The sequence below is a fragment of the Symphalangus syndactylus genome, chromosome 4 (assembly GCF_028878055.3).
Source record: "Symphalangus syndactylus isolate Jambi chromosome 4, NHGRI_mSymSyn1-v2.1_pri, whole genome shotgun sequence".
In the NCBI taxonomy this organism is placed as follows: Eukaryota; Metazoa; Chordata; class Mammalia; order Primates; family Hylobatidae; genus Symphalangus; species Symphalangus syndactylus.
The window spans coordinates 95,532,496-95,594,640 of NC_072426.2; the positions used below are offsets into that span (position 1 = coordinate 95,532,496).

A 62,145-nucleotide genomic window follows, 5' to 3' on the forward strand; every position below is an offset into this window, starting at 1 on the left:
TGAATCTGGGTGCTCCTGTATTGGGTACATATAGATTTAGGATAGTTAGCTCTTCTTGTTGCATTAATCCCTTTACCATTATGTAATGCTCTTCTTTGTCTCTTTTGATCTTTGTTGGTTTAAAGTCTGTTTTATCAGAGACTACAATTGCAACCTCTGCTTTTTTTTGCTTTCCATTTGCTTGGTAGGTATCCCTCCATCCCTTTATTTTGAGGCTATGAGTGTCTTTGCACATGAGATGGGTCTCCTGAATACAGCACACCAATTGGTCTTGACTATGCAATTTGCCAGTCTGTGTCTTTTAATTGGGGCAATTAGTCCATTTACATTTAAAGTTAACATTGACATGTGTGAATTTGATCCTGCCATTATGATGCTAGCTAGTTATTTTGCCCATTAGTTGATGCAGTTTCTTCATAGCATTGATGATCTTTACAGTTTGGTATGTTTTTGCAGTTGCTGGTACCAGTTGTTCCTTTCCCTGTTTAGTGCTTCCTTCAGGAACTCTTGTAAAGCAGGCATGGTGGTGACAAAATCTCTCAGCATTTGCTTGTCTGTAAAGGATTTTATTTCTCCTTTGCTTATGAAGCATAGTTTGGCTAGATATGAAATTCTGGCTTGAAAATTTTCTTTGAGAATATTGAGTATTGGCCCCCAATCTCTTCTGGCTTGGATCTTTCTACAGAGAGATCTGCTGTTAGTCTGATGGGCTTCCCTTTGTGGGTAACCCAACCTTTCTGTCTGGCTGCCCTTAACATTTTTTCCTTCATTTCAACCTTGGTGAATTTGATGATTATGTGTCTTGGGGTTGCTCTCTTCGAGGAGTACCTTCAGGGTGTTCTCTATATTTCCTGAATTTGAATGTTGCCCTCCCTTGCTAGGTTGAGGAAGTTCTCCTGAGTAATATCCTGAAGAGTATTCTCCAACTTGGTTACATTTTCCCCATCACTTTCAGGTACACCAATCAAATGTAGATTTGGTCTTTTCACATAGTCCCATATTTTTGGAAGCTTTGTTCATTTCTTTTCACTCTTTTTTCTGTAATCTTGTCTTCTCACTTTATTTCATTGAGTTGATCTTCAATCTCTGATATCCTTTCTTCCACTTGATCGATTCAGCTATTGATACTTGTGTATGCTTCACAAAGTTCTCGTGCTGTGTTTTTCAGCTCCATCAGGTCAATTTATCTTCTCTAAACTGGTTATTCTAGTTAGCAATTCCTCTTTTTTCAAGGTTCTTAGCTTCCTTGCATTGGGTTAGAACATGCTCCTTTAGCTTGGAGGAGTTTGTTATTACCCACCTTCTGAAGTCTACTTCTGTCAATTCGTCAAACTTATTCTCCATCCAGTTTTGTTCCCTTGTTGGTGAGGAGTTGTGATCCTTTGGAGGAGAAGAGGCATTCTGGCTTTTGGAATTTTCAGCCTTTTTGCACCAGTTTCTCCCCATCTTTGTGGATTTATCTACCTTTGGTCTTTGAAGTCAGTGACCTTCAGCTGGGTTTCTGAGTGGATGTCCTTTTTGTTGATGTTGATACTATTCCTTTCTGTTTGTTAGTTTTCCTTCTAACAGTCAGGCCCCTCTGCTGTAGGTCTGCTGGAGTTTGCTGGATGTCCACTCCAGACGCTGTTTGCCTGGGTATCACTGGTGGAGGCTGCAGAACAGCAAAGATTGCTGCCTATTCCTTCCTCTGGAAGCTTCATCCCAGAGGGGCACCCACCAGATGCCAGCCAGAGCTCTCCTGTATGAGGTGTCTTTTGGCCCCTACTGGGAGGTGTCTCCTAGTCAGGGTACACAGGGGTCAGGGACCCACTTGGGGAGGCAGTCTGTCCCTATCAGAGCTCCAACGCTGTGCTGGGAGATCTGCTGCTCTCTTCAGAGCTGCCAGGCAGGGACATTTAAGTCTGCTGAAGCTGCGCCCACAACCGCCCCTTCCCCCAGGTGCTCTGTCCCAGGGAGGTGGGGGTTTTATCTGTAAGTCCCTGACTGGGGCTGCTCCCTTTTTTTCAGAGACACCCTGCCCAGAGAGGAGGGAATCTAGAGAGGCAGTCTGGCCACAGCAGCCTTGCTGAGCTGCGGTGGGCTCCGCCCAGTTCAAACTTCCTGGCGGTTTTTGTTTACACTGTGAGGGTAAAACCACCTACTCAAGCCTCAGCAATGGTGGACACCCCTTCCCCCACCAAGCTCGAGCATCCCAGGTCAAGCTCAGACTTCTTTGCTGGCGCAAGAATTTCAAGCCAGTGGATCTGAGCTTTCTGGACTCCATTGGGTTGGGACCCGCCGAGCCAGACCACTTGGCTCCCTGGCTTCAGCCCCCTTTCCAGGGGAGTGAATGGTTCTGTCTCGCTGGTGTTCCAAGTGCCACTGGGGTATGAAAAAAAAAGACTCCTGTGGCTAGCTTGGTGTCTGCCCAAACGGCCTTCCAGTTTTGTGCTGGAAACCCAGGGCCCTGGTGGTGTAGGTACCAGAGGGAATCTCCTGGTCTACAGGTTGTGAAGACCATGGGAAAAGCACAGTATCTGGGCCGGAGTACATGATACAGTCCCTAATGGCTTCCTTTGGCTGGGAGAGGGAGTTCCCCAACCCCTTGCACTTCCCAGGTGAGGCAACACCCCACTCTGCTTTGGCTTGCCCTTCTTGGGCTGCACCCACTGTCCAACCAGTCCCAATGAGATGAACAAGGTACCTCAGTTGGAAATGCAGAAATCACTCACCCTCTGCCTCAGTCTTACTGGGAGCTGAAGACCAGAGCTGATCCTATTTGGCCATCTTGCCAGTAAGGGGAAGCCCTTTATAAAGCCAGCAGATCTCATGAGAACTAACTCACTATTATGAGAACAGGATGGGGGAAATTGCCCCCATGATTCAATTATCTCCACTTGGTCCCTCCCATGACATGTCATGTGGGGATTATGGAAAATACCATTCAAGATAAGATTTGGGTGGGGACACAGCCAAACCATATCACCAATCTTCATCAGCTCCTCCACATCTCTGAGCAATTCTCTTAGAACTCTTCACATGGAGTGGAGGAAAAACTCCCCTCTAACCTCTCCCATGAAAAATCAGAGGAGCCACAATCACCATCCTCCAAGGACTCCCTAATCTCTTGAGATAAATTCTTTGAATATCTAAACCAGCACTGTCCGATGAAATATAATGCAAGATACATATGTAATTTTAAACTTTCGTCATATTTAGTCATATTAAAGCAAGTAATATGACTATTGGTTGAATTAATTTTAATACTACATTTTATTTAACTCAATTATCTCCAAAATATTGCAACATGTACTCAATATAAAAAATTATTAATGAGATAACTTCACACTATTTTATTGCATAAATCGTCACCATCCATTGTGTATTTTACATTTACAGCACTTCTCAGTCTGGACTAGTCACACTTCAAATGCTCAACAGCCACCTGAGGCTAATGGCTACCATCATTGGACAGTGCCAGACATACACTTTCATCTGTTAGGCTGGGACTATGTGGGCTTCACACAGGGCTGAGCTTCAGTGATAGCTGGAAGTAGAAGAACCCATTCAGTAGCTTCTGGGGGGTTGCCTGCACCTCTTTGTTTTGAGTATTCTTTTTTTTTTTTTTTTTTGAGGTGGAGTCTCGCTCTGTCACCCAGGTTGGAGTGCAAGAGTGCAGTGTCGCTGTCTCGGCTCACTGCAAGCTCTGCCTCCTGGCCATTCTCCTGCCTCAGCCTCCTGAGTAGCTAAGACTACAGGTGCCTGCCACCATGCCCGGCTAATTTTTTGTATTTTTAGTAGAGATGGGATTTCACCGTGTTAGCCAAGATGGTCTCAATCTCCTGACCTTGTGATCTGCCCGCCTTAGCCTCCCAAAGTGCTGGGATTACAGGCGTGAGCCACTGCGCCCGGCTGTTTTGAGTATTCTTTATGACACAAGTGCATTCTGCCTCTTGTCCCTACCTTTACTTCCTGATGATCCATTCTGAGGCAAGGGGAATTCACCATGCTTTTAAACATGTGAAGTGCTCAGCTCAGTGCTTAGCTCATAGTCCATATTCAATAAATACTATTATCCCACCTAATGCCGAGAATAGGGACAGACACATGGAAGGTGCCCCCAAATAACTTGTTGAGCGAATTGGCTTTTACTTAGTCCGCAAGTAGAACTTCCCAAGTTCCATCAAGTTATCCCAACACTAGGTGCAGGGCCAGGCACAAAACTGGACTCAATGAGCATATCCACCCTACAGTGCCTGGTCCTGGGTGCCAATCACAGCAGGTGCTCAACAAGAATACACTTGCACTTCACAACAAAGTGGAAAGGAGCTTTCAGTGTAGAAATGGAAACTAGACTCCCTTCCTCAAAGCACAAAGCTACAGCCAATTAAGGAATTTAAAACATAGATAACAGTGTAGAATGTCAAAGCCGGGATAAGAGGTCTCTGAAAGGCTGCCTCATCCAACCTTTTTGTCATGTGGATATTGGGAAGCTGAGGTCTAGAAATTGAAAGGGATTTGTAGACCTGGGAAGGACAACCCAAGTCCCCTCTCAGCAAACCCAAGAGCTTAGTTTAAAATAAAGACTCCAAAATGCTTCCCAGGGCTTTTAGTGCAGAGGAAAAGCAATGTTCTGACTTTGGGGGTGGAGGGGTTGTGAGAAGTGGATCTGAAAACTCTCATCTTGACTTTGCCTCCAACTTCCCATAAGATCTTGAGAAAGCTCCTTTCCTCTTGGATACCCATCGGGTTCCAGAGGACAAAGAGAACAATCGAGCAAATGAGATGCTGCCAAGCTTCTATCAAGGTGCCATAAAATCACACAGACCATCCATCCCAAGTTCCATTTTACAGATGGAAAAACTAAGGCCCAGAGATTGAAAGGGACTTAAATAAGATCACCCAACAAATTAGCAGCATATCCTCACTCCCACCATGAGGTTATAGGGCTCTTTCTTCTATGGTAGAAGCATCTCTCCAGATAACAGCACTCAATTCCTCTCCATCCTATCTCTTTGCTTCTGAAATATTGGGCAGAGGCGGCCACTCCTTCTTTGAAAGACAGAAGGGATCTGGAGGATGGGTGGGCAGTCAGCTGACTTTTCTAAAGATGGCTCTGACACTGGGGGAAAAAAATGGGAGTTCAGGGGCCAGGCTGGGATGATAGCTGGCAGCCAACAATCAGGCCTAGAGAAAAATGCAAATGAAATGCTGCTAAGGAGAAGAAATGCAAAGATCTGAGACCAATTCCACTAAGCTTACACACACACACACACACACACACACAGCCTCAGCCTTGCATCCTACGTCATTCAATTCCCCTGCGTGTTCTAAACCTAGATGATCAGATAATAAGAGGTTGAGTGGTATGCATAACATCAAGTTGATTAAATTTGTTTACTGATAATTCTTTCAGGTTCCCATGAATATCGTGTAATTTCCTTGCTGTATTTCAAACAGATTTGGGCTAATGCATTATTGACAGCACCCTCGCAGACCATCTCCACAATGTCATTCAGGATAATTATTTCACAACAGATTTCCAGGGCCTCTGGTTCCTGTTGGGATTCACTTGGGCATAAATTACAGAGCCGAATATTTAATCAGGGTCCCCATTAGAACCCTGTGGCTTATTTTTAGGAATTGAGGAGGGAGAGCGGGTGGGAGAGAGGATACTTGTATTATTATGGCATGAATACATTTCTTCTGGGCTGGGTGGGTTGTTGTGGTGATGTTTTTTTTCTTTTTTCCCAAAGCTCAACCAAGCTGAAAAGCAGCCTGAAGCATTCTTGCCTTTTTTAGAAATAAACATATGCATTAATCTTTTGACAGCATTAAATTAAATATTAATGTTAACGGATCACATAATGCGAAGTTAAAAAAAATGATTAACATTTACACCACATTCTTTCCTCATGACTTTTCTGTTCCGCAAATCAGTCCCTCTCTTAACTAATAAGACCTAAGAATTGTCACCCTGGAGAGGTAGGACCAGGAGGCAGGAGCTGGGTGATTGTTTGGGGCATTTCTGAAAAAAAATCAAGGCGAAAGGTGTCCACCAGCAGCCACGAACTCAACCTGCCTCCTGCTCAGGTACTTCAGCCATAAGTCAGGTGTGATGGAGTTGCTTCCTTGCAAGGAATAATTCAGGGCCAATTAGCAATGCCGAGTCGTGCTGTGCCAGGTCCAGCAGTGTTTGCATTTCCAACTAGCTGTGTGGTTCGAGCAGCAACATCAATCGTGCCACCATCATGCCCTAGAAAACCATCACACCGGGCTGCCATGGGCCTCCTCGCTGCCCATTCTAGCCACCTCTCTTCAGCCCTCTACAGACCGGCCTCCTCTGTAGTCTATAGAGTTGCTATTACCCCTCCTTTTGAAAAGGGTGTGCCCCTGGGGTTTTGAGACTTCTCCTGAACCCCTTTTCACTGTATTACATATTGTCCAGCCCATCAGAGGCCACCAGGCAATGTGAGTCTCCCCTGCCCTTTTCCCTACTTTTTTTATCTTTTTGTTTTGTTTTGTTTTGTTTGTTTGTTTTTGAGACAGAGTCTTGTTCTGTCACCCAGGCTGGAGTGCAGTGGCGAGATCTGGGCTCACTGCAACCTCTGCCTCCCAGGTTCAAGCGATTCTCCTGCCTCAGCCTCCAAGTAGCTGGGATTACAGGCACGCACCACCATGCCCAGCTAATTTTTGTATTTAAGTAGAGACAGGGTTTCACCGTGTTGGCCAGGCTGATCTCGAACTGCTGACCTCAAGTGATCTGCCTGCCTCGGCCTCCCAAAGTGCTGGCATTACAGGTATGAGACACCATGCCCAGTCCTTTTTCCCTTCTTTTTCTTGACTGCTAATTCCAGCACTGGCCTCCCCATGCCTAATTCAGACTCATCAAGCATCCCTGGTTGTCCTCATCCAGACTTTATCTTTAGCCCTGGGCTTCTCACCTTACCACTGCCAGTGCCCACTTCTCAGCACAGGTTGACAGGGCACCTGTGTGGTTCCCACTGCCCACGGGATCAAGCCTCCTTGCAGCCTGGAGAATACAGGGCCTCCTTCAGCCAGCCCCAACACTGAGCCCTGTCTAGCCTCCAGCCACCCTGCCACGCCTCCAGCTACCCTGCCACATACCCCCTGTTCTAGCCACATGAATCCCCTCACCATAAAGCACTTATATCTGTGGAGAGAAGACATGAAGGCAGGAGACCTTTCTGTTTTTATAAAACATTACTGTGCACCTATAATTTGCCATGGGGTGGGCAATATCAAGGAATCCAAGTCCTGGCTGCCGTCTCTGAGGAAAGGATTAATATCTCACTCTGCCTGGGACTCTAGCAATGCAAGAACAAAGAGATCCATGGCTGGTCGTGGTGGCTCACACTTGTAATCCCAGCACTTTTGGAGGCTGAGGCAGGCAGACCACTTAACCTCTGGAATTCGAGACCAGCCTGGGCAATACAGTGAGTCCCCATCTCTATAAAAGAACTTTAAAAATTAGCTGAGCTTGGTGACATGCACCTGTAGTTCCAGCTACTTGGAAAACTGAGGAGGGAGGATCACTTAAGCCCAGGAGTTCAAGGTTACAGTGAGGAGTGATTGCACCACTGTACTCCAGCCTAGGCGACAGAGCTACACCCGGTCTCTAAAAAATAAGAAAAAGGTTGATGGGTGCACCAAAATCTCAGAAATCACCACTAAAGAACTTAGTCATGTAATCAAACACCACCTATTCCCCAAAAACCTATGCAAATATAAAATAAATAAAAATTAAAAATTTTTTTAATTTAAAAACTAAAATAAAAAGATCCAGCCCATAGGGGCTGATCAGGAAACCTTCAAAGAGAGGGGCATTTGACCTGGATCTGAAGGAAGAGGGGGATTTCAATAGGCAGAAATGTTCACTTTGATCAGTTGTCTGACCTGACTGGCACTTGGTAATGAGAAGAGGAAAATGGGACCAGGTCATGGCAGAACCTCTTCCAGCATTCCAGAAGCATCTTCCTCCTCCCTGCAAGGAAGTAGCAGTGGCACCAGCCCAAGGAAGTTCTGTAAGGTCAGCGACTGCCTGAGAATTGCCAGCTCTAACTAATCCAGATCTTGAATCTGGGACCCTGAGCTCTTGCAGCTCGGGCAAGGCAAGGAAAGCTCTCTGGGCCATAAGAGGGTGCCGCCCATCCCCTGTTCAGGTCATTAGCAACCAACAACCTCTTTCCACCATTTGCACTGGACAGGATCTGGAGCCAGCAAACTGAGTTCTATCATCTTGGCTCAGCCACTTACCAGCGATTTGATCTTAGGCAGGTCTGGGAAGAAAGGAGCCTCCATTTTTTCATGGGCAGAAAGGGGTCAATATAATCCTCCCTGGAAGGAATGCAAGAAAGGTGCCATGAATAGGAAGCCCCTGCTGCTCTCCTACTGCCTGGGTCTTCAGGGAGCAGAGTCCTCCTCCTAATACAGAAAACAATACAGGTCTAACACTTGTTTAAAATTTCCCTGCTCCTCTATACGACTAGACTCCAGCATATCACCAAGGAAGAGCCAAACAGATACCCAGGACTTAAGGTGACTTAAGACAGGCAGAGTCAGGAGAGAATGAATCTCAACGGTTTAGGCAGCACCTATGTTCACAGGGCACCAGGTTGTGGTCCAGGTACACGTCCATAAGGAACATAAGCTGCATGCTAAGTTTTCCCTACAGCACAGTTTAGACTGGGGTCTTAGTGCCCAGCCACCCTCATCCTGGTTCCCCAGTTTTCCCACTAATGCTCCAAATGATCATATTCTTTTTCAACAAATTTCTTTACTACTTAAATCAGCTAGATCAATTTCTGTTGCTGGCAATAATGAAGTTGAATTAACAATGCTCACCCCAATGCAGAGTCTTCTGAAGCCAAAAGGGAATTCTGTCCTGAACTTCCTTCCACATGTCATCAGAGTGAGCTGAGCGAGCCATCCCCAGAGAATTCTGGGGCCTTCCATTTAAAGCTAAATGGTAATAATAATTATTTATGCTTAAATATCAATTATACCTTTTTTTTTTTTTGAGACGGAGTCTCGCTATGTTGCCCAGGCTGGAGTGCACGATCTTGGCTCACTGCAACTCCGCCTCCCAGGTTCAAGCGATTTCTGGCTAATTTTTGTATTTTTAGTAGAGTCGGGGTCTCACCTTGTTGACCAGGCTGGTGTCAAACTCCTGACCTCAACTGATCCGCTTTGGCCTTGGCCTCCCAAACTGCTAGGATTACAGGTGTGAGCTACCGCGCCTGGCCAATTATACCCTTTTCAAAGCTATGCTATCCATTGTCCCACCTCATTGTCAGAGCCCACAGGTGAGGTAGACAGAACAGGTCTTTGTTATTGGCAGGGGAGGTTGATAGGGACCAGACAGCATGAAGGCTGGGGCTCAGGACACTTAAGGATACTTTTGTTATCATTACTATTAACAACAATAATACAAGCCACCGCTTGTTAAGGGATGGCTATTTCCAAGTACTGTGCTACCACTTCATATACATCACACAACTCTGCAATGTAGGTATTTTGATCGCCATTCTAGTAATAAGAAACAAGCTCAGAGAAGTTTAAAAATGTGCTTAAGGGCATCAGCTACTAAGTTCGGAGAAAGGACTTGAATCTAGGTCTATCTGGCTCCAAAGCGATAATTCTTAGCCATTATATTAAATGGCTCCCACTGTTGGCCACTGCCTACCTCTCCAGACAAGCCACATAAGCCAGGGTGCAGTGTCACTGGCTGCAAAGTGAGTGCTCTGACTTGTACACACTGACGTTTAGATTCTCCAGGTGAAAACCGAGCTCCCTTGAGACAAGGTTTTCTTGAGCTAAGCTCTGGTGGGGGAAGGAATTTAAATTAGAACACAGGTCTCCTGAATCCCAGCACCAAGACTCATTGGACAGGCTCACATCCAGCCAGCCATGGGGCCCTAACTGGACATGCAGCTCATCATTAGTACGTCCTCTCTCTTGCTCTTTGGGCTGTCTTGGAGGCAGAGGGACTGGCTGGACAGGTGGACATCGCCATGTTATTAACTTGGATGCTGATCCACTCTACCTGCTAATTGGGAAGGATTCTAATTACAAAGCCCTGGGAAGCAAGTCCTGGGGACAGGTTGGATCTGCCCATTACTGTGCCTTCCCGCACCTTGCCCCAGGGGCAATGCAGAAAGGAAGCACAGAGCAAAGGAAGGCTGGACAGAGAGGAGAGGGCCTATCTCTGCCAGTGTGGGTGGCAGCCCTGCCCGGTAGCAAGCAGGAGGACTGGGTTCTAGGATGCTCGGGTGGGGACCCAGAAAGCTAACTCAGCCCTTCCCAGTGCTCAGAGGAGATGGAGCCACACCCACCCAGCCCAGGGGGACCAATTAGGGCATTTACAGGAAAACAGGAGAGGAGAAGCACCTCCCGGCTCCATCTTGCCGCATTGGTTGAAGGAGCGCCTATGACTTTAAACAGATTAACACTCCACTGAGCAAATTAATCCTTGGGATTTCATTCATTACCTGTGGCTTATACATTTTAATTGGTTCTAAACTGCCACCTGAATTGATGTGAGCGCTTGGTGATGTGAGGGAAGACATCAGAGACAGCACCACCAATGCACACGTGTAGCTTGGGATGGAGGGGAACCATATTCCAGGTGCCAAAGGTGAAGGGACAAGGGAACATCTTTCAGGTTCCCATCCCCAGTATCTCCATCTGCATTCGAGGGGGTGGGAGGAGGAAAAAGGGGGCAGCCCCCAGCCTTCTCCCACCCTCCGTTTGTCCCACGTTCACTTGACAGCTCAACGAGCTTTGGTGGAACACTGGTGTGTGCCCCGTCCTGGGCTGGGTGACGGGGAGTCAACCACTCCTCATCATTGGGGTTGCAAGAAACAAAAACCCACTCAAACTATCTTGGGTAAAAGTGGGGGCAGCATTAATTTGAAGACACTCAGGTGTCACAGGAACTGGAAGTCCATCAGAGCCCCATTCTGTCTGCTTCTGTCACATGCAGGGATGCAGGTCTGTTGCCTTGCTCCCTCTCTACACAGACAGGCTTCTCATCTCCCTGCACTCAGCCTTCCCAGCCACCCAAACATGGCAGCCCCAGGCCCTGAGTCTAATGACCTTCTAAGTCAGCACCACCTGCCAACTTTCCTTGACCTTGGGCAACAAGCATGCCCTCCACTTTTAGAGTGTTCCACTCTGGTCCTCCTGTGGCCACACCCCTCTCTCTCCGAAGTGAGGAATCTGTGAATCCACGGGGATATGCCCATGCAGACACCACGGGCCCCTTCTAGACCAGCACTGTCTTGCACAACTTTCTGCAAGGATGGGGAAGTTCTGCAGTTGCACTGTCCAGTGGTAGCCACGGCCTGCATGTGACCATGGAGCCTTTGGGATGTGGCTGCTACTACTGAAGAACTGATTTTTTTATTTTTCTTTCATTCATTTTACCTCCCACTTGGCTCCCATCACCACCAGACTTCTTCTGTAGCCCCAGCCCCACTCAGTAGCAGTTTTTGAGTCACTCCCCACTCCTATAAAATGTCAAGTGATCCTCTATCACCTGTATGTCAGAATAAAGTCTAACTTTTCAGTCTCACGCTCAAGGTTTTTGTAATACAGTTTCATCTCCTGCCATTCTTCCTCCTGCCCCCCAGCACGCAGACATACAAAGCAACGTCTGCACCCTTCTCTCTGTTCTTTGAACAAGTCCTGCCCTTTCTCACCTCTGTGCCTTACAAAGACTATTCCCTCTGCTCAAAATGTCCCTCATCCCACCATCGCTCCAGTGCTAGAAAACAATTCACCCTTCAAGACCCCAAGTGAATTGTCAACTCACCACCCCCCATGACCTTTCCTGATCCCCTTCTCCTCTCTGCCTGTGGGGCATGCCTCACTTAGTGCCCAGGGACCAAGCTCAGGCCTGTATAAGCTTTGGGCAGACCTGGACCTGTGAAGACTGAACACTGAGATCACATTCACATCACTACTCTTAAATATTAATTCCAGCCAGGCACGGTGGCTCACACTTGTAATCCCAGCACTTTGGGAGGCTGAGGTGGGCAGATCATAAGGTCAGGAGTTTGAGACCAGCCTGGCCAATGCAATGAAACCCCATCTCTACTAAAATAAATACAAACATTAGCTGGGCGTGGTGGCAGGCATCTGTAATCCCAGCTACTTGGGAGGCTGAGGCAGGAGAATCGCTTGGACCCCAGAGACAGAGGTTGCAATGAGCCAAGATTGCACCACTGCATTGCAGCCTGGGCAACAGAGTGAGACTCCATTTCAAAAAATATATATATTAATTCTATCCAAGGTCCCAAAGATACACAAGCATCCCTGCAGGCCTCTGAAAAGGAGTAGTTTGTCATTTTGCAGAGATGTGGGTTTGAATCTCAGGTAGGAAGGCTGGCATGCAGGGGGAGTTGTGCAGCAGATACCTGAGCCCAACTAACCACCAGCATCCACATCTTAATACATATTGGTTATTCTCTAGTCATTATATATGAGGTAAAGTGATTTTTTAATGAAAAAAATCTTTATTTGTTGAAAAACAAATGCCCCTCTCATCAACGCCAACCAAAAAGGCTCTGTGACAGTGATGTATATAAATTCAGATGCAGGCCAGGCACGGTGGCTCACATCTGTAACCTGAGCACTTTGGGAGGCCAAGGCGGGTGGATCCCCTGAGGTCAGGAGTTCAAGACCAGCCTGGCCAACATGGTGAAAGCCCGTCTCTACTAAAAATACAAAAATTAGCAGGGTGTGGTGGCACATGCCTGTAATCCCAGCTACTTGGGAGGCTGAGGCAGGAGAATTGCTTAAATCTGGGAGGCAGAGGTTGCAGTGAGCCAAGATCATGAGGCTGCACTCCAGCCTGGGCAACAGAGCGAGACTCTGTCTATAAATAAATAAATAAGCAAATCAAGATGGTCTCAGGATGTAACCAGTCTCCTGCAGTGGTTCTCAGAGGGTGATCACTACACTTGAGGACCAGTGTCCCCTGGGAATGTGTTAGCTATGCCAATTAGCAGCCCTCTCCAGCCCCAGTGCATCAGAACTCTGGGGTGGCGCCCAGCACTCTGTGTTTGAACAGGCCCTGCACTGGTGCTGATGCCCGGGTCCATTTATGTATTGTGAGAGTTTCGGAAGGTGGGGGCTCTGCCAGTCTCAGCTCTCCCTAGCAGGCCCTGGCCAATGCTCTCAAGTGATGAGCCTTCCTTAGCTTCATATGTGTGTGCTCAGTGAGCGAATGAATGCATGCATGGTGAATAAACAGAAAGTTCAAAACAAGTGGAAGAGAAATTGAGCATCAGATACAAAAAAAGCTCGGAGCACTTCATTCAGGCATTCATTCAGCCCTGCTGATCCAACAAGGAGGAAGAGAAGGGTGAGAGAGGACAATACAGGTGTTACAGACTCCCCTCCCCAACTGGGAGCTCACCTACCACTCCCACCCACCCCCCACCCCCACACCTGCCCCTGAACTAAGGCCTGAGTGACAACCCTTCACCACTCAGCCCCTCTAAGCTAAGTCCCAGGTGAAAACTGTCCCAGTGATTTCCTCAAACCCCAGAAGCAAGGGAGCACTTGGTCCTAAATAGCCTGTGCAGGACCCATAAATTAATTACTTAATATCAGTTACAGAAGGCCAGTTGCTCTCCAGATGAACGGAGCTAATGCTGTTCTTGGCATCCAACTTAAAGATTCAAGGCACCAGAAATACAAAGGAAGGTTTCTTTCAACTTCCAGACTAGACTGCTAAATAAAAGTGGAAGGATGGGATGAGGGTCCCTATTCAAGAAAGGAATAAAGGTTTCTTTGGTGAAGAAATATTAATCTCAATATTCACATGGCGTTAAAATATATGTTTGAGATCTCCAGAATGAGATGTTCATAAATAGATAAGCTCTAAGTGGATGATTTTTTAGCCTTGATTTTCCTTTACTGAAATATAATTAACACTTCCTGAAACCAGCTAGCTTGGAATAATTTAGTTCAATTGTAAGTATGCAAAACACTTAACAATTAGCTCCATGAAATGAGACCAGCAAGCACTGAGCCGACTTCATTAATGCCCTAAGTGCATATGCTCTATTATAAGAGCTTTCAGAAATATTGTATAAATCTGAAATGGCCCCACAGAATGGAACAGGGAGGGAGTTTCGCTTATTTCCATTCATTTGAAAGCTATATCTTATAAATGCAGCAGTCTGAAAGATGATGGCAATTGGTTTTAATATTTTTACAGCCACTTCCGAGGTGGTAAAAAGAAAAGGAACTGAGATATTGTGATGGGGTCTTTAAAGCCAGTGTGACTAAACCTTCCATAAAGAGGGGGAGCTTGGACAGAGGGAAAAGCTCACAGGTTCTCAGAGTTAGAGGCCCTGGTTTCAGCTGCCTGGCTTCACACACATTCTTCCCCTATCTGAGTTGTCTCATCTGTAAAATAGGGATAAGCAGGTTTACTATTTAAATACGTAACCATAAGTACAGCACGGGCCCTGACCAATTGGAGTGGATGGTGGCAATAACCTGCTTGCCCATGCATCCTGGTTGAATCGGAGCAGAATAATAATACCTCACTCAGATCTGTTGAGAGCATTGCAGGAGGTAATGAACAGGACGGGGCTTCAAAAGGGAAAAGCCTCTATTCAAATACAGGAGACCCAGATAAAAAGGAAGGTTAGGGGCAAAGCTTTCATGTGATTAAGATCAACTCAGGCTACTTCCCCTTCCAGAAGCTCAGAGTAGAGTGAAAAATGAAGAACTGCCAAAGCCAGAATGCAAACCAAAAAAAAAGTGAAGAATTTTCAGTGTGTGCATTTACCAATATATTGTTTTAACCCACCAACCCAAAATAAAGTGCAATGCAATGTGATTTTGCTGGTCATAAAATAAATCCTGTATTCCTGACAAGTATGAAGTCAAAGTCAAGAGCATGACTGGTAATGAGGGGCAGGACTGAGGCATGAGTTCAAAACCCCAACATGTACATCTTCTTTCAGGCCCACCAGCCAGCTCTGGGGCCGCAAGTATGACCTCATGGGGCAATGACCTCAAAAGTCCATATCTGAAGCCTTTGATATTGTAAGCCCTGAGCTGAATGTCCCATCCATGCCCAAGAGGGACAGGCCCCAGGTGAGGACAGTTATAACATCTGGGTCCCCCAAAACAGGGGAGGTATCAAGGAGCTGGTTCAACCTCAGGAAAGCCCTGGCTGAAAGTGAGCTCTTTGTACTGCCTAGTCCTGATTCTGTCCCTGAGGGGACCCCTAAGACAGGAAACACTCAACATGACCCCCAGAGTCAAAGGGGCTATCCTAGGGAAGAGAATCTCCAGATGCATCCAAGCCTAGGAGAAGGAGGTAGCAAGATGGATTGGGTTAGAATCTGCCAAGTGCCAAGCCCACCACATCAAGTACTTTTACTGTTAAACTCTCTACTTTGTAGATAAGGAAACTGAGGCTCAGAGAGGTCAGGTGACTGGCCCAAGATCACACCACAAATGAGAGTGGAGCTGGGATTCCTGCTCAGATCTTCTACATCAAAGCCCACTCAGGCCAGGTGCGGTGGCTCATGACTGTAATCCCAACATTTTGGGAGGCCAAAGTGGGAGGATAGCTTGAGGCCCAGGATTTTGAGACCAGCCTAGGTAATATATGTGAGATCCCATCTCTACACAAAATTTAAAAATTAGGTGGGTGTGGTGGTGCACACCTATAGTCCCAGCTATTCAGGAGGCTGAGATGGGAGGATACTTTGAGCCCAGCAGTTCAAGGCTGCAGGGCTGTAGTGAGCTGTGATCCTGCTACTGCACTCCACCCTGGGTGACAGAGAGAGACCCCCATCTCTAACAAACAAACAACAAAAAAAGCCCATTCTGCATCCACTCATCACAATGCTTAGAGAAACACACTGAGGTGAAAGTGCCCAGCAGCGCCTGACCTAATAGCAGAGTTGCTATTAAATGCCTGTGCAGGCCAGGCATGGTGGCTCACGCCTGTAATCCCAACATGTTGGGAGGCTGAGGTGGGCTGATAACTTGAGGTCAGGAGTTCAAGACCAGCCTGGCAAACATGGCAAAACCCTGTCTCTACTAAAAATACAAAAAAAAAAAAAAAAAAAAAATTAGCCTGGCGTGGTGGTGCGTACCTGTAATCCCAGCTACTGGGGAGCCCGAGGCACAAGAATCGCTTGAACCCGGGAGGCAGGGGTTGCAGTGAGCCAAGATTGCACCACTGCACTCCAGCCTGGATGACAGAGCAAGGCTCTGTCTCAAAAAAAAAAAAAAAAAAAAAAAAAAGCCTGGGAAATTTGAGTAGAAAGTATTAAATAAGGATCTTGTATTAATTTCCTACTGCTTTAGTAACAAATTACTACAAACTTAGTGGCTTAAAAAAAAACAAATTTGGTCAAGTGCAGTGGCTCACGCCTGTAATCCCAGCACTTTGGGAAGCCGAAGAGGGCGGATCACGAGGTCAGGAGATCGAGACCAGCCGGGCCAACATGGTAAAACCCCATCTCTAGTAAAAATACAAAAATTAGCTGGGTGTGGTGGCGTGCACCTGTAGTCCCAACTACTCAGGAGTCTGAGGCAGGAGAATCGTTTGAACCCGGGAAGCAGAGATTGCAGTGAGCTGAGATCACACCAATGCACTCCAGCCTGGGTGACAGGGTGAGACTTGTCTCAAAAAAAAAAAAAAAAAAAATTATGACCTTACAGTTCTGGAGGTCAGAAGTCCAAAATAAGTGGGCAAGGGTGCACTACTCACAGAAGCTCTAGAGGAGAAGCTGCTCCCAGCTTCTAGAGGCTGCCTATGTTCCTTGGCTCATGGCCCCCTCTTCCATCTTCAAAGCCAGCAACAAACCACCCTCATCTTTCTCTGTGTCTGACCTTTGCTTCAATCATCCTATCTTCTCCAACTCAGACCCTCCTGCCTCCTTCTTATAAGGACTTTTGTGGTTACATTGGGCCCACCCAGATAATCTACCACAATTTCTCCATCTCAAGATTCTCAATTGAACCACATCTGCAAATCCCTTTTGCCACATAAGTTAACATATTCACAGGGCCCAGAACTAGGACTAGGATATTTTGGGGAGCCATTATTCAACCACAGACCTTAATAAATGAAATCATAATGAAACTACTCCTATAGGGTTGACGAGAATTGCATACTTAGTTCTGGACAGAAATATACTTATAATTAAGCATTAATCAGGCTGCACTTTGGCTCACTTCCTTGTTGCTGAAAGTCACACAGCACTAGATCCTGACCAATTGTATCCCTTTGTTCCTGTAGACGGGATTTCTGACATTAGGATCATAAGACTGTTTAAGAATTGACTTGCGGCCGGGCACGGTGGCTCACACCTATAATCCCAGCACTTTGAGAGACCAAGGCGGGCAGATCACCTGAGATCAGGAGTTCGAGACCAGCCTGGCCATCATGGTGAAACCCCATCTCTACTAAAAATACAAAAATTAGCTGGATGTGGTGCTGCACGCCTGTAATCCCAGCCACTTGGGAGCTGAGGCAGGAGAATCTCTTGAACCTGGAGGCAGAGGTTGCAGTCAGCCAAGATCAAGCCACTGCCCTCCAGCCTGGGCAACAGAGCAAGACTCCATCTCAAAAAATAATAATAATAATTGATTTGCATCCCCATTGTTCCCACATACAGGATCTCTAACATTAGAATCATAAGGCTTTTGTTGAAGGATCACTTAAGATGTTTTTCAGGCCCCAATTCCAGCAACCGGTTTGAAGACCCTGAGAGAGGAATGGGATTAGCATGAGAATACAGCTGCTGCTTCTACCTGCCCAACGACTTCACCCTTCACTCTTCCACCTCCACACTTTGGCCCACTCCAAAACCCTTAAAACTCCTACCCCAACTTCCTTGAGGAGATGGATTTGAGGTCCCCTCCCATCTCTTGATTCAGTGACCCTATGATCAAATCTCTTTATCTGCTGCAACCCGTGTCTCCCGTGTCTTGGCATGTTGACTTGCTGTGTGCGTTGGGCAATGAACCTATTATGGTAACAACTAAAGAACTTATTCATGTAACCAAACACCACCTGTTCCCCAAAAACCTATGGAAAAAAAATAAAAAATAAAAATAAAACCTATGAAGATTATAATAATAGCCATGCCTTCTTTAGATCTTAGCCAAAAATTATTGCATTAATCAGACTGCACTAAGTTGCAACAAACATAATTCCAGGTTTTCAGGGTAAGACTCAGTATCAAATTCTGGCACTCCTTATCAATAATAATAAAAATTTAGAGCTACCACTTACATCCTTGGCAATATAAGTGTCTTCCAAGGATTGTATCATTTCATCCTTAAAAAATGTCCTGTAATTAGACATTATTATCCCCAATTTACAAAGTAGAAACTAAGGTTTCAACAATTGCATGACTTGCTCCAGGTCAGACTTACTAAATGGAGGAGTTGGATTTGAACCTCGCCTATCTGAGGTTAGACTGACCATCCAGTCAGGAATTGCTGGCTCAGGAATTATGGCCACTGGACAAACAAACTATACATGGAAGAGAAGGTGCTCTGGAAGACATAAAGATGGTCTTAATATTAAAGGGAAGCACATGAAATAATATGGAAGTATCTGGGGCCAAATCCCAGTTCTGCCACTTAGGCCTTGATTTCCTCATCTGTAAAATGGCCTTAGTAACACCCACCTCCTTGGGTTGGTGTGGAGATTAAAATGAGATAATGCATGTGATGCAATGTGTTGTAACAGGGTTCCAAAAGGCCAGGCAGTCTTAAAAGCCCCAGAACAAGACTAATCCTGGTTGACCTTGAGCTACTCCCTTCTGTCTGGACCCAAGCCTCCTCTCATATACTGTGAAAAACGTGGACTAAATGCTCTCCAGGGCCCTGCTCCTCTGACTTTTGGGAACAAGACCTTACAGGCTTCCTCTGACTCCAGACCAAAGACCTCTGGCTTCCCAACACTGCCAGCTTCTCCTTCCCCTGGTCCCAAGGTGGCCTCAGAATCGATGGGAATGTGTAAAAAGGTCTTAAAGAGTCTTGCTTAGAACCATTTTGCACAGATGCCCTTCAAGCCTCTACAGCAGAATCGTTTATCAGGCCCGTGAAAACATGGCAATGACTGTGGAACCTGGAGCCCAGACCCAAACTGTGTTCTGCGTGTGGATTAATGACTGGTGTGATCAACTAGGAAAGGCTGGCTAGGGCAGCTTTGTGCTGACACCCTCCGTGCAGCTCCTTTTGTCCCCGGGAAGAGAAGCTCCATTCCTTGCTGCCTCACACTCTTGGGACATAGCCTAGCTGCAGTGGGTGGAACAGGCAGGTGGGCCAGGCAACCAGCTACCCCTGTGGTCATGAGGCCCACGGCCCTGCCCCCAAGCCGGCAGCAGGACAGTGGCAACACAGTGGCCCCGAGTGCAGGGAAGTGGCTTGTGACTGTCTGCTCTGCCTCTAATGGCTCTGTGACCTTGAGCCAGTCACCACCCTCTCTGTGCTTCAGTTCCATCAACTATAAAATAGAGGAAGTAATGTTCCTATTTCATAGGGTTGCTGTGAATTAAAATATATAAGGTGTTTAGAAGAGTGCTCACCCATAGTAAGCACTATATGCTATTAGTAGCTACTTACTATCTTAGTAGAACTTGGCTCCAAGTCCCTTGACTGCCACATTAGTGCTCTTTCCGTGACATCAAAGCCACCTCTTGCCAGGTTAGGGCTCTGACATTGGTAAGTGTTTTCTCTCATCAGCTAAAATGGAAATCCTGAAGCAACAGGAACCCAAGGTCTTCTCTCATTCTCCCAACTTCTCCAAAATAGGACTGGCCTCTTCACCACATACTCTCAGTGGCGGCTTCTGCAGTAGCTCTAACACAAGGAGTTTATCATAATGACCTGGGAGCTTCAAACTAACAGCCAAAAGCTCCCTCTCTATGCAATGAAGGCAACCAGGCAGAGGGGAGAAGGCTGTCACCCAGGTTCCAGAAAGCCAGCCAAGCCAGTTGGTGCCTGCTGGGGAGAAGCTGTCTCGGATCCAGAGAGTGAGAGAAAAGCTGCTGCTTGCTCCCCAGCCTTCCGAGCATCGAGTGGTGGCTGCCACTTCAAGGAGGCAGGAGGCCTGTATGGAGGGAGCAGGACCTGGTTGGCTGTTGTGATAGCCAATTAAGGACAGTCACCTTGTCACTTTGCTCACTAAAAGGCCTAATGCCAAGGCCTCCTTTTGTCTCTCTCTCACACACACACACATACACACACACACACACACACACACACAGCTTGTTATTCAGTAAAGACATGACTCCAACATCAGGAGAGTCCACAGGGGCAGAGGGGACATGGCTGGCAGGGGCAGCTCTGACAAACATGGCCCTGCTCAGCCAGCTGGGCCTGCAGAGCTCCCAGACACAAACACAGTGCCACAGTGTGGAGGCCAAGCATCCCTGTGACCCCAAGATGGGGAGCACTGGGCAGGAGGAGCAGGATCGAGGACAGGAGGCAGAAATTGAGGAGGAAGGTGGGAGGGGCACATGCAAGAACTCCACTCCCCATCCCCACTTCAACACACACAGTAACCAGCTTAGGCCAAGGCCATGACAACATTCTTCCCCAGGCTGCCCCTTGGCCAGCAGAGATTCATCTTTGCCCAGAATTTTTGTATTGCGTGATAAGAGGCCATCAGGCCTGGGCTCCAATTCACATTGTTACACTTACTAGCTGTGTGACCTTCTGTAAGGAACTTCACCTCCCTGGACTTCAGTTTTCTTATTTGTAAAATGGGTTTAAAAGGGAAGTCCCTTTAATTAAATGGGGATATGACTTTTTTAATGGAACTTCTTTTATAGGGTTGTTCTAAGAATTAAAATGGATACGGGCCGGACGCCATGGCTCACGCCTGTAATCCCAGCACTTTGGGAGGCCAGAGCGGGTGGATCTCCTGAGGTCAGGAGTTTGAGACCAGCCTGGCCAACATGGTGAAACCCCGTTCTATTAAAAAAGTACAAAAATCAGCTGGGCGTGGTGGCGGGTGCCTGTAATCCCAGCTACTTGGCAGGCTGAGGCAGGAGAATCACTTGAACATGGGAGGCAGAGGTTGCAGTGAGCCGAGATTGCGCCATTGCACTCCAGCCTGGGCAACAAGAGCGAAATTCCGTCTCAAAAAAAAAAGGCGGGGAGGATATATGTATATGTAAAACCCTTAGTTAGCATGGTCTCTGGTCCATAGTTAGCTTGTAGTAGCATTATCCGTTGTACACCATCATATCCCCAGTACAGCCGCGGTACCCAGGAAGCACTCAGTAAGTACTTGATGAACGAATGGATGTGACTTCATTTGTGTAATGGCAGTAATCAGGTCCTTTTTTACTGGCAGGCTTATGAGATTCCCTGCGTAAAATGTTGAGTACAGTGCCTGGCATGTGGGAGATTCTCAGAGCAGGGTGTTGTTAGACTCTTGAGTTTGTGGATGTGGGTCTCCCACAGCACTCTTCTTCAGGGGCTCCCAATGACTTGAATTCAAATGGAAACCCATCAGCCAATGGCTGTTTCGTGGTCCTCCCCAAAAGCACAGTCTCCCGGCTCAGAGCCTTCAGAGGCAGCTGCCCACTCTGAAAATATCAGACCACAAGACACTAAGCCCGGGAAGCCATGCTCCAGGTTCTGCCCTCCCGCTGATGGTCTGGAGTGAAGCAAACGTCCTCAGCTAGCCCCTGGTCCAGGTAGATGTGTTAAAGCATCTTTGTCTTAGGTGCAGCTCTAGGAAGTAGGAAGCCATGGTTGTACCACACGCTCTCCCTTGATTAGACTAGAAATAGATACCTGCCCTAAGGACCTCAAAGCAGATCATCCAACAGGAGTTACTCAGAGGAGGAAGTCTGGCTGTGCAGGGCAGTCATCTACAGCCACACCCTCCAGGCCATCATGGCCATCATCAAGGCCACAGGCAACCTACAGACTGACTTTGCCAACCCTTTCCATATGGATGATGCCAGGCAACTGTTTGCAATGTCTTGCACAGTTGTGGGCCAGAGTGCACTCCCTGAGGACCTGTCCAGATGCCACCTGCAAACTGAAGCTGTCCAGCATCATCCGGAATCTCTGGGCTGCCCACTGGATTTGCTCCATGGGATGCCTGTTTCATCCTGCTTTGGTTACCCATAGAACACCAGCTCCACAGTTTAGCCACCTTCCACCTGAACGACCTGGAGCCACAGGGCACAGAGTGACCATGCCGCCACACAGAAGGTCGAGCTGCGGAGCTGCTTAAAGATGCCCTTCACCTCCAGGGACCTACTCTCTTCAAGATGGCTGATGTGGCAGTCAGCAGTCTGGGCAGCAGTAGACCCGCTGCTTTGAGGGCATCATAGCCACCATCTTCTGTGCAGCCTTGAGCATCTGTGGCCTGAGCTGAGGACAAGCTGAATCACACACACCAGAACATGAAGCTGGTTGGCAGCATCTGTGTCAAGTGGTCATGGAAACGTCTGTCATCCTCTTCATCAAGAAGAAGGACCTCGGTGAGGAGAAGATCACACGCAGCCCCCACCATCTGCTTCCACAAGTACACAGAGGTCAGCAAGTCTGACAAGGCTGCCAGCTACATCAGAGTAAGTGAGAGGGCCTGAATAGCACAAGAACACCAGGGAGATCCATGCACACGTCAACTGTGCTGTCACCGACATGAAAAACAGAATGTGCAGAGCATGGTTGACGTCACCATCAAGAACAGCCAGAAAGGCTGGGTGTGGTGGCTTATGCTTATTATTCCAACACTGTGAGAGGCCAAGGCAGGAGGAGGATATCTTGAAGCCAGGAGTTCAAAATTAGCCTGGACACCAGAGTGCGACCCCATCTCTACAAAAAAAAAAAAAGCCAGGCACAGTGGCATGCATCTGTAGTCCCAGCTACTCGGGACTAGGATCCTGAGGCAGGAGGATCGCTTGAGCCCAGGAGTTAGAGGCTGCAGTGAGCTATGATCACACCACTGCACTCCAGCCTGGGTGACACAGCAAGACCCTGTCTCAAAATAAAAAATCACAGCCAGAAGAACTGTGGCCTCTTCTGAGGGGCGGTGAGGCTGGCAGGATGGGCCAACTCTGTGCCCCTAGCCCTGAGGGTGATGGGGTCAAGAAGACCATCCTCCTTCTCTCTGTCCCCCTGGCCACTTTTCCCCTTTTCCTCTCTCTGTTCTTGGCTCCCCCTGTCCCCTCCCTCAGCTCCAGAGATGGGAGGGGTTACCACAGGCCTCCCTGTTTGAAGCCTTCCCTTGTTCTAGGTGCCTGGAATGGCCACAGTACCCACTTCCTAGGCATCTATTCTAGTTTTTAAACATTGCCTTGCTCTGTGATGGGGAAGGGAACACATGCTGAGTCTCCCAAGGCCTGTGTCTGGAGAGGCACTCACTTGTCGAGCCTCGGCACCCACTGACCAGCATCCACCCACCCCCTTCCAATGATTCTGAGCCTTGAGTGTGTCTGTGGGTTGATACCACCCTTCCCCTGGGGACACCACCCCTGCCCAGCCTTCCACAGAGCTAGGTTCCCAGGGCTGCTCCAGACAACTGCCAGTGTCACCATCAGGCCCACCCCTGCCCTGGCCCAGTCCCCATTAACCTAAATGCAGCTCCTCAGCACTAACCCGGGAGCCAGTGCTGCCTCCTGCCCCCACACTCTCACTCCAGGCCCAGGCTTTCAGCACTGGGCACATCCTTGCTTTTTTCACATGTTTTACAGAATTCTTCATCTAGTTTAAAATTACAAAATGTAGAAAGAAAAAACATAATGTAGGTAAGATGGTGATGGCATTTAGGGTTGTGTGTGGTCACAGCCGCAAGGGGCCCTCTAGAAAACCAAGCTACCTGCAAACTGAAGCTGGAGGGGGCACACAGAGCAGAGAAGCCAAAGCAAGCAGGGGAAGCCTGGCTCAAATTGGAAAACGGAGCAGAGGCTCAGAAATAGGCAAAGAGCTAAGCCACACAGCCCAAGAGAGATAGGAGACAGAGTGAGCAGCTGCTCCCTTTCTGGGGCTTCCAAGATCCAGTTCCCACCAGCTGCTGGCCTCACTTTCCATCTAGAGATACATCCCTGTCCCACTGCAATAACCATGCCCTGCCCGGGCCCCCGCACCCGCAACCCTCGTGCCTGAGCTGGCTCCAAGGGGTTGTGTTCCACAAAATCCCGCCCACAACAATGGGACGGCGCTTCCCGTGGGGCATCCCGAAGGAGCAGTGGGGCATCTTCTTGGCCCTGGGTACCAGCTATGACTCCACACTGTCTGAATGTTCTTCCCAAGGGGCCAACCCCCACATGCCTGCAAAGATTTCCCCAAATTCTTGTGGGAGTCTGCAGATGAGGCCACCACAGAACTCAAGACACCATGGCTCAGGCGCCTTTGAAGATGAGAAGAGAGATGTGTAAAATATTCCCAGAGCCACTGCCCTTCACTGAAGAAGTTTCAGCCCAGCCATGGCATAAAGAACTGTTTGTTTTGGTCGCCTGGAACTGAAAGAGTCTCCTCAACCAAATAAAAATATAACCTTTCAAGGCCAATCTAGCATTAGCCAAGCAGGTCATTTGGAGACAGAAGACTGGGGTTTAAATTCTGACTCTGCTACTGCCTAACCCTGTGACCTCAGGAAAATTTCCTAACCTCTCTGTTGCTCAAGTTTCTCCACTCCCATGGAGATAGGATCTGATGGGTATGGTTTGGAAAGGATTTAGTAAAATAATGCATCTCATGTAAAATATTGAACTAGGTTATCCATCTGCCTGCCTTTCTTTCATTGTAAGTAACCAACAACAAGTAGGCACTAAATAAATGTGTTGTGATGGGGTGCGTGGGGGTGAGCTGGTGGTTTGTTGTCTGGTTTTAAGAAACTCATTTGTGGTGGGGGGAATTCTACCAGAATGAGAGAAATTCAGGTAGAAGTGTGAATAGTGTTTTATTTTTTCACAGGAGCTGATCTTTTCCCAACACTTTCACAAATTATGTGTTTGCTCATAACAAACACTCTGGGGGAGGCAGAACTGCAATCCCAACTCACAGAAAAAGCATCTGACTCCCGCCTGCCCTTCCCGCCTCTCACTGGGATGATCCGACTCCCCTTTGCAGAGACACCAGGAGGGAGCCCCACAAGGGTGGACCAGCTGTTCCTGTCCTGGGCACTCCCTTTCCTAGCTTCAGGGCCAAAAGGAAGTCCCAAGCCTTGGAGCTGCTTCCTTTTGTCACTGGGTGGTGGGAGGGGCCCCTGGAATAGGTCCAGGATTATTAGCACGACCTGACTCTTAGATCTCAGAAAGCCAGGAGGGCTGCCTCTGCCCAGTGAAACAACAGATCACTTCTGCCAACCCCAGAGCCACTCTTGATGGACACAGTTCAGAGCCTTCCTCTCCTGGGGGGGACCTCATCCTCTCTGTATCACACAATATGTCCCAGAACTATACCCCATAGTCTGATGCACTGCAGTTTGTTCCTGTAGGTGGGCCTGCCCCCACACGCAGATTAAAAGCACCCAGGAATTAAGAAGCACCCCTCCCCCTCTGCAGGTGGCTGGCTGTGCTGCCCACTGCCATTAAACACACACATCACAGAGCCTGCTCACAGCTCCCACTAAACCACAAACCCCTTGAGAACAGGAGCTGTATCTTCTTCATTCTGCCATCCTCCAATTCCCAGTGCAGCCTCTGCCAGAGTGGAAGAATGAAGAAATCAATTAATGGTTTCCTTATAGCATGTTCCCCTCCAGAATTGCTTGGCTCTAGTTATCAAGAAAATGCATTTAGAGGCCGGATGCAGTGGCTCACGCCTGTAATCCCAGCACTTTGGGAGGCTGAGGCGGGTGGATCACAAGGTCAGGAGATCAAGACCATCCTGGCTAACACAGTGAAACCCCGTCTCTACTAAAAAAAAAAAAAAAAATACAAAAAATTAGCCAGGTGTGCAGTTAGAACGGCGATCATTAAAAAGTCAGGAAACAACAGGTGCTGAACAGGATGTGGAGAAATATGAACACTTTTACACTGTTGGTGGGACTGTAAACTAGTTCAACCATTGTGGAAGTCAGTGTGGCAATTCCTCAGGGATCTTGAACTAGAAATACCATTTGACCCAGCCATCCCATTACTGGGTATATACCCAAAGGATTATAAATCATGCTGCTATAAAGACACATGCACACATATGTTTATTGCGGCACTATTCACAATAGCAAAGACTTGGAACCAAGCCAAATGTCCAACAATTATAGACTGGATTAAGAAAATGTGGCACATATATACCATGGAATACTATGCAGCCATAAAAAATGATGAGTTCATGTCCTTTGTAGGGACATGGATGAAGCTGGAAACCATCATTCTCAGCAAACTATCACAAGGACAAAAAACCAAACACCGCATGTTCTCACTCATAGGTGGGAATTGAACAATGAGAACACATAGACACAGGAAGAGGAACATCACAACCAGAGCCTGTTGTGGGGTGGGGGAAGCAGGGAGGGATGGCATTAGGAGATATACCTAATGTTAAATGACGAGTTAATGGGTGCAGCACACCAACATGGCACATATATACATATGTAACTAACCTGCACATTGTGCACATGTACCCTAAAACTTAAAGTATAATAAAAAAAAAAACCCACCAGAAAAAAAAAAATTAGCTGGATGTGGTGGCGGGCGCCTGCAGTCCCAGCTACTCGGGAGGCTGAGGCAAGAGAATGGCATGAACCCGGGAGGCGGAGCTTGCAGTGAGCCAAGATCACGCCACTGCACTCCAGCCTGGGTGACAGAGCGAGACTCTATCTCAACAAAAAAAAAAAAAAAGAAAATGCATTTAGGCCGGGAACGGCAGCTCACACCTGTAGTCCCAGCACTTTGGGAGGCAGAGGCAGGCGGATTGCTTGAGCTCAGGAGTTCAAGACCAGCCTGGGCAACATGACAAAACCCTGTTTCTGCCAAAAAATAAAAAAATTAGCCCAGTGTAGTGGTACATGCCTGTAGTCCCAGCTACTCAGGAGGCTGAGGTGGGAGGATCACTTGAGTTGGGGAGGTCAAGGCTGCAGCAAGCCATGATCACACAACCACACTCCAGCCTGGGAGACAGAGCAAGACCCTGTCTCAAAAAAAAAAAAGAAAATGCATTCTGTGAGTTCTCACCAGTTGCCTGGAAGAGCCAGGAGCCTAGATACGTGCTTTGGACCAGGGATCCCATCAAACTGGGATGGAGCACACCCACCGTGGATCACGTATCTGTGAATGTCCCTGGGTCACTAGGCAGAGACACTCTAGTTCTTCTGAGCCCAGGAACAGATTCTCAGCTGGGACACTGGCTCCCTGCCAATCTCTCTCAACCCACACACACTAGGGAAGAAGGCTACCAACTGACCTCACCTAGAGGATCCCAATCCTCTTGGACTGTTGAGTGGCAGCCAGGAGTTGTGGGGAGCTGGCCAGGCAGGAACTCATAAAGATACCTCAGGGTCCACACAACACAGGTCCTTTTCCTGAAAACCATCCTGCCATGTGTAAAATGTCAATGCCAACGGAGATGGATCCAACTGAACTGCCTATTCAAGGGACCAGATGAAATCTGGGGGCCAAATTCTGCAGCAAACTCAAGGATTAAGAAAGCAAAGGGAAGTCAAAGATCAAGGAGATTAAGAATTCAGACCAAAAGCAGAGCCTAGAGGAAGGATCAGGGTGAGGGCAGAGGGGCTGGCCTTGGGGTAGCTGTCTTACCCCAAATGGTCCCTCCAGGCCACCTCCCATAGGGGAGACTTCACCATCCTCACCTACTGGCAACATGGCATCCAAGTGAGAAGATACCATGTGGTCAGCCACCCCACCCCATCACTAACTCTGTGGTAGGGTGAATGGCAGGGGTGAAGGTTTGCTGCAGAGGAGTCGACCACAACTTGCCCATGGATGATTGAAAGGAGGGAGGTGCTAGGAACAGAGTCAGGAAACCAGCTTATCTTTCCCACTCCCCACCCTGCACTTCAGACCCCAGGAACATGGAACTGCTCCAAGGTCTCAGCACATGCTAGTCCATGCCTCCATGCCTTTGTTCTTGCTGTTTCCTTTCCCTGCAATGCCTTCCTATTTCTTACTTTGCTACTTATTGCAATTCAAGACTGAGCCCAGAGATCATCCCTCCCGGAAGCCGTTCCTGTGTGCCCAGGAAAGGTGACATATTCATGCCTTGTGCTTACCTTAGCTCTTCCCATTTCATACTGAGGACCTCTCCTTGGGTCAATTGCTCCCACTGTGCCAAGAGTTCTTTGAGGGCAGCAACCATTTTTGGTTGTCCCTGCATCCCCAGCACCTATCACAGGACTTGGTGTACAGTAGCTGCTCAATTGAATGCTTGTGGGGCAAATTCTCACTATAGAGAAAACACTGGCCTGGATTGTGGGAGACGGAAGGGAAGGCAAGATGATGAGGTTGGGTATGAACAGACTGAAAGTGGTGGGATAGCTAAGAGGACTCCTACAGAGAAAGCTCAGGGCTGGTGGAGGAGGCTTCGGGGTCTCCCGCACGGAGGGGATAATTAGAAGCATGGAGCAATTTGGGTTGGGAGGTGACTTAGGGATAGGAGTGAAGGGGAAAAGCAGGAAGACCCTCATGATGTTTCTAAAATCTTTCCAGTCCCAAACCCTCAGTCTAAATGTGTGCAACAGGATCTCAAATGGGATTTTTTCTTTTTTTTTTTTTTTTTTACTGTTGCCCCAAGACACTGGAAACAAAACTAAGGGCAAAGACGTGCTCACTATCACACATCTAAAGAGACTCACCAGCAGCAGACATGTCCCCAAGGTCTTCATCAGAAAGAAACACAACCAGCCCCTCTAATACCAGGCTCCACCCCAAACCACCAACACACACCATCTATAGGAAAGACTGGGGAAGGAAGAGAAAGAAGAGGGTGGTGGGTGAAGTGGTCATGTAGAGAGCCGTCATTGTGATAAGAGGAGCTCCAAGAGAATCCCTCATAGAAATGGGGGTGCCCCAGGGAGGGAGACATCACACACCGGGGCCTGTCGGAAAGTAGGGGATAGGGGAGGGATAGCATTAGGAGAACTACCTAATGTAGATGACAGGTTGATGGGTGCAGCAAACCACCATGGCACATGCATACCTATGTAACAAACTTGCACATACTGCATATGTATCCCAGAACTTAAAGTATAATAAAAAAAGATATTTTAATATTTGCCTTTTCATATTCTTTTGGTTTTTGAATCATGTAAATATATTATTTATTCAAAAATTAAATGTAAGAGTCCCCAATCTTCCTTACCACAAAAAAAAGAAATGGGGGTGCCCGAAAGATGGAAGCTGGTGTTTCCCTCCCCAGCCGGGTGCCTGCCAACCTGCAGGATCTGCAGCCCCACTCTGTGGCTGCAGTGGGAGAGGAACAAAATCTAGGGAGGGAGTGCTCCCATGAGGTTAACCCAGGACACCAGGAGCTTGGGAATAGATGTGAGCATGGAGCACGTTGCCCACGTCCCCCTAGAGATCTCAGAAGGTGGAGGGCTTGTGGAAGACCCCCACACCACCAGCAGAGTATGGAGGGCACAGGGTAGACTGCTCAGGAAAAAAAGAGTGTGGGCCTCTGCACCCCCATTTCACAGCCCCTCCTGTGGAGCCACATGGAGACGTGGAGGTCAGAGGATGGGCCGGAATCCCAGGACAGTCCAGGAGACACAATGCCCCACTCAGAAAGAGGGCTGGAGGACTGCACTACTCATGGGGCTGAAGAGAGCCCCAGCTTCTCTCGGAGGGGATATTCAGTGATGGATGGTGCTGGCATGAGCTGAACTCTGTCCCAAGGACACCTGCCCCACCATCTACATGGAAACCACCACATCAGCCAGGGAAGCAAACCCTGATGGAGCAGGGTCAGAGTAGAGTCACCTTCCACCACCCACAGGAAGCCCTGCCTCCAACCCCAGACAGGAAGACCCAAGGCTCTGGAGTGGGCAGAGGTATCAGAGAAGAGACACTGCCCCTCCCCACTTCCCTCACCCAAGCACGGGTCCGGCCTCTGATGGGGAAGGTGGGAGTTCCAACAGAAATGAGCCAGTTTTGAACCAGACTCAGTTATAAGTGACCATAAAACTCTGGACTGTGCTCCAGCTCGTGTTAAGGATAATTTGACAGAGTTCAGCAGAGAGAAGTAGCTGGAGAAAAATAAAATCGGCCGGGCGCAGTGGCTCACGCCTGTAATCCCAGCACTTTGGGAGGCTGAGGCGGGTGGATCAGGAGGTCAGGAGATCGAGACCATCCTGGCTAACACGGTGAAACCCCGTCTCCACTAAAAATACAAAAATTTAGCCAGGTGTGGTGGCAGGCGCCTGTAGTCCCAGCTACTCGGGAGGCCACGGCAGGAGAATGGCGTGAACCCAGGAGGCAGAGCTTGCAGTGAGCAGAGGTCACGCCACTGCACTCCAGCCTGGGCGACAAAGTGAGACTCCATCTCAAAAAAAATAAAAATAAAAATAAAATCATTTCACATCTCTATGCCACCAACATGACACTCATCAATAAGCCAGTTACATGGAGGCCAACACAGAAGCCCCTCTCTGGGCAGATGGGCAAAGTAAAGAAGGAAGAGGTGGAATGGTCTCAGCCCTCTACCTCTGTTTCTCAATAAGACAGAACTTAAGTCAAAACCTCCTCAGTCTTAATTACCAAACAAAAAAATAACCAGACGAGCCTCTCACTGTATGTCTTTATTTATACTGTCATCTGCTCTGGCATTTTAATATCCAACTTTCCGTTGGAAGACAGATGCCTGGATGTTCACACCCCGTTCTAATGGCTTAATACCCTGGGTACAGGAGCAGGGAGGGGCTGTGAGGAAGGAGGGGGATGAGAGCCACCACCACATTGAGCACAACTTTGGAGCAAATGGGCTTGAATATTCATTGAACAACATTTAATTTAAACACCCAAACTCTGAAAGCAGCAGCATATGGCCTGTTTTATTTTACATAAACTGAATAGGAGGTTGGGCCATTAGTTTCTGCAGACATAATGTTCATTACCAATGAAGAATGCTTTCCTTTGAGGGGGCCCCCGCACTGTACTGGGCCCACTGCCCTACTCCCCCACCATGGGGTCAGACAAGCTCAAATCGAGGGCTCTGTGGCAACCCCACTCATGGTGGCACAGCGACGTTGATCAAATCCCATTAGGGGGCAGATTAGAGCTTCCCTGGCTCCTTGGTTTGCACCTGGGGAGAGTGGATTGGGTAGAATTCTGATCCTCCTGGATTGGGCCTCCTTAGTGCCTGGGGACAGTATCCAGATGGCATGAATCTGACCTCCTCTGTCCATCCTGCCTAGGACTTAGAATCGTGTGCACATGTGTACAGGAAGCGCTGGGTACAGAGCCAGGCGTATGTGTCTACATGCTTGTGTGTGTGAGCATGTTTTGTCCCTGCAGCTCTGTGGGCAGGTATAAGTGTAAGTTGTATGTACACTTCTCCGGGGGGGTGTGTGCACATGACCCCATGTGCTGCATACGAGCATGTGCATGTACACATGCAGTGTGTCTCTGACATGCCTGTGGCTGTGTATGTGTGTGTGCATAGCAGGTCCACCTGGAGTGGTAAGAGGTGTCCCCTGTAGCTTTCTCTGTGGGTAGGAGAATCCTGGTAGATGCATAGGTGCATATATTTACAGACTGTAATACATACATACACACACACACACACACACACAAGCATTTTTTAAACTACCTGTCACCCAGGGGTTAACTTGGGGTGCACAGCCACTCCCCATGGGGTCCATGGATAGAATGCAGGGGTCCCATGAACTTGGAAAGGAAAAAAGTTACATCTTTATTTTCACTGACCTCCAAGATTTTTTTTTTTTTTTTTTTTTTTTGAGACTTTTCTTGCCCAGGTTGGAGAGCAATGGTGCGATCTCGGCTCACCGCAACCTCCGCCTCCCAGGTTCAAGTCATTCTCCTGTCTCTGCCTCCCGAGTAGCTGGGATTACAGGCATGTGCCACCACCCTGGATAATTTTGTATTTTTAGTAGAGACGAGGGTTTCTCCATGTTGGTCAGGCTGGTCTTGAACTCCCTACCTCAGGTGATCCGCCCGCCTCAGCCTCCCAAAGTGCTGGGATTACAGGCGTGAGCTACCGCACCCGGCCCTGACCTCCAAGATTTTTGTTTTTTTTCTTTTGTGTGTTTTTTTGGTTCTTTTCTAAGATTTTTCCATCACGAATGTAGATAATAAATCCCTGTACTTTGAGCATTTCCAGAGACTTTGTGGCCAGTAGAAATCACAGATATTTTCATATAACATCACAGCTGTTACAGATATTTCAAATGTCACTAGGGTCTCCATCCCTACTTTGAATTATAGTAGTAATTAGACCTGCCACAAGATAGTTATTATTGCATTAATAAGGAAACACTTATGTTACTTCATCACAAATGTTTAAATATTTTGCTAAGTGTACTTGAACAGACTTGGTTTTCTTTGTAAGTTCATGTTTTTTCCGCATGTATAAATATTCCAGGAAGGAGCCCACTGGTCACCACCCACCAAGGGGCAAAGTAAGGTAAAGAACCCCACCTGTGGGGCAGCAGGAAGCCATCTGTAGCTCTAGCAAGCGCATGCTAACAGGTGCCCATGCGGATGTGTGCACAGACCTCTGGCAAAGGCGTGATCAGTGCTGTCCCCTCTGATCAATACCCTCCCAAAAGGGTACATGTCCACGGACAGAGCGGAAGGATAAAAAAGCCAGTGACTCTGTAGGAAGACAGATCTCTTTCCATGGCCCCAGTGGTGCTAGAAACCATGCTGACAGCCCAAGCTGCCCCACTTTCCGGAAGAAACAGCTCAGAGCATTTCTTGGCACTTGCCCGCCAGACCTGGTGGGACAGAAGGCTTCTCAGGGAGTGGGACTTAGGCAGGGCTCTGGAGCACATTTCAAGCAAAAGTCACATCTGGCCAGGCATAGTGGTTCACACCTGTAATCCCAGCACTTTGAGAGGCCAAGGAGGGAGGATCACTTGAGCTCAGGAATTCGAGACCAGCCTGAGCAACAAAGGGAGATCACCTCTCTACAAAAATTAAAAACAATTAGCTGGCCAGATGTGGTGGCTCACGGCTGTAATCCCAGCACTTTGGGAGGCCGAGGAGGGAGGATTGCTTCAGTCCAGGAGTTCGAGACCAGCCTGGGCAATATAGAGAGACCCTGTCACTACAAAAAATACGAAAAAAAAATTAGCCCAGTGTGGTAGTGTGTGCCTATGGTCCCAGCAACTCAGGAGGCAAGGCAGGAGGACCTCTTGAACCCGGGAGGTTGAAGCTTCAGTGAGCCATCATCACACCACTACACTCCAGCCTGGGTGACAGAGCAAGACCTTGTCTTAGAAAGAAATATATATATAGATATATAAAATATATATATATGTACATACATATTATATATATTTATATATAAGTATATAAAATATATGTACATATATATTTTATGTATGTACACATATATATTTATATATATATATATATATATACACACACACACACACACACACACACATTATATATATATTTTAGCCAGGCATGGTGGCGCATGCCTGTGGTCCCAGCTACTTGGGAGCCTGAGGTAGGAGGATCACTTGGGCCCAGGAGGTCGAGGCTGCAGTGAGCTTTGATCACGCAACAGAGTGAGTCCTTGCCTCCAAAAAAAAAAAGAAAGAAAAAGAAAAAAATAGTCACATCTGTCTCTGGCTGTCCCCATCCACACCCACACTTCCCCATGATTCCCTATCACCCAAATATCAGTTAAGATTTCTTCCTTGACAATGCTAGGATTACACAAGGGGCCACCCAGGAACTTGTCACTTCACTTCCTGCAGATGGGCCTTGCCTCTGGGCTCTGTCACCCTGACACTCAAACTGCTCCTACTGCTACACCTACTCTTGATCTTAGAAAGGTAAGAATTTTCCAGAATTCCTGGGGTTCGTGAGTAACATGGAGAAAACCAACATGAAACCAGATCTTTAGAGCAAAGGCAGGGCAAGTAAATGATCTCTATCTGATCAGTGATCAGCCCAGAAAAACTGTTTTGGTTTTGTTTCTGTTCTTCCTCAACTTGGCTATGTGTCTGTCTATAATTATGTGTGATATTTGTGTTTCTTTTCGTTTTTTTAATAGAGACAGGCCTCACTATGTTGCCCAGGCTGGTCTCGAACTCCTGAGCTCAAGTGATCTGCCCACCTCAGTATTTGTGTTTTTTTCATTGCTCTCAGAGGGGAAGGGTAATATAGATCTTATTCCCTATAGGAATATATTATAGAACCCACCACATAGAAAATCTCTAATACAATTTTTGATGAAAATGGAAAAAATTTTTTTTTCTTTTCTTTTTGAGACAGAGTCTTGCTCTGTTGACAGAGCGAGTGCAGTGGCGCTATCTCAGCTCACTGCAACCTCTGCCTCCTGGGCTCAAGCAGTCCTCCTGCCTCAGCCTCCCAAGCAGCTGGGACTACAGGTGTGCATCACCACACCCAGCTGAAAAAAAAATGTTTTTTCAATAACAAATGACAGATAAGCCAACTCAAACTACCTTAAACAGTATATAACATTTATTAGCCTCCATAACTAGAGTCCAAGGGTATAGATTCTTTAAGGAGGCTTGAGCAAGACTCTGGCTGTTTCCCTGCTGTTCTCTTAGCTCTGCCCTGCTCCAAATTGTCAACTGTGTCCTCAGGCTGGCTTCACTTGTGGTAGCAAAATGTCTGCAGCAGTTCCAAGCCTCAGATCTGCACATCATAAGTTCTGGAGCAAGTGCGATCTCTCCAACCATCAAATGGGAGCCTTCTTGCAACTCTGCTTGCACCCAGCCTCAATCAACCACTTTGGCCAGGGGCAATTCCATGCACTGATTGGTTCAGGTCTGGGTCACTGCCTATTCCTGAGCTATCGCTACGGAAGGAGTAGATGCCATACTTTCTTGGCTTAGGCCAATCAAGACCCACCCCAAGAAAAGCAAATTTGGGGAGCAGAAGGGGAATAGAATGAATTCTTGAAGAGGCAACCAGAAGATCCTCCAAGCTCTGTGTTTCCTCAAACTGCTAAGCAGGGATTTCAGCTTCCAAACCAACTGGCAGTGCCCTAGGACAGGAGCCATCTTCTGACTCCCTATTCACCAACGCCAAGGTGACCACTGAGAAAAGCACTTTGTATGTGTCCTCAGTCACCAAGACTGACCCTCAACCAGCCACCAGGTTCACTAACAGACACAGTCACTGCCACACTGGTCTTCTCCACCAGAGGCATCTCCCCCTCCCCTACAAAAAGAGGAGAAGCCTTTAATAACAAGATGTCCAGCCAGGCGCGGTGGCTCATGCCTGTAATCCCAGCACGCTGGGAGGTTTAGCTGGGTGGATCATGAGGTCAGGAGTTTGAGGCCGCCCTGACCAGCACGGTGAAACCCCACCTCTACTAAAAATACAAAAATTAGCCAGGCATGGTGGTGTGCACCTGTAATCGCAGACACTCGGGAGGCTGAGGCAGGAGAATCACTTGAACCTGGGAAGCGGAGGTTGCAGTGAGCCAAGATGGTACCACTGCTCTCCAGCCTGGGCAACAGAGCAAGACTCCGTCTCAAAAAAAAAAAAAAAAAAGAAGAAGATATCCATCTGGGAGACAAGGGGGGCTAGGTTCTGCCCCTAACTTGGTGGGGAATTCCTTTTGTGTACCACAGTTTCCCCACATGCACTAAGAGGGGATTACGCAAACTAAATCTAAAAGCCTTCTCGAGTGACCGGTTCATGTGCCACAGCAGAGGAAGAACTTCTAAACTTGGCATTCCACAGCCCCAAGAACCACTGTCACCTCCTGCCTGAGTTTCCACCGCAGCCTCTACCTCACAGCCCAATCCACTCCCTACACAGCCATCATTCCATCAGTCATTCAACAGTATTTATTTAGTCTACTGCGTACTGTGTCCAAGGCATTGTTCTAGGCGCCAGGGGTACAGCAATGAGCTAATAAGGAACACAGACCAAAAAAAAAAAAAAATCTCTAACTTCACGCAGCTTCATTTCTAGTGGGAAAATACCAATAAACAAGAAAATAATAAAATCAACTGCTGAGGAGGAAAAATTAAAACTAGGAAGGAAATCTTTAAATGTGGTAGGAGCTGCTGGAGCTGGAAGGTGGTGGGAGGCCAGAGGCCAGGTCGTGGGGGATTGTGGGGGCGTGGGGAGGTCTTTGGCATTTGGGTGACAGAGATGTGGAGCCCTGGAGGGTTCTGAACAGAGGTGCCAGCTCATCTGACTCCGATTTCCACAGTGCCCTGCTGGCTGCTGAGTGGAGAAGAAGGTGGAGGGATGAAGCATCCTCAGAAATGCAGCAAGGCGGCCACGGCAGTGACATTGGTGGTCCAGACCAGAGAGCCGGGAAGGTGGGGAGAAGCAGCTGGATTCCTGGTGGATTTCAAAGGAAGAGCCAAAAGACTTGTTGATGGCCTGGATGTAGGGTGACAGAGTCAAGGTTGCTGACAAGGCTTCTGGCAAGTGGAGGACCAAGTCGCCATCCACAGGGTGGGGACAACCAGCAGGAGCAGGTGATGCAGGCGACATCAAGGCTCCGTTTCTGACCAGTGCCCTCTCCAAAAGGCACGCCTGGCAGCACTGTTCTCTGTTTTCAGTCTTCCTCCAGGGAATGGCCACCTGTAAATACGTGCCACAGCCCCTCCACAACCTGCCACATGTCCACACGCTCCACAGTCCTGGCATTTCTACCTGCCACACAACCCCCCGGCTTTCTCTTGCCTTCCAGTTCTTCACATCTGTGCATCTCTCTTCCTGGGAAATTCTTCCCAATGCTTGCACTCCAAGCCCCAATTCCCTCATCTGCAAAAGCGGGAAGGAGAGAGTAGTCTCAGAGGATTGTCCAGGTGCCTTCCAGCTGCCCTGTTCTGCACCTGTGGCCTGGGATTCTGCACCTCCCTCACTTGGTACCAGGGAAGATCAGCAGCAGTCAGAGCCAAAGCTTGAAGGAAGGGCACTTGGGAGGGTTGTAAAAGCCAGGTACCTGCAGGAGTTCAAGCCTCAGAACAGAGGGAGGAATAAAAATAGCATGGTCTGGAGTAGACAAGAACCCCCACACCAATCTGCCTCTGCCCCACAGAGCCCTCCACCTGGGCCACCCTTCCCTTCCCCTCCCACTCCTCATTCATGGCCAGCGCCAGTGGCTCCTTCCCTGCACTAGTCCCCAGCCCTCCTCTGCCTGCCCAGACTCTCTGGCCATTCGCCCAGCAGCATTCCGGGCCAAGCCTTAGGATCTTGAGGAGCACCCTAGGCCCCCCCATGCCCTGGGAAAGCTCACCAAGGCATGGCCTTCACCCACACCACGTGACTAGGAGGTAGGAAACTGGACTCCGGGGTGCTCCAGGACTCTTTCCAAACTCAGCTCAAATCCCCCTTCCCCAGGAAGCCATCCTGCTTCCTCCAGACTATCCTCCTCTGGAAATTGGTTTGTAGTAGACATGTTGGTCTCCTCCCAAGCTTGGGGCTCAGGCTTCACCTTGCCCACCTTGATGTCTACCCACTCCCAGCTCTCAAAGAGTCCACCTGGAGACTTACGTACCAATATACTGTGCTCAACACAGGAGCTTTCTGCTGGGAGACACCCCTTCATCCGGTGAGCAACCTGCTCTTTATGAGAGGGGAAAGCCAGAGGGGCTGTGGTACAGACGCTCCCCCAGCCCTGGCCCACTCCTGCTCCGCCATTTCCTCTCCCCTTCAGGAGCTGAAGAAGCCAAAGGGGTTCCTTCTCCCTTCTCAGGCTCCCTCACCTTCCACCCAGGGATATTAGGAGAATTAATGGGATAACAGATGTAATGCCTCCAAGGAAACGGGCCACATAAATCCAAAGTGTTGTTATTAAATTCCAAATTTAGCCCTTGGGATGGGTGAGACATGATCAATCTGGGCTGGGAGAGATCCCAGCTGCGTGGACAGGAAGTCCCTGTGAAATCAGAAGCTATGACATACAGGCTCTGGGCATTCAAGGAAACACTAAAAACCCCCCAGGACTCTGAACCCAAGGAGCTTCTACAACTGCCTCACCTAGAAAGCAGCCAGGCTCTGCTTGTGTACCACCAGCAACAGAAAGCTTGCTGCTTCCCAGGGGGCAGGTCCCTTCCCTTAGCTCCAAGGTTTTTTCTTTTTTTTTTCTTCTTTTTTTTATTGTTGTTGTTGTTTTTGTTTTTTTGTTTTTTTGAGATGGAGTTTCGCTCTTGTTGCCCAGCCTGAAGTGCAATGGCACAATCTCAGCTCACCGTAACCTTCACCTCCCAGGTTCAGGCGATTCTCCTGCCTCAGCCTCCCAAGCAGCTGGGATTACAAGGAACCCTCCACCACATCTGGCTAATTTTTTGTATTTTAGTAGAAATGGGATTTCATCATATTGGTCAGGATGGTCTCAAACTCCTGACCTCAGGTGATCCACCCACTTTGGCCTCCCAAAGTGCTGGGATTATAGGCGTGAGCCACTGGGCCCGGCTTGCTCGAAGTTTTAAAAACTGCCTGCTATCCGGCCCAAACCATTTCCCCATATGTTTCACACTCCAGGACAAATGTTACCCTTCTTTCACATGATAGCCCTTGACCAAGGGTACATCTCTCTCTCCTCATTTCCAGCTAAACAGGGCTTACTTCCCATTATCTCAAGGCAGCCCCCATCAGGATGCTGTTGTCTGAGTAGACTCCTCCTCGTGGCTTTCAAATCCAACATAACCCCTAGAAGGGGTCCAAAGGGAGACAGGGCAGAGCAGAACCTGCCATGCCTTCGCTCCAGGTGCCCACCTCCCATGGCAGCAGCTGGAGGCAACATTTGCTTTTTTTTAGCATCCTCATCACACCATGAAATGGGGACAATAATCCCCACCTTGTAAAACTCTTTCCAGGACAAAAGGTAATATATACAATGTGCCCAACACAGTGAATAGTAGGCATTCAATAAAAGGAAGGTATTATTGTTACATTGAGTCTCCTGGGAACCCTGACAGCAGTTTCCAAGGACAGAAAAACCAGGAACTAGGCCAGGTGTGGTGGCGGTCGCCTGTAATCTCAGCACTTCGGGAGGCCAAGGCAGGTGGATCACTTGAGGCCAGGAGTCCGAGACCAGCCTGGCCAACATGGTGAAATCCCATCTCTACTAAAAATACAAAAATTAGCTGGGTGTGGTGGTGCACGCCTATAATCCCAGCTACTCAGGAGGCTGAGGCACGAGAATCGTTTGAACCTGGGAGGCAGAGGTTGCAGTGAGCCGAGATCAAGCCACTGCACTCCAGCCTGGGCGACGGGGCGAGGCCCTGTCTCAAAAAAAAAAAAAGGACAATTCACAGAATAGGAGAAAATATTTGCAAACCATATATCTGATAAAAGATTTGTATCCAGGATATATAAACTAACACAACACAATAAAAAGACAAATCACCCCATTTTAAAATAAGCAAAGGATTCAAACAGGCATTTTTCTAAAGAAGACATATAAACAGCCAATAAGCACATGAAAAGATGCTCAACACCATTAGTTATGAAATGCAAATCAAAACCATAATGAGATACCACTTCATACCTACTTGCATGACTAAAATCAAGTACAGATAATAACAAGTGTCAGGAAGGATGTGGAGAAATTAGAACCTTCGTACATTGCTGGTGGGAACATAAAATGGTGCTACCTCTGTGGAAAACAGTTAACCAGAGAGTCACCATAAGACCCAGCAATTCCACCCCCAGGTATATATCCAAGAGAAGTGAAAACATCCACACAAAAACTTGCACATGAATTTTCATAGCTGCAAAATTATTCAGAATAGCCAAAAAGCAGAAACAACACAAATATCCAACAACTGATGTTGATACGGTAAATCCACACAAGGGAATGTTATTTGGTAATTAAAAGGAATAAATTACTGATAACATGCTACAGTGTGGACATAGCATGGAAACACAATGCTGAGTGAAAAGAATCCAGTCATAAAAACCTGTACACTGTATGATTTCATTTACATGAAGTTTCCAGAATAGGCAAATTTATAAAAACAGAAAACAGATTTGTGGTTGCCAGGGGCTGGGGCAGAGGTTGAGGGAAATAGGGAGTGACTGCTAATGTCTACAGGGTTTCTTTTTGTTGTTGTTTGAGACAGAGTCTCACCCACTCTGTTGCCCAGGCTGGAGTGCAGTGGCGCAATCTCAGCTCGCTGCAACCTCTGCCTTCCAGGTTCAAGCGATTCTCCTGCCTTAGCCTCCCAAGCAGCTGGGATTACAGGTGCTCACCACCATGCCTGTCTAATTTTTGTATTTTTAGTAGAGACAGAGTTTTGCCATGTTGGCCGTGCTGGTCTCGAACTCCTGACCTCAGGTGATCTGCTCGCCTCAGCCTCCCAAAGTGCAGGGATTATAAGCGTGAGCCACCTGCCCGGCTAAGGGTTTCTTTTTGGCATAATAAAAATGATCAAAAATGACTAGGTGTGGTGGGAGGATAGCTTGAGGCCAGGAGGCGCAACATAATGTAGAGATTCTATCTCTACAAAAACTAAAAAAAAAAAAAGAAAAAAAAAAACAGCTGGGCCTGGTGCTGTGCACCTGTAGTCCTAGTTATGTGGGAGGCTGAAGTGGAAGAATCACTTGAGCCTAGGAGTTCGAGGATGCAACGAGCTATGATCACATCACTGCACTCCAGGCTGGGTGACAGAGTGAGACCAAATAAAAATTAAAATGTTTAAAAATTAGGTGGTGGTGGTGGTTGCACCACTCTGCAAATATATTGAAACCCATTGAGTTGCACACTTTACAAGGGTGAATATATGGTCTGTGAATTAAACCTCAATAAAGCTCTTATTCTTTTTTTAAAGCGGCCACTCGCAGAGGTCTGGGAGTGACAAGAAGGAGAGAAAGACAGATGTCTCAGCAGTAGGAGTGGTGGCTGCATTGGACACATCAGCAGCCCTCCTGCCCTCAAACCTTCCCAGCAGGTGCTCCTCAGCCCCAGGTAAGTGGGAGTGGGCTCCATAGCTGGCAGACCAGTCAGCGTCTTGTCCCTGGGAAGTGGCAAGGAGGATGCAGGTCTAACTAATCTGGCCGGAAATTTGGAATGGGGAGCAATAAAATCCTGGTTGTGGCAGCCATGGGGCAGAAAGGGGAACAAAGAAAAGCCAGCCTGTAGAGAGAGAGAGAGGCGCCGGGCGCGGTGGCTCACGCTTGTAATCCCAGCACTTTGGGAGGCCGAGGCGGGCGGATCACGAGGTCAGGAGATCGAGACCATGGTGAAACCCCGTCTCTACTAAAAATACAAAAAATTAGCCGGGCGTGGTGGCAGGCGCCTGTAGTCCCAGCTACTCGGAGAGGCTGAGGCAGGAGAATGGCGTGAACCCGGGAGGCGGAGCTTGCAGTGAGCCGAGATTGGGCCACTGCACTCCAGCCTGGGCGACAGAGCAAGACTCCGTCTCAAAAAAAAAAAAAAAAAAAAGAGAGAGAGAGGCACAGACTCAAAGAGGGGGAAGGAGGAAGGAGGGGAGAAGGAAGAGCTGATTTGTTCTGAAATGATTTTCCAGACCCAAATCCAGGGAGGCTGCCAGCACCGCCTACCTTTTGGTTTTGTTAGACCACCCACAGCTTCCAAGTAAACTTCCCCCTTCTGCTGGGAGGTTTCTGTTGAAAGGATCCCTATGAAGCAACCATTTTCTTCCTGCTGTGGCAGACTGGTCATTGTCCCCCAGAACTGTGCTCCCACATCTGCCTGAGCCTATATTTCCCAGCCCACCTCACAGTTATCAGGTGTTGCAGGAGACTAAGTCCCAGCCGATGAAAGAGGAGCAGAAAAAACACAGGTGACTTCTGATCTGGCCTTTGTGGAGAGTGGGTGGCCTCCCACAGGCCCCAGGACTAGGGCAAGGTACTCTTAGGGTCAAGGAGATGCTGACCTTGCACTAGCACCACCGTGGGTGAAGACCTCCTTGGATTTCACATGCTAAGCGCTTCATTGCCTCACCCAGTCCCAGCCCCACTGTGATTGGCAACTATCCCTCAGAATGGCACCAGCACTGGGAGCAAAGTGGAGAGAGAAAACGTCTAGGCCCTCGAAGACGCTGTTAAACTGCAGTGTCGACCAACCCTGAAGGCCCCTGAGCATCCAGGGGGTTCTTACAGGAGCTAATAAGCAACCTCACTGTTCAAGGCAGTGTAAGCTGACTTCCCAGAGACTTGCAGCAGAAGGCCTCCTCCCTAACATACCCTCTAAACTCACGACAAAGCCAGCTCAGGAGCACCAGTGGGCGATGTTTCAACTCTAGCTTCCCAGGGAACGTTTCTGTACCAGTGACACACTCTGTGAGACGACACAGGGCAATGAACTGAACAGCAGGGAAAAGGTACCCCAGACAGCATGCAGTGCTTTGTTACCTTAAAAATACAAGAAACAGCACTTGAGTAGCAAATGGCTCATTTGCTGTGGGGAGGGACGTGAGCTCCAGGGGAAGACGCCTGAAGCTCACTCCTTTCCCCAGCATGAATGAGCTGAAGGACTTGGGGCAAGTCATCTACCCTCTCTGTGCCTCATCCAAAAACAGAAGAAAAAGCAGCCCGTCTTGCATGCTGCATGAAGGTGCCAAAGGAACTGAAGAGCTCTCCTTCCCCACTCCAAGGAGGCCTGATGGAAACAGACATCATGTTTAACTTGTTTCCTCCACCAAGGACAGCTGCAGTTAACAATGTTTGCTTATGGGTTGGGCAATTTTTTTTTTTTTGAGATGGAGTCTCGCTCTGTCACCCAGGCTGGAGTGCAGTGGTGCAATCGCGGCTCACTGCAACCTCCCTCTCCCAGGTTCAAGCGATTCTTCTGCCTCAGCCTCCTGAGCAGCTGGGACAACAGGTGCATGCCCCTATGCCCGGCTAATTTTTGTATTTTTAGTAGAGACGGGGTTTCACCATATTGGCCAAGCTGGTCTCGAACTCCTGACCTTGTGATCTGCCCGTCTTGGCCTCCCAAAGTGGAGATTACAGGCGTGAGCCACCGCACCTGGCTGGGTTGGGCAATTTCTAACCAGACTCTCTGAATATCATCATCGACGGTGGGAGCCAGCAGAAGGCTGGACCACTCTCTTGAATCCCCTTATAACCCAGGGATGAGCACATCTATAGCGCTCTGAAAAGGCAGTTCTGGAGATTTCCTGCCCAGGCAGAGCAGTGGCTCAGCTGGGTGAGCAGTCACTGAGAGTATAGGATGCCAATCCCTGGATTAACGAGGTGAATGCCAAAGACCCACCGAGGCAATGTATTTTTGGAAGAAATACACACTGCGGCAGAAAAGAGAACATGGTATAAATTTTCCTTCTTCCAAACAGTGCAGAATAGAAACCTATAAAAGCAAATTCTGGATGTCTGAAGATACAGACTTTTTAAAAAATCTAGTTTGAGAGATTCCACCTTACTGACTTGCACCATATCCCTGGAAACGCTTCCTTAAGTGGCTACTGGAGATGGATGTCATGTAGCAGGGCTTACAGATCCCCTGCAATCAGAGGTCCTTGAGAAGCACAAGGCGGTCTCTTCCTCAACTCCCAGGGCAGGATTTTATAGTGGAAAGGGATGTTGACAGCCACTTTCTCAGCACCACTCTCTCATCCTACAGCGTAGGAAACTGGGTCCCAGAAGAGAAAAGGGTCTTGCCAGAGATCTTAAAGTGTGATGGGGCAGAGCTAAGGCTTGAAAACAGGTCCTGGACCCAGCACTGTGGCCCCAGACCCATGCTTGTCAAAGAATAGGACAGAGGCATAGCACTGCAGGGAGAAGACTGAAGCAGAATCAGGCTGCTGGGGTTCCCAGCCTTCGCCGCCCCCTCCGCCAACAGAAACCACAAGCTGCCTGGCTGGGCAGCTACAAAAGGGGGAATGCTGTTTGCATAGGATCTGCAGAGACCTCGCAGCACGGATGGGTAGACATCACCATGCACATATGAACAGCAGAAAGCCCTCCAGGTTCAGCTTCCCTATGAGGGCCGAATCCTATAAACAAGATTACCACCCCCATTAGACCTTCTCTGAGAAGAAAGAGTGACCTCTCCAGTTGATCTGGCATCAGGCTTTTTTCATGCTTCCACAAGGGTAGCGGTCTTGACAACAAAGCAGACCGCTTCCACGCCTGTGCCCACAGTGCCCCCTCGTGGGAGTCTGCATAGTGCATCACACGTCTTTATTTCACCAAGTGAAAAGGCAGGGATGGGGCAGTCTACAGCACCATCCTTCCGGGTTTCCACAGCTGTCCCCCTGTGGAATATCCTCCCTTCCCTAAGCTGTGGTTCTCAAACTTCAGCGTGCATCTGAATCACCTGGAGGGCTTGTCAAAACACAGGTTCCGGCTGGGCACGGTGGCTCACACCTATAATCCCAGCACTTTGGGAGGCCGAGGCCAGCGGATCACCTGAGGTCAGGAGTTCAAGACCAGCCAGGCCAACATGGTGAAACCCCGTCTCTACTAAAAAGTACAAAAAAAAAAAATTAGCCGGGCGTGGTGGCAGGCACCTGTAGTCCCAGCTACTCAGGAAGCTGAGGTGGAGACTCGCACCCAGGAAGCGGAGGTTGCAGTGAAACGAGATCACCCCACTGCACTCCAGCCTGGGCAACTCAAAAAAAAAAAACAAACAGGTTCCCTGGCCCCACCCACAGCTTCTGATTCAGTAATTCTAGCGTGGAGCCCAAGAAATTGCATTTTCTAGCAAGGTCCCTGGTGACGCTGCTGCTGCTGTCCAGGACCACACCTGGAGAATCGCTGCCTCAGCTAATCACCTCCACCCATTTAAGGCTCAGGACCATTTCTAGCTCCTCGGCGAGATGTTCCACAAATGCCCCCAGGCTTATCATAGGATGACATAGTTGTGTAACTTTAACCAAGTTCCTTAACCTCTTTGAGCCTCAATTTCCTCATCTATAAAATGGGGGTAATAGTACTTCCAAGTGCAGGTAAATGAGGCCAGGTGCAGTGGATCACACCTGTAATCCCAGCACTTTGGGAGGCCAAGGCAGGTAGGTCACCTGAGGTCTGGAGTTCAAGACCAGCCTGGCCAACATGGAGAAACCCCATCTCTACAAAAATTAGCCAGGTGTGGTGGTACATGCCTGTAATCCCAGCTACTTGGGAGGCTGAGGCAGGAGAATCACTTGAACCCAGAAGCTGGAGGTTGCAGTGAGCCGAGATTGCACCACTGGTGCAATCCAGAGCTCCAGCCTGGGCAACAGAGCAAGACTCATTCTCAAAAAAAAAAAAAAAAAGGTAAATGAGATACTTTGTGCAAGACTTAGCTCAGTACCTGGCACATGGTAAACAATAAATTTTAGCTATTCTGCAGTCATTAATTAGCAATAGTATTACTGTTCATTTGCCAGCTTCTTGAAGACAGTATTCCCATTAGAGACAGAATTCTCAGAGGCAGAAGGGATCTTAGAGACCCTTCAGTCCAGTTTCCCAAGCAGCCTCACCTGGGAAGCTATTAAAACATCAGGTGCATGGGGGCTGCCCAGATCTACTAACTCTGAAAACTGGGGCAAGAGGCTGGGCATTTGTTGTTGTTTTTGAGACAGAGCCTCGCTCTGTCACCCAGGCTGGAGTGCAGTGGCATGATCTCGGCTCATTGCAACCTCCACCTCCTGGGTTCAAGCAATTCTCGTGCCTCCACCTCCTAACTGAGATTACAGGCAGGCGCCACCACGCCCAGCTAATTTTTGTATTTTTAGTAGAGATGTTTCACCATGTTGACCAGGCTGGTCTCGAACTCCTGACGTCAAGTGATCGACCCGCCTCGGCCTCCCAAAGTGCCAGGATTACAGGTATGAGCCACCACCCCTCGCCAGCATTTGTATTTTTAACAAGCCCCCAGCCTGGCCAACGTGGTGAAACCCCATCTCTACTAAAAATACAAAAAATTACCCAAGCGTGGTGGCAGGCACCTGTAATTCCAGCTACTCAGAAGGCTAAGGCAGGAGAATCGCTTGAACTCGGCAGGCAGAGGTTGCAGTGAGCGGAAACAGCGCCACTGCACTCCAGCCTGGGTGACAGAGCAACACTCAATCTCAAAAAAAGAAAAAAAGAAAAAAAGAAAGCCCCCACGTGCCAGGTTTGGGAATTACTCATCTAGCCCGGATAGGAGACAGACACAGAGAGGGAAATAGAAGCCCAGAAAAGGGAAGTCTTTTGCCCATCCATGACCACAGTTGATTGGAAGCTGAGTGGAAATCAGGAACTGTGACTCCTGATTCCTGATCTGGTCCCTTTTTCCGAGTTATTAATACTTGGGGCTAGGCGCGGTGCCTCACGCCTGTAATCCCAGCACTTTGGGAGGCCTGGGTGGGCAGATCACCTGAGGTCAGGAGTTCAAGAACAGCCTGACCAACATGGAGAAACCCTCGTCTCTACTAAAAAATACAAAATTAGCCAGGCATGGTGGCACATGCCTGTAATCCCAGCTACTCAGGAAGCTGAGGCAGAGAATTGCTTGAACCCGGGAAGGGGAGGTTGCAGTGAGCTGAGATCGTGCCATTGCACTCCAGCCTGGGCAACAAGAGTGAAACGCCGTCTCAAAAAAATACAATAAATACTTGGATGCCATCTCATCGACCCATAACCTTCTACATAAATCCCCTCTCCAACATTCATGATGAGCAGCCAGAGCGTTGCCGAAGTATTTCCTGTGTGGAGGAACTCAGCATGTGAAAAGAACACACAATCCATTGCAGAACATCTAATTCTCCAACGTTTTATTTTCTTCAACCAAAACACTGAACAAGTGAAATCCTTAGCCTGGCATACAAGATCCTCCCTGACCTATTCTCCGCTGACCTCTCCAGCTTCATTTCTTACCAGTACCTCACCTGTACCCTCTCATCCAGACTGTGGGCACTGGGAGGCAGGTCTCATTTCTGCCTCCCCTCAACATCTGGCATGCGGGAAGTTCAAGAGTGAGCGGATGGGGAAGGACAGTTGGATGAATGTATGGAGGTGTGTTCAGAGCTCAAAACCCAGGAGCCTCTCTGCCAGCACAAATGAGTCAGGTGTCATACTTCTGTGCTCTAGCAGCCAACCTGAAGACTTTCTGAAATGGAGTATCTCCCACCAGAAATGCATTGTGCAAAAGTCTGCTCAAAGGCAACAAAGTCATGTAGGGCCTTCCATCTTGTTGACTCAAGAGAATGCCTACCTACCCACTCTGCTCCCACCTCCCCAGGGTCATCCTCTCTTCCCCTTGCAGAATGACTGGTCTCACCTTGTCCCACACTGCCTGCTCCCATCTCCCTGCTTTCTTTCCTATTTTTCATGGCCTCAAATGAGAACTTTCTCCTGTGCATCCAAATTGGATCACGTCTCTTGCCACCACTGGTGTTACAATAATCCTCCCTTACCCACAGGGCAAACATTCCTAGACCCCCAGTGGATGCCTGAAACCACAAACCCTATCTATACCAAGTTTGTTGCTATATATACATAATTAAAGTTTGTAATTTAGGCAGTCGTCAGTTATTAATAAACAATTATACTGTAGTAGGTTGCATGAACTCTTTTCCTCTGAATACCTACATGTATTCACATTCTTGATGGGAGATAAAACACCTATGTGGTGAGTGGAAGAGAGGTGAATGACGTAGGCATGGTGACATGTGTTAGGCTACTACTGACCTTCTGATGACACTTCAAGAAGATCATCACTTTTGGGTGATCCCGGATCATTGAGTCATAATTTTCCAGACTGCAGTTGACGGACGGCAACTGAAACTAGATAGGTGGGGACTGCTGTATGTCTCCTGGAAGACTTCCAAGACCCAGCCTCCCTGCACAGATCTTCTTGGCTCTCAATTTCTATCATGTCACAGTCATACACTATCTGCTACTTCACAGAAAGGAACAGAAACCAGACCATGAGATCGTCGTTAGCTACCTCAGAGCTTTCAAGACAGAACAGCTTCTTTATTCCCAACTTGCAGAACAGGGACACATAGCAGGCGGTCAGTAAATGGGGAATTTGGCTAGCCATCTAACACTTCTCAATAAACCCATGGCAACTGGCACCCTGCTGGCAGTCATGAGTTTTATATACCATTATATGCACAGTGCAAAGTAGCTTAATACTGGAGTGCCTGAAAAAATGCACTGAAGTCAGATGATTGCATTCCAATCCCATCCCCACCACTTAATGGGTGAGACACTGGTAAGATGCTTAAGTGCTCTACACCCTTTCCAGCATGGGTACAGTAAGACATGCTTCTTGGAGTTAATATGCAGATTAGGCTGGGCACGGTGGCTCACGCCTGTAATCCCAGCACTTTGGGAGGCCAAGGCAGGCGGATCACGAGGTCAGGAGATCAAGACCATCCTGGCTAACATGGTGAAACCCCATCTCTACTAAAAATACAAAACATTACCCAGGAATGGTGGCGGGCGCCTGTAGTCCAGGCTACTTGGGAGGCTGAGGCGGAATGGTACGAACCCGTGAGGCAGAGCTTGCAATGAGATTCTGCCACTGCACTCCAGCCTGGGCAACAGGGAGACTCCGTCTCAAAAAAAAAATGTGTGTGTGCGCGCACGCGCGCGCATATTAATGGAGATCCTTGTTCAGAGTTTAGGACAGCACCTGTCTCAGCTCCATGACAGCACCATTTAAGATGCTATCTTTAAGGACAGCCTAAAATAAGCAACTTGCCAGGGAAGAAAGGAAGAATGCAGAGTTGAAAGCTGCCTGATTACATAGGCACACCCAGCTACAAATAGAACTCATGGGTATGGTGCTAGGAAAAGCTAAAAAGCAGCACCCCAAATATTCACTGCAGGTACTTTCCCAGAACCACCTCCAGCTTTTCTCATCACTCTTCAAAGATCCCTGCTATCTCTCATTTAAGCCACAGCTTCCCATCAGTGACAAGCTGAAGGAAGGGATGTGCTCCCTCAATATTGATTCAGCTTAGTAAAGTTTGCATTTTATGGAGGCTCTTCCAAAGCCTGCTGACAACACAGGGTAGCCTGGTTACTGTGAGGGCCTACAATGTGCTGAATCTGTCCACAATTTGAGTTCCCACAAGTCCCTGCTTCCTGACACACAATTGCTTAGCACTAGTTTCCAAACTGTTTTCACAGTTGTTACATCCTCAGCCTCAAAATAGCCTTGTGAGCCAGGGCAGCTAGCAGATACCCTCGGGAGCCCAATTTAAGACAAATTAACCCAAACAAGGTACCAGGTGACTTCCCCAAAAAACACTCAGATGGACTAGATGGAAGAGAAGCAGACAGCGGGGACAGAAGACCAGAGGGCAGGTAGAGGAGGGTGTTAGCTGGCTGTGGAGAATACCTGTCCCAACAGATGCAGCCAGCCTGGAGCCCTGCCAATTGTCATCAAACAGGAAGGTGGGCTACTACTGCTGCTTCTGGTATTTCAAGAGGCTGAAAATCCAGACCTTTATGTAAAATTTGCCAAGTTTCCAAATGTTATGCCTAACAAGGCTGACAGCAAGACTGCCACATTTTCTATATCACAACCCAAGTGGATCCTCTGGAAAAATAGGCCAAGACTGAGTTTCATCCCACCCCCCTTCCCAAGGCTACTGGCTAAGACTACAACTTCTGCCCTGAGCACAGCCGAACAGAAAAGCCTCCCCACTTTGTGACTTTGATGCCAACCTTCAATCATTCAGGCTCTCTGCAGCTATGCCCTTTTTCTTCACATCAGAAACTATTTCCTACCCTTCAGTTCTCAGTCAATTGCTTCCTTCCACTCTCCCTGCATCAACTCAGCAACCACCCCCAGCTCCACGTCCCATCCTGTCGCTGCAGCACTGTCAGGATCCTCACCACCTTGCCTCCGCAAGCTGCTCACAGGGTGCCTTCTCTGCTTCCACACTCCAGCTCACTCACAGGAAACTGTATCTCAAACCCCAACCTTTGCTGCCCCTAGCATTACCTTCAGCCTGTATGCACTGTTCATCAAAAAACGTCAGTCACATCAAGGACCCCATTCTTACACATGTTCTGTACTAGTAAGCTATTTCCTGGTCCTAGCAAAGGAGTAGCAGATTCCTTAGCAAGAGAACCTACAGGGCCAGAGGCCCCACAAACGGAAGTACACAAACCTCTGTAGATATGAAAACAGAACTCCAACCACCCCCTGGCCAGCAGGCCCAGCCCCATGACTTAACTCTTCACAGCCCTGCCCTCCCGTCTGTAGGTGCTCCATGCATGGGGCTCTGACCATCTTTTCTCCAAAACATTCCACCACCCTTCCTGCAACCTCCACCCTTCTGCCTTCATGGTATTCCTTTTCCTGGGTCCCCTTCATGCCCAACCAAGTCTTTCAGCTCTCTACTGCTTCCTGAGATTTCTCCAGTTTATCTAGACATGGTACTTTTTAGACTCTAAGCCAGAAGTGGTCGCTCATGCCAGTACTTTATGTGGCCAAAGTACAGCACTTTGGGTGGCCAACGCAGGAGGATCGCTTGAGCCCATGAGTTCAATCAAGACCAGCCTAGGTAACAAAGCTAGACCCTGTCTCAAAAAAAAAAACACCTCACTGTAGCCTCGAGCTCCTGGGCTTAAGTGTAATCATCCCACCCAAACCTCCCAAAAGTGCTGATTACTGTGAGCCACTACACTGCATCCAGTGCGGACATGGTTCTTAACACAGCATTTACAAGCTTGACTCCCAGATGAACCCACCTAAGCTATAAACCAATCAGCAAACAAACACCACCCCATGACATTAAGTTTTCACTGAATGCTTCATGGAGCATGTGAACTTGGGTAGCAACTGAAATCAGCAGACTAACCTCCTAGCAGTCCCAGGAAACTGCAAATACATTTCAAACAACCAGACACATGAAGTTTTTAGTTTATTAATGTTCTCGTGAAACATCCACAGTGGCCACAGATAACATCATTGCAGCACCTTTACTCCTTCGGCTGTGAATCAAGAGAGAGAAGTTTAGTCAGCAACTGCCTGCCTTTAAAATTCTTTAAAGTCTTAAATTCCAAAAGCAGTAACCTTCATGCACAACAATTATTAGTAACCTAGAATATCAACTTATTTTGATGTTATCATAACACAACGTAAGCATCAAGAAATAAAACTTACGAACATTCAAGTTGGGAATAAAACAAAAATGGGCTAAATATTGCTAAACCTTAAAAACAAAACCATGTCACTGTTAGTATTTTAAAAGGTTACAACTCTTCAGAATATTTGTAAATCTACTTCTAGATGTACTACACATGATCTGCTTTTAAATTGCTACGTCAGTACACCAGGGAGTCTAGTGATCTACGTGACTACATGAAAAGCTTGAATTATACCTGTGATCCAATCTCCAGCTCACTGAATCAGTGGCAGGGAAGGGAAAAAGAGAAAGGAGGGAAAAGAAAGATTTCATTAATAGTCCCTTTTCAAACTCCAAAATAATCTGCATTTAAGTGCATGCAATCAGGTACCTTAAAGATGACCATTTTGTTCTTTGCAATTGTATACAGAGCACTCCTTCGAGACTCACTGATTTTATTCCTCCCAATTCTGACAATACCTTGCCTGATTACTGTAGTTCTTATGCAAACAAGGTAGCCTGACTTCACAATGAAGAGATCATTAAGCCAATGTGGTACCCAGGATGGCCTTGCCCACTTGTCAATGAAGTACATACCTGAGCCTCTGACCCTCTGCTCTGCCCAGCAACACTGTGCTGGACACACACCAGGAACAGATATGAGAATCATTACAGATTCAAGTCTAATTTAACCTCAATGGGAGTGCTCTAAATGATCAGGCAAGTCTTTTAAAAGCTGCCTCAGTTCAATAAAAGACACCATTCACAGCCACAAAAGTAGTACAAGTTAGTATTTAAAAAGAGGCATTAATTTAGCTGAACTAAAAATACAATTGCTTCTCAGATATGAGACTACTAATGCCTTAGTATAAGTAACTTAGTATATAACTCCATCGCAACCAAAAGGCAAGAACAAATACTAATTCTAACATCTGAACAAAACTGAATTAAAAGCAATGTTGCTATGCATTTCTTTGGAGCCAAAGAATTCATGTACTCAAATGCATTGATTTTTCCAGCTGGCTTTTCAGAGCAGTGCTAGTGAGAGGCACCAGTGTAACTTGAAGCAGGAATAGTGATGGCTCAGGTCCCCACAGGTAGCTCCTCCGTACTTGTGGGACTCAAAGGCTAAGCGCACTAACTCGTAGGGCTCAAAGGCTGGATGAAGAGAAAAATCAATGTGTTAAATGTCCTTCAGACATAGGTCAGAGGACAAATTTTGACTAATTCTTTTGACTAATTCTTTTTGCAACTTCTCTCAACAGGTACAATCCTCACAAACAGGGAGTGGTTCTTAGTGAATAGTTCTGCTGGCAGTTCATTCATTACATACTCCATGGCGCTGGGTTGTCAATGTGATTACAGCTCTGGGCAGGCAATCCCAGGCTTACTGCCTTGCCTGGCAGGGAATCACTGCAAAAGGATGCCACAAGAACAAGGGCCTTCATTGATTCAAAATCCCACTATGCCCACCCCACTCCTGCCCCACTTTACACATTACAATTTTAGGCTGTTCAGATGTTCAAAGTTTGTTTTAAATGACGTAATAGGCTGGGCGCAGTGGCTCACACCTGTAATCCCAGCACTTTGGAAGGCTTAGACAAGCAGATCGCTCAAGTCTGGGAGTTCAAGAGCAGCCTGAGCAACACAGCTAAATCCTGTCTCTACAAAAAATTGGCAGGGCATGGTGGCACAGGCCTGTGGTCCCAGCTACAAGGGAGGCTGAGGTGGGAGAATCACCCAAGCCCAGGAGGTACAGTAACCCATGATCATGCCACTGTACTCCAGCCTGGGTGACAAGAGACCCTGTCTCAAAAAATAAATAAATGAGGTAATGGGCCACTCTAACCAAGTGCTTGTGGGAAAAAGCATATCCACCAGACTTTTATATGAATACATAATTACCTCGAAAATTTTCTATTAAAAAAAAAAAAAAGACACCAGGCAGAAAGTTGGGAGATTAAGTAATAAAAAGCAATGGAAATGGTAAAAGGCAGCTTTGCGCGTATCCAAACAGGACAGAGGCTTTGCCGGATTTCACAGACTAGTTTACTACCAGAGCTGCCAGGCTGGTTTCATGGCTCCAGAGAAGACTGCTCCTTGGATAAGAGAGCCCTTCCCAAGCCCAGTGTTAACTGAAGCCATTTCCTAAGTATGTGGACACAGCATTTCCCAAGTGCAAGCTAAAAAGTGCCTACTTGGTAAAGCACTCACCTTCCTCCAGTGAGTCACTTCACATGTAACATGCATTTTGGAGTTTCCAAAATAAACATGATTTTAAACGTTTTCTCCTTTGCTCATAATATACTATCTTAAAACATATTAGGTTGGTGCAAAATTAATTGTGGTTTTTGCCACCGCAATTACTTTTGCACCAGCCTAAATAGCACTGGCATTATAATCGACCACACTATAAAACTGTCGTCCAAAGGCCAACATGCAAAGCATCATCAAAGCAAACTCAGTGAAGGTGATGCATCCCCACACCGTGCTTACAATCTCAGTACCTGCTAGACACTTCATTTCTGATGAACAAGAAATCCAAGAAAGTAGAGAGGAAAAGCAAAAAAAACAAAACAAAAAAAAAAAGTTCACAGAACACTTGATTATTTGTTAATTTAACAACCCAACACCTTAATTCTATTCAATGATTTACAATGTCCAACTATTTACAGCTAGCAAAGCTGGTAAAAAGCTGCTTATCGCTAAAATCACTTGTCTTGGCCAACTGGAGAGGAAAGCAATCCTGAGATCTCAGTTGCCTTTCCAGTGTGCCAGGAAAACACAGGCCACATTGATCCAACTGCTTCTTAAACCAGTGTCCATATTAGTAAGTAAAATCACAGGGAATGAGATCCGCTCTGCATTGAAGGTTCTACGCCAATTAGTAAAATTAAAACTTCTTGTGATAGGCTTGAAAGGTGCCCACCAGGATCAATGTGGCCTCCAGATTGTGCTGTGAGCTGACAAGGGGTGGGCCAAGCTACTCTACTGAGCTGTTAAGACACTATGCTACATAGTTTCTTAAAACATGTTACCTTCTGTAATCCAGAAGAAGAGGAAAAGAAGAAACATTAAGAAAAGTTATTTTAAAAATAAGTAAGATCCCTTCGTTCCTAGAAACTAAAGACCTACAATTAATGACGTTTCTGTATTTTCCTTGATGGACTATACCTTTTTGCCAGCACCAACATTGGCCTTTGCAGTCCCCCTGACTTTCTTCATTCTGTTCTTGCGTTCCTTTCGTTGCTTTCTTGAGGTCTTTTTCTTCTCATACAGGCCATGCTGAATGAGAAAAGAGTACATCCAGGTGACTTGTAAACATTAAAATCATTACCCACCACTCTGGTAGGGAAACTGATCCAGTCTGAGCTTAAGAAACACAGCTTTCTAAACCAAAACTTTTCAAGTACATTTAATGCATGTTTTTGCTACAACAGAAAGGATCATCAAGGGATTTTAAGTATAGAATAGCCTCAGAGGAAACAAATGGTCCATTCAACATTCTCTGAACAGGAAGTTTGGGAGAATGGCTGTTCTTGTCCAGACTTGAGCTCACAGATCACTATTTTTTCTTCTTTTGCACTACCAAAACAAGGCACCTCCCAAGTGGCTGAGGGGATCTCCTCCCATTTCAACTCCCCATTACTCCCTGATGACAGAGAAGCCTTTACAACCCCCACGCCATGGAGATTCAGGATCTACTCATCTCCACTCTGCCCACCTTTGCACTTGCTGTTCCTGGGGCCAACAAGACTGTTTCTGTATCTTTACAAAGACTACTTCCAAATCTTTACAAGGATCTCAGCTTCAATGTCACCACCTCAGCAAGGCCTTCTCAGAACATGAACGCAACATCAGTTAAAAATAATGCAGCCTCGGCTGGGCACAGTGGCTCACACCTGTAATCCCAACACTTTGGGAGGCTGAGGTGGGTGGATCATGAGGTCAGGAGTTCGAGATGAGCCTGACCAACACGGCAAAACCCAGTCTCTACTAAAAATACAAAAATTACCCAGGCATGGTGGCGCGCACCTGTAATCCCAGCTACTCAGGAAGCTCAGACAGAAGAGTTGCGTGAACCTGGCAGGCAGAGGTTGCAGTGAGCCGAGGAGATTGCACCACTGCACTCCAGCCTGGGCGACGGAGCTAGACTCCCTCTCAAAAAAAAAAAAATTTAAAAAGTGCAGCCTCTACCTATGACATCACCACGATTTTCCCTCACAGCTATCATATGGGAAGGTTTATCTAACAGGATAGGGTAAAGTGGGTTAAAGGAACAAACAAAACAAGCACTTCAAGGTAATGATGCTTCTTTACTAGAATGTAAGCTGGGGAGCTTGCCCAGATCACTGCTGTAGTTCACTCTGCAGTGTTTGGCACTCAGTATACAATCAAAAACCTTTCCTGGTTCCTGACTACCTATGAGTTTAAGCCCAGACGCAGACTTAATCCAAACTAAATGAATTTGACGCCAGGCTACCTTTCCAAACACATCCCCTTACTGCCCCTCTGGAAAACAATCCCTACCCCTAGCCCATCTCCAAGAACACTACTTCAGCTGCCCTTCTGAACTCAGCTCGAATGCCAGACTTCAATTTTGAACCTCCGTACTCCACCTGTGCATTTTATGAAATAACTTTGTCTTTTTTTTTTTTTTTTTTTTTTAGATGGAGTCTCGCTATCGCCCAGGCTGGAGTGCTGTGGCGAGATCTCAGCTCACTGCAGGCTCCGCCCCCTGGGGTTCACACCATTCTCTTACCTCAGCCTCCTGAGTAGCTGGGACTACAGGCGACCGCCACCTCGCCCGGCTTATTTTTTGTATTTTTAGTAGAGACGGGGTTTCACCGTGTTAGCCAGGATGGTCTCGACCTCCTGACCTCGTGATCCGCCTGCCTCAGCCTCCCAAAGTGCTGGGATTACAGGCATGAGCCACTGCGCCCAGCCAACTTTGTCTCTTAATCCCTTCAGAGTTGTCTCCCAGACTGCTTGGTCTTGCCCTTTTTACCACACTCACAACACAACGCTATTGAAAAAATAGGTCTTCAGGAGCTGATCAACAAATGAAAAGACACCTACTCTTGCAAGTCTATGTTTGGGTTCATTTTTCTTTGCATAATCCAGGGAATCGTAAATCATGCCAAAGCCAGTTGTCTTGCCACCACCAAAATGAGTTCTGAATCCAAATACAAAGATGACATCTGGTGTAGTCTTGTACATTTTGGCTAGTTTTTCCCGAATTTCTGTCTTAGGCACTGTTGCCTTCCCGGGGTGAAGGACATCAATGACCTAAAAGGAGATAGCAAGTTTAGCATTCACTATGATAAAATACATCTTTAGAGTAAAGGACAATTAAGCAAAGATTGACATGCCCTTCCTTACCATCTGTTTCCTCTGAAGTAGTCGGTTAGTCATGAACTTTCTAGTGCGGATAGTTACGGTGTCGTTCTGAAAACATAAACACTCTGGTTAATAAAACTACTCAAACTTTTCTTGGCCTTGCTGTGATTTTCCAAGACCTAGAATGTTGTAGTCCAATTTGTAGCCATTAGTCATGCAGCAAACTAAAGTAAATAAAACCCACTGGGCAAGCCCAAACTCACAGCATACACCTAACAAATACATAAAATACGAAAAAAATTCAATGGTTTTACATGAATCTGTACAACTTACTTCACTAGGTTATGTGTATCACTGGGGCAGGGTTTCTCAACCTCAGCACTACTGATAATTCCATATGGATAATTCCATATGGGTATGTTGTGGGGACTGTATGTTTTAGAATAACTGTAAAAATCCCAGCCCTCTAACCACTAGATGCCGGAAGCACTTCCCACCTTTCCCAGTTGTGAGAATCAAAAATGTCTCCAGACTTAGCCAACTGTTCCCTTAGGAGAAAAATCACTCTGGGTTGAGAATCACTTCTCTGGGGTAAAAACTGCTGTGGCTCATATAAAGGTCAATGAACTGTGTTTATCATGTCTTGCACAAATGTGACCCAAACCTTGTACTCACTACCTGCATGTAATCTATCCTTCTAGAATAGCCATAGCAGAGATCAGAGAAAACGATATTCCCTTCTGAAGGACTGAACTGCACCTTTACTTAATACCTAACAAAAAATGTGGGTATTAAGCAATTTATGCTAACAATATTACCAAAAAGGAGGCGCAAGAGACTTTCATGGCAGCAAATGACTTGCTAGACTTTCTCCATTTTACTTCGAGAAACCACACCAAATTAAATCCACGTCAGTGGTACTCAATTCTTGAAAGCAACAAAGGAAAAAAAAAAAAAGATTGCTGGTAAAGTTAAAAACGGATGCTGGAGGAGCTAATAACGCATGACTTAGGGCAGGACTACCTTTTTATAACATCTCTTTCCAGGGCCTGTTTCCCCAGTATGAAACATGAAGATCCATCCAGCTGACAAGTTTTCTAGCTTACACGTGGGAATGGTTTCACTTGCCGCAACTCGCCCAGGCGCTGCCCGCACCTTCTTCACCTCTTGGGCTGCCAACACCTGCAAGCCGCCTACCTAGCCCAATTTGGAACTGCAGACGAGATGTGCCTCCCATTGCCCATCTATCCCGCCCGCCCCCGACCCCCATCCACCGTGCCCCACGAAGTCAACAAGCGCAACAGCTCCTGCACTGCCCAGGCGCTGGAGCCCGAAGCCCAGCATGTCCGGGTCTGCAGCGCAGCCCGCCAGGCCGGACTCGCTGCCAACAGCCCCGAGCCCCTCGACAACCATCCTCCGACATAAACGGCCAGAGAAGAGCAACCGGGCTTCGCGTGCCTATAGCTCAAGTACTGGGACCCGGGGACCGAGGATGGCTCGGATACGCGGCAGGTAACTGCACGGCCCCAAGGAGACTCACCATGATGGCGACCTATCTTCAGACAGCCAAGGAGGAAAAGAGAGCCAGTATTCGCCGGCCAATCATATCAACGCGCACGGAAGGACCCCCGGGAAGCGCCGGCGTGGGGGCGTGGCCGCGCCGCGAGGCTGACCGCGCCGATGCCTGATTTAGGCTGCCTACGGCCCCGCCTCACAGACCTTTGGCCACACCCCTGGAACTCTAGACTGGCCAATCCGGAGCCAGAACAACTCGAGCGGACTAGGTTTACGCACGCAGGTGTTCAATGTCAGTTCAATTCATTATGTTGAATTGTACGTGCTTTAATTCCGGTAAACCAAATTAGTTTAAATTGATTTCTTCCGAGTTAGAGGTGGGTAAACTTGGAAGGCATCTTAGGATATCCTCTCTCACAGTCTCCTCGTTATACAGCTAGGGAAACTGCAGAAACCCTGACTCTAAAACCTTTGTTATTTCAAGTACTTAACATTGCCTATTCTAATTTATTATTCATGAGTATTATTTTTGTGACTTTTATGATGAGTCTTTAAAATAAAAGATCTCTTTAATTTGTATTTTTCTGCAAATCTTGGTCTTTATGCAAAATTAGCTTTTGAAAAATATTTGGCCGGGCGCGATGGCCACGCCTGTAATCCCAGCACTTTGGGCAGGCAAGGCGGGCAGATCACCTGAGGTCAGGAGTTCGATACCAGCCTGGCCAACATGGCGATACCACGTATCACGAAGATAAATAAATAAATAAATACAAAACACAAAATTAGCAGGGCGTGGTGGCTCGTGCCTGTAATCCCAGCTACTAGGGAGGCTGAGGCAGGAGAATTGCTAGAACCCGGGAAGCAAAGGTTGCAGTGGGCCGAGATCATGCCATTGCACTCCAGCATGGGCAACAGGAGCTAAAATCCGTCTCAGAAAAAAAAAAAAAAAAAAGGAAAAAAAATTGGAAGCCAGGCGCAGTGTCAGTCTCAATCCCAACACTTCGGGAGGCTGAAGCAGGTGGATCACCTGAGGTCATAAGTTCGATACCAGCCTGGCCAAAATGGCGAAACCCTGTCTCTACTACAAAAAAAAAAAATTAGCCGGGCGTGGTGGTGCATGCCTCTAATCCCAGCTATCTGGGAGGCTGAGGCAGGAGAATCGCTTGAACCCAGGAGGCAGAGGTTGCAGTGGGCCGAGATCGCACCATTGCACTCCAGCCTGGGCAATAAGAGCGAAACTCCGTCTCAAAAAAAAAAAAGGAAAAAAAATTTGATTGCTCCAGAAATATTTTCTTTTTTTTTTTTTTTTTTTTTTTTGAGACGGAGTCTCGCTCTTTCACCCAGGCTGGAGTGCAGTGGCGCGATCTCGGCTCACTGCAGGCTCCACCCCCCGGGGTTCACGCCATTCTCCTGCCTCAGCCTCCTGCGAAGCTGGGACTACAGGCGCCCGCCACCTCGCCCGGCTAATTTTTTTGTATTTTTAGTAGAGACGGGGTTTCACCGTGTTAGCCAGGATGGTCTCGATCTCCTGACCTCGTGATCCGCCTGCCTCGGCCTCCCAAAGTGCTGGGATTACAGGCGTGAGCCACCGCGCCCGGCCCAGAAATATTTTCTTTAACGTGAAACAGACATGTAAAGAATGTAAATATATATGTTCCGGAGAAACAATAAGAAGAATTTCCCAAATGTTAGTGCAGACGAGGTGTCCAAGGTGCAGGCTTTCCAGGCAGCTGTCCTATTTTCTTTTTTTTTTTTCCTGAGACCAAGTCTAGCTCTTGTCACCCAGGCTGGAGTGCAATGGCTTGATCACGGCTCACTGCAACCTCCACCTCCCAGATTCAAGCGATTCTCCTGCCTCAGCTTCCAGAGTAACTAAAATTACAGGCTTGCGCCACCATGGCCAGCTAATTTTTGTATTTTTAGGAGACGAGGTTTCACCATGTTGGCCAGGCTGGTCTCGAACTCCTGACCGCAAGTGATCCGCCCCCGCCTCGGCCTCTCAAAGTGCTGGGATTATAGGCATGAGCCACCATCCCCAGCCAACTATTTTCTTTTTTTCGTTTTTTTTGTTTGTTTGTTTTTTGTTTTTGAGACTGCATCTCGCTGTCACCCAGGCTGGAGTGCAGTGGCAGGATCTCAGGTCACCGCAACATCTGCCTCCCAAGTTCAAGCGATTCTTCTGCCTCAGCCTCCTGAGGTGACCAACTATCCTTATCCTTAAGAAAATAGTCAGCAGGCTGGGCACGGTGGCTCATGCCTGTAATCCCAGCACTCTGGAAGGCCGAGGCAGGCGGATCATGAGGTCAGGAGTTCAAGACCAGCCTGGCCAATATGGTGAAACTCCGTCTCTACTAAAAATACAAAAATTAGCTGGGCATGATGGTGCGCACCTGTAGTCCCAGCTACTCGGGAGGCTGAGGCAGAAGAATATTTACTGAGTGATTGTAATATGCCTGTTACCATCTAATTACTTTTACCTTCATTTTGCTATTCAACCTTCCCACTGACTCTAAGAAATAGGATACATATTACTCACCCATGTTATAAATGGGGAAATTAACACATGATAAGATTAAATAACCTTCCCAAGTTCACACTATATACATATATATATATATATTTTTTTTTTTTTTTTTTTTTTTTTTTTTGAGGCAAAGTCTTGTTCTGTCGCCCAGGCTGGAGTGCAGTGGCACAATCTTGGCTCACTGCAACCTCCGCCTCCCGGATTTAAGCGATTCTCCTGCCTTAGCCTCCTGAGTAGCTGGGATTACAGGAATACGCCACCACACCAGGCTAATTTTTGTATTTCTTAGTAGAGACAGAGTTTCACCATATTGGTCAGGCTGGTCTCAAATTCCTGACCTCATGATCTGCCCGCCTCGGCCTCCCAAAGTGCTGAGATTACAGACGTGAGCCACCGCGCCCAGCCTACACAACTTTATTTTTTATTTATTTTTTATTTTTTGTCTTTTTGAGATGGAGTTTCACTCTTGTCGCCCAGGCTGCAGTGCAATGGTGTGGTCTCGGCTCACTGCAACCTCCACCTCCCAGGTTCAAGCAATTCTCCTGCCTCAGCCTCCCAAGTACCTGGGATTACAGGCACAAACCACCACACGCAGCTAATTTTTGTATTTTTAGTAGAGATTCGGTTTCACCATGTTGACCAGGCTGGTCTCGAACTCCTGACCTCAGGTGATCCGCCCACCTCGGCCTCCCAAAGTGCTAGGATTACAGGCGTGAGCCACCACGCCTGGCCGCCTACACAACTTTAAATGGTGAAAGCTAGACTCCCATGATGGCACTGTGATTTCATAACTTTTGCTTTTAACCTCTAGATAAGTCACACATGATCCAAACCTTGTTGGTATAATATTGTCAACATTAGAGCCGGGTGTGGTGGCTCACACCTGTAATCCTAGCACTTTGGGAGACTGAGGCAGGCGGATCACAAGGTCAGGGATTCGAGACCAGCCTGGCCAACATAGTAAAACCCCGTCTCTACTAAAAATACAAAAATTAGCTGGGCATGGTGGTGGGCGCTTGTAGTCCCAGGTACTCGGTAGGCTGAGCCAGGAGAATCGCTTGAACCCGGGAGGCAGAGGTTGCAGTTAGCCGAGATTTCGCCACTGCAGTCCAGTCTAGGCGACAGAGCAAGACTCCATCTCAAAAAAAAAAAAAAAAAAAAAAAAAAAATATATATATATATATATATATATAGTCAACATTATTCCATGATTAAGTGATGGAGTACCGAAATGAGTTAGGAAAACCCGATATGCCTTGTTTTTTGCTAGTGAGACATTGTGACATTGTGTTTTGCTAGTGAGGATCCATGGCGTCTGAAAATGCGATAGCGTCCCTTCTTAAAAATTGAAAGTTGTTAAACACTTTTGTTAACTTCTGTTTTGAGTTTCTCACAAATAATGAGGACTTAGTTCTAGGTTCTTTTTATTTATTTATTTATTTATTTATTGAGACGGAGTCTCCCTCTGTCACCCAGGCTGGAGTGCAGTGGCGCAATCTCGGCTCACTGCAAGGTCCGCCTCCCGGGTTCACGCCATTCTCCTGCCTCAGCCTCCCGAGTAGCTGGGACTACAGGCGCCCGCCATCACGCCCGGCTAATTTTTCTGTATTTTTAGTAGAGATGGGGTTTCACTGTGTTAGTCAGGATGGTCTCGATCTCCTGACCTCGT

The 62,145-nt window shown here is 47.6% G+C and overlaps 1 protein-coding gene across 8 annotated transcripts; it reads right to left on the minus strand.

The window, feature by feature from the left end:
• Positions 1-35,927: 35,927 nt before the first annotated feature.
• Positions 35,928-58,129, minus strand: RPS24 (ribosomal protein S24). Of its 8 annotated transcripts, none has more exons than XR_010120360.1 (7): positions 57,461-57,986; positions 56,480-56,545; positions 56,177-56,386; positions 54,272-54,382; positions 53,594-54,138; positions 51,354-51,375; positions 50,881-50,963 (listed from the first exon to the last, which is right to left on the minus strand). XR_010120360.1 is itself a non-coding variant. In XM_063637598.1 (7 exons), the coding sequence occupies exons 1-5, from the start codon at positions 57,506-57,508 to the stop codon at positions 53,617-53,619; spliced, it is 441 nt and encodes a 146-aa protein (XP_063493668.1). In that variant the 5' UTR covers positions 57,509-57,645; the 3' UTR covers positions 50,881-50,963; positions 51,354-51,375; positions 53,594-53,616. The 8 variants fall into 8 exon arrangements, 7 of the variants coding, with proteins under 7 accessions (XP_055131558.1, XP_063493666.1, XP_063493668.1 ...); XM_063637598.1 differs by having other exon boundaries at positions 53,594-53,622; positions 57,461-57,645; XM_063637599.1 differs by lacking the exon at positions 53,594-54,138 and having other exon boundaries at positions 57,461-57,645.
• Between the last annotated feature and the right edge of the window lie 4,016 nt (positions 58,130-62,145).

Bases quoted from the DNA above. Each gene is read 5' to 3' on its own strand.
- RPS24 (XM_063637596.1), bottom strand. From the start codon at position 57,508: ATGTTTCATACTGGGGAAACAGGCCCTGGAAAGAGATGTTATAAAAAG. The intron at 56,387-56,479 runs GTAAGGAAGGGC...ATCTCCTTTTAG, and splicing joins TACTTCAGAGGAAACAGATG to GTCATTGATGTCCTTCACCC. The intron at 54,383-56,176 runs GTAGGTGTCTTT...TTTCTCATTCAG, and splicing joins CCAAACATAGACTTGCAAGA to CATGGCCTGTATGAGAAGAA.